Consider the following 72089-nt stretch of genomic DNA (forward strand, 5'->3'; position numbering starts at 1 on the left):
AGTCAAATTTAACCAAAAAAATGATGCATACATACCAATTAGGACATGGCTTAAAAGGGGAAATTATTTAAGCAATTGATCAATTTATCATTGGAAAACATCAAATATAGAAATTAAAACTAAATATTTAACAAAAAAAATGATGCTTACCAATTCATTGGAAATATTCATTTAATTGTAAAGGTTCATGAACTCGTTTCACATGCCACCAATGACAAAAAACTACTTTAAGATGAACCTACAAAACAAAAAATAGTTAGATATATATATATTATATATAGGATTTATCTACGGGGGTGAATTTAAGTTAAAACTAGGACATGTGGCTTAAGGGGAAATTAACTAATTAGGACATGCATGAGGCAAGTTGAAGCTAATGGGCATAACTGGGACATGACTTAAGGGGATCAAACTAGAAATAGGACATGTGGCTTAAAATAGGATCATTTGAACTAAATAGGACAAGGCTTAAGGGGATGGGTGTACAATAGGGACGTGTGGCTTAAGGGGATCAAAATAATAAGGAAATGGCTTAAAGGGACAAAAAAAATTAGAATCTAGATGGAAGTACAAAATAGTCAAGTTCACATTTTAAATGAATTATGAAAACCTATATATTTTAAAAGCAATTTATATAAATTTAAATCAATTTAAAAGACATGTACTTTTAAAAACAAGTATACGTACCTCTATTTATTAAATACTTATTCCATTACATATACCACAATTGTGTAAGAGCTCTCAATAAGGGGATGGACCTATATATATCAAACAATAATATTTAAACATCTACATGATCAAATGGTATGTAATAAAAAGAAATTATATATTTAATATATGTATATATATATATTATATACATGTACATGTACATACATACATTTAATGTATACATACCTCTTTATTTAAATACTTATTCCATTGTACCATCTGCATCTTCTCTTTTTTCCAAAGCATCTATAATTGTCTCGTGATCTTCCATAGAAATTGTCCACAACTTTTTATTACTAGGTCTGCCGCAATATCTCACTAGTTGTATATTTATTCAAACAATCAAATGTGAGTAGTGTATTATCTTCTTATGTGTTTCATAATTTTCAAAAGTAGGCAAACCATTCTTCCTTGTCAAATATTTCCTTAGCCAAGTTCCAACAACTACCATTGAACCAGTCAGCTAATGAAAATCATCGTCATCTTCTTGAGGATTAACTAGTTTGTGTTTAGTCTCAACACATCGAGCCAACCAATATTATGTTTCCTCTTCATTGTCCTCAGGTGCAACAATAGCATACACATGTCCTACAAACAAAAAATTAATAAATTATCAAAATTTAGAATTAAAAAATTACCTTTTTTAATTTACACTAAATATAAAAAATTTTGAAACTAATTTTATTAAATGGCCAACAAAATAATAAAAAATGATTACCTTTCTGTACAAGGTCTGAAACACGATCATAATCATCTGATGCAAAAAATTGATCATTATCTTCAATTGTGTTAATCTGATCTTGTGCTTGAGTAGGGGTCAATGATCTTTGATTCCAATCTTCAACCCATTCAATATTCTCACATATATTAGAATCACTTGAGATACAAAACTAACAAAAACATGCAAGTTCCCTTATCCATATAGTCCATGTGCTTGCATTTGAACTCTTAAATGAATGCCATTTTGCCGTTCCGCTAATTGTCTCTCAATCAAGTTTCGACACAATGTTTTCCTCTTCAACTAACCAAAAGAAGCGCTGTATTGTAGAGTTCACACCTGATCTAGTAGATAAGGTTGTGTTGCACCAATCTACAATTTCACGTGCATCTTTAAATTTTACATTATCTTGAAATTTTAATTGCTCTCTAGCAAGAATTCTTTTAACACATGCACCAACTCCATCATGTTCTCCTTTACAAAGTCCAGCTTCAAAAAAACTCCATATACATGTTGGATATTGTATTCCTTGTGAGCCCTGCTTAACCAATAAAACATTTGAGCATTCTTGAATTGTCTAGTTTAATTATCCGACCATATAAGATGTTTTGTCATCTGGATTCCTCTTTCTCTTATATTTCTGTAAAATATGCTGAAACAATATTGAACAAACTCTAATGAGTGCATCCTATTAACACTCACATAGAAATGATACTCCCTTAGGATTTTTCTATCATCCTTTGTGCTATCATCTACGTGTCTATAAACAATATGAACAAAAATAGCAACCTGAGTGGAATTGTAATATTGAAATTGAATTTCCTCTTGTGGCTTAAGAGTATAGTTTTCTACAAAGTCCACCACTGATAGTATACTTCCAACTAGAAATGTATTTCTACATGTGCAAAATTGAGAATCAATTCATCTAGCATGTTGAGAGTGGGTCACATATTTTTGTATGATCTTACTTTTAAATTTTGACATGAATGCATGTACACTAACCTTCTCTGTATTTAAATCGACATGCTTTCCTGTTTTCCCATCCTTCAAGGGATACTCAACATTCTTAAATCTTCTAACATCCACTAGTTCTTGTCCAAAATTAGTTTCAGTACTCTCATGCATAAATTCTACTAGTGATGAAAAATTCCCACAACTAGAACATTTTCCAGAGATACATGAATGTAAATAAAATGATTGCCCATTAGTTCTTTGACAAAATAAACTTGCTACAAATTCCTTGATTGATTCAGGTGGCATATCAATACGACATTCCTGGATAAGCATGTTACTATGCAAAGCACAATATATGTATTGAAAAACATCATAATAGTAATGAAATTGCATGTGCGTTTTACAAAAAGAGACTCTTTGCTTATTAATTTCACATACTAGGGCTTGCATTTTTCAAATGATCTTTGATTTATAGTAATATTTCTAGGTAACACAACTTCATGAAAATTTTTTCCATAAAATTCATTTTGAGTTGTTTCTAATAGGTGTTTTGGATGAGGGTCACGAATTTTGCACCCCACTCTCAACTTTAGAACATCTCTAGCATTAGATGATACCCTTGTATTATCATGCAAAAACTTTTCAACCAAAGATTTCACTTCAATATTCAATTTCATATCTGACCTCCGAAGTCTACCACTAAAACTCCAACTTTGGTTTATTGGATCACTTTCAACACTTTCTCTTCTTTTAGTTGCTTTAACCAATGTTTTAGGATGCATCTTTAAAATTCCACTAATGTTGCTTACCATCCTTTTATTCAAGGTTTCTTTATTCACTATGGTAGTTGTTATAGCTCGTTGTGCCACATTCTTATCTTTATATCGACTCGTTGTACCAATAGATTCAATGGCACCTACAACAGTAGACATAGCATTCTTAACGTATTCATCTTTTTTTTATGGTTTCACATAGATGCCTATTTTTTTTCATCACTTTTCTTATTTTCCACATTCTCATCAATTGCATCATAAGTTGACATTTAATTGCAAGTTTTTTTTGATAATTTTTTTTTGTATATTCTATTGGCATATGTTCTTATCTGTCTCCAAGAAATCTTACTAGGAAGATTATCCAAAACCTTTTTTTCAATTTTTATAAAAAAGTTTCCTTGATCTTTAACAATTGGAGGATTTTTATTTTCACCATGTTTCAAAAGGATTTTCACTTTCAACATTCAAAAGAATTTCATCTTTACCAACATGAAAGTTTTCATTTTCATGGACAATTCTATCAATCTCAACATTGGTATATCCAGCTTCTACTAAATCATCAATATGAATATCACCTATAATCACATTATCCATGTCTTCCAGAGAAGGATTTGAAGATTTACCTAGATAATTTGAAGATGTACCTGGATTTGAGGATGTTGTACTAGGAATATTCTTCATAATTGTTTCATTCACATCAACATCATCCATAATTGTATCATCTACGTCCATCTGATCCCCCAAGGCATCATCTTGAATGTTTGTCTCTTCCATTGTTATGGATCCAGAAGCATTAGGATTATTCATTTGTCAAATCCTCATTCTTCTATCTCTTTGATGTTTGGCCTCCTTCTCTCTTTCTTCTTGAATTTCCTCGACGGTCAATTCCCTTCTTTGTTTCTTCTTCTGATGTTGTTTAGATCCCATGACTAAAAACTTATGTAATAAATGCCACCTTCAAAAAATGGATCTAAAATTGCAACAAAAGAGCATCCAAAGGACAAATAAATCATAATATATCATGTAAAAACTCGCACATTTGAAAACATGTTTTATTATGTTAAATTATCACTTATTTATACAATTCCAAAAAAATAAAAAAATAATGAAAAACAAAACGGGATCCCGTTTTCAACACGGGGTCCCGTTTTAATTCAAAACAGGATCTCGTGTTATTTTTTTATTTTTAAATAATTTGCAATATATAATGGGATCCCATTTTCAATACGAGATCCTGTTTTAGATGTGGGGTCCTATTTGTAAAAAATTGTTTTTGGGGCTCGCTTGTAGGTTCAAAATTAGGCTTGGAAAATGGTTCAGAAAGTTGAACCTGAGGCTTGGAACTGGTTTGACCTGCAACTTGAAGGCCAAATCATTCTTCATATAAGAAAATGACTTAAAAAATATATCTGAACACCTAATTTTTAGAATGTTTTAAAACAACGAAAACCCATTATAGTACGCACTGTCTAGATTCCAAATATATAATTTTTTAAGAGAATGGATCAATATTTTTAATTTTAAAATAATTTCTAATGAAAGAGATCCATAAACTTGAAGTAATAGGGTTTTTTTAAATTTAAATAACGTTTTTGTCTTTAATTTTTTTTTTTTTTTAAATATGGCATCAAACTATAGACGAATCTATACACTTTAAAAAATAAATTAAAAAATGTTAAGTTTAGGTCAAATTATACTTGTCGTACACACGGTTTTTTCAAAACAATGATTATGCCCAATTAAAAAATAACAAAAAAAAAATTATAAGGAAAAAAATTACAAAAAAAATATCCCCATCAAAGGTGAGTGAGTTATAGATCTTTTCCCAAAAGGATAAACAAAAATACTTTCATTTAGGTCAAATTAGGCTTGTCGTACATGGGCATGGTATGGTCCTAAAAAGTGACTTTTAAACTATAGGTTTTACCAATGCCTATTAAAACATCATTTTTAAGATCTGGGTATTAAAATAAATTACATATTTGGAAAGTAGACTTCGAGCACTACATTTTCTATTACTAAATTTTTTCAATAATCATTCTTTAAGTGCCTCAAATATTTAGGTCAAATGGGACAAAATCTAAAAAAGGGGAAAAAACTTCCACTTTTTGACCAAAAAGTGGACAACTTCTTCCAGGCATCCTGTATATAGATGTATGTATCTAGATCTCAACATGTGCATAGGGGGGATGAGCCAAAACTTGCACACCCTAACTTTGAGGTAACACGTGGCAAGGCACATAGATCCACTCACCAACTTTGACCACTGGCCAGCTAGTCCGCTGAGTTGGCTACACCAAATAAATTGTTTTGTATGTGTACATATATCAGGAGGGCAGAACTTGTAGAAATCAAAACACATTTAGAGGTGGGGGCCAGAACTTGAAAGGTCCACAAACTAATCTCTCACAAAGTCCTTGTGTGATATCTAATCCATTCACATGTAATGTGATGATTGGCCAAAGTTGTCTACAATTGGAACAAGATCCCACAGAGCTTGCACAAATTAAATAAGTACCTTCGCAGATTGAACAATTAGCCACATGCACAAAACCTCCTTTGTCTTGTTATTGCAATTCTCATAGTCCTAAGCAATGAGGACATGTCGTCATTTGAAACTTTTGTAGTCTTGAATTATGTTGCACCTAAACATTCACATTGAATGGTCTATGCATCACAATTCACAAGCATTAAGGTCCTCAAATGGTTGTGTGTTCTTGTTAGAGTGGATCGTGGACATCAATCCTTATAAGTTGAAAACCATGTTTTTGATGCCGGCATATTGAATGTTGTTGTGGTAGAAACACATGAGGAGCTAGTTGCATGGAAGGTGAGGTGACGCATAGTTAATGCCAATGCAAGGAAACTTTGAAAGTGGTGGGGGGAACTTTGGACGGAGAGATTGGTGGATTTGGTGCACATGTACAAGAATGCCACATGACAACCCCGTTCAAAACTGACAGATGTGGCTAATTGTTAATGGTGTGGGCCCAACCACAATCTGATCGATGCATTGATGTGGCATAATTTTGACCACTCTCATGAATGGGTATAGCACACGTAGCATTATGCCGAGTTAGCGCGCAAGATTTTGATTTGGGGTACCCACCTCAATTATGAAAAAATGATTACTGCAAAGCAATGAAAACTTGATTCTTTCAAATTGATGAAAACTGAAGCATCTAGATGTTCACACCATTGCTCAATCATCCCATTACATGTGAATTGCAACAAAATACAAAACATATGAAATGCACATAATTGGAAACAAAAAAAATAACCTAGACTTGTTCACAAATTGCTCAATCATCCATTACTTTTGAATCGGAAAGCCATATTAAAAGATGGCAGAATGCATGTCAAATCAATGTCCTCATTACATATATTTGTAGTTCTTATGTGTAACTATAAATCAGAAAGCCAGAAAATAGTATGACATATGTCATTTTAGAAGTCACTTGAAATAGCGAGGAAAATATACGTTCTTGGCCATGCAGCTGATGCCCTTGATGCTGCAATGGGTACCATGTTCTCGTCACCTTCAATTGCTTCACTAGAACTCGGTTCACTTGGCATTGGGCTGCAATATCTAGAGCTAGCACCATATACTGGCAGCCCTGCAATATAGTTTGAAGGAGCAGAAAAGGTAGGGGATGGGGAAGAGGGTGAACAATTTAACCTTGTTGGAAAGTTCAACAAAATTGTGTTCAACAGATCATGCATTATGGGATGTTGAGCAGGCAAAGACATGGATGGAATCGATTCACTACTTAACATCCTCGTTCTTGCCAAAATAGCCCTCTTCTCCTCGATTTCCATTTCCTCAAGCTCATGTTCCATCCTTTCCTTCTCTCACTGTTGTCTTTCTTCCTTTTCCTTCTTCTCTAGTTCTTTCAGCCTCTCCTTTTCCTTACGTAGGAACGCCTTCTCTTGTTTCTCCCATGCCTTCTTTTCCTTTGCCAATAAACTTGTTGCCTTGTTTTCTTTGATCTGCTCTTTCTTTCTTTCTTTTGTCTCAAGGCATCTATCTTCTTTGTCTCCTACACCATGAAAGCTTCCATGTACTCATTAGAAGTCAACAACTACCCTTCCCACCTCAAGCAGATGCCATTACCGACCCCCTTCCATGTTTCTTGTTCACAATGTGAATTGGTAGCTTTAAGAATCATGTAAGTGACTTGTTTTGTTGCAAGTCAGGCATCTCACTTACTTGTGACAACAGGCCTTCGTCTTCCACATTACCAGCTTCTGATGTTTCTTGTGTCAAACCTACATCATTTTCGTTGTTAGATTCACCAAAATCAGCATAGTAGTGAACCATCTCTAGCATGACACATGTTGGTGGTGAAGGTAAGGTGAATGTTCCATGTTCTTCTTGCCCTTGCAAGTCAACACCTAGATACATTGTCCTTCCACCACCCATGATGGTTCAATTCGCACAGATGGAAGGCCAAGACTATCATTTACATTGTCAGCTATAGCTACACCAATGTTGTTAGTTGGTTGTTCAATGTCCACTTGTCCATTTGAATCTAATTGCTGGATAAGAGCAATGTTTTTTGCAACCACTTCTAGTGATACATGAACACCTGAAACACTGAGCATGTTCTGCACTACAGATGCATCTTCATCATTGTTAATCTCGAATGTGTTGTTGGGCTGCATGTCATCCATGAGGGCATCTGGATTGAGGGGTCATATGCTAGTCCTTCTGAATCCTACTACAATGTTGGAAATAGTCAATGCCTTGGCCAAAGACTTACTGCCTATTTCTGCTAATTCTACCCTCCTGATTTCTACATTCAGGAACCTTGCTATCGATGTGGCTCTTTCTGATTTGAAGTAGGTCTTGAATGGAGAGAACAAACTCACATCAAGTGGTTGCAGCTTGTGAGATGTGTGAGCCAACAATGTGAGCAATTGTATGCCTAACATCCTCGCCTCCTAGATGGTTGGTAGTGCAACATGGCTACCATGGCCATCAAATATCAGCAAGTGCCTAATGGTGGTTCATACACCCCCTAGAACAGAGCACTTGAAGTGGTGCAACCAATTAAGGAATAATTCCTTGGTCATCTAGGCATGTTGCTATGTTGCCATGCAAGCACCTGACTCACATTTTGAGAGATAATTATGTAACCGCCTCTTCCCTTTGAAAAAATAGAAAACTAGTATGCTTTGCTCAAAAGTGTTAATGAGTAACAAAGTATTGTAATCCACTCACGAATCTTCGAGAGTATATAAGACACACTCTAGCTTTGTTTGCTCGCAAGAACCCCCATAGCCCCATTTCTACCAACCATCACACCAGTTTCATCATAGTTCCAAATATGAGAAAGGACCATATGGATTAGTGGCATAGGCTTTTGACAAAGTACCATAGAAAGCAGACACAATTGTTGGTCTTAGACTCAATGCTCTGTCTTTCTCGAGGCCTTCAACTATCCACAAGCTGATTTTTGGATGTCGGGCATTGAAACTAGACCACCATGAATTCCCAGGCATGTCATCCTTGAAAGGGGTTGATCTAGTGTCACAAATATGAGAGATTGTTGCCTTCAATTTGATGATCTTGAGACCATGACCAATTGCAACCATCTCTTGTTAGTACTGAACAATCTCTTCTTCTTCTTCAATGGTGAGGATTGTTGGTGGACCCTCCTTGGACGTGGTTGTGAGATTGTGAGACCACCTAACCATTTCGACAATGTTACAGTTGGGATGCCCCATTTCTTTGATGCACCCCATATGGACATGCCATTGTCCTCAACATCATAGAGATCACCTTCCATGTCTGCTACTGATCACAACTTCTATTGCATAGTAACTTTTATTGAAGTTGAAGGTGGACTACGATCCTCCAGCGTGGGCGAGAGAGGTTGTTCATTGGGATCCTCTGCTACCATGGGTATAGGGTTTGTTTTTTTCTCAATAGGAGGCAGAGCTTCTGCTTCTACAAGGAACATGACTCCTCTTTTATGTGAGCACAACCTCGTGCATGTTGATCTCTTTGAACCATAAGGAGTCATCTTGTATGCCTTCCACGTCTGCACACAATAAGAAGAACATGTATGTTAGTTGTCTAATCATTTAAATTAGGAAGATTAATAATAACTATAGAATAATATGATTAACATGTTTAACTTTATGTCACAAGACCATTGGTATACTATTTGGAATTTGGTAGTGTGAGATGAAACCAACTAACCATCTCATGTTGTAAACTAATGCTTGTTGATCAAAGGTAACAGTGATGCCTGATATGGAATTGAGATACAATTTCAGATTCAATGACAACATGGTGCAAGATATCAGTGATTCTTTAATAGTAGGACTATGGTTCCCTTTTACGAAACGTCATATGTTGTCTAAAGTTAGGCCTGCAACTATTAATTGGTTTAGTGTATTGGATACTTGTACAATAGGGGTTTAAAACATAAACTGTTCTATACCCATAACATCTATTCTGGTTTGGAGTCATGGTCGAAACCTTCGAGGTCAACTAGATGTGGTCGTGTAGCTGGAATGGGTTCTTTCCAAAGAATTACTTGATTATATAGTTGAGAAGGGGTATTAGGCTTACAATTTGGTTGAATGTATACTTTGGTAAAAAATCCATGGCGGGATTTTTTCACTCACTACTCTACGAAGAAGTCATGCCATGATAGGTTTTCAAAGCATTGTCAAACTTGAGAACCATAGTTTTCTAAGAAAAATCTATTGATATAGTTGGTTTTCCATGATTCAAGCCTGAGCTTGAATAATTTTGAAAAGAAACAAGAGCTTGTGGGGAAGACAAGATCATCGAAGGGGTATGGACAAATAAAGAGTTGGTGAATATGATGAGCATGACTCGCAATCCACTCTTGATGTGCTCAGATACTTGGAAATGGGATGGGAAAAAGTCATTCTATGGGTGCAATAGTGGAATGGGACATGGGGAAAGGTTCACGGAGATATTTTAGGATTTCATATTCTGCATCATTTGGATGTAGGTTTTCAATAAAACCTTGACTTGTTAGTGTGTGATGGATTGTGAAATAGTTTTTCCTGTCATTCTCATAATTTTTTACAATAGAAGAGTGTTGTAAATATATATATGTGTACGTGTATGTGTGTTTGTGTGTGTGCATGTACATATATGTATATTCATACATGTGACTATATATAGACATAAGCAAACATAGACACACATACACTCACACACATAGTGCACTATGTGTGTGTGTATTTATATTTTGTGTTTTGTTTATGCATATAATCTGTATTTAATAGATGCATATAACATATATATAGCCAATATTTTGATATGGGGTAGCCAACTCAGCTATCTACCTCACCAGCAGTCAAAGGTGGTAGCCACATGGACCCCAAAGGTAGGGTGCACACGTTTTGGCTCCTCTCCACTACATGAATGGAAAGTACATGTATTGGCATGGGTATTAATTGTATACGCATGGGAATTGGAAAGAGACACTATTAATGGGTTAATAAATGACAAGATCGAGTGAGAGAAATAAAATCCAATAAATGATAAAATCTTACAAAGTAGATTACAATGCGTATGACAATTAATGCCATGCCCTAGTGGGATGAGGTGGCATTATCCTGTTACTTTATGGGAAGTGTGCAATGAGTTGGGAGACACACGATATATTTAGGATGCCGCCATTAACTGAAAGCAGTTAAGTTGCCATTTAATATATATTTCGATAAGAGTTTAAAGTGGTTATAAAAAACCATTTCATGGATAGTTTTCATAGGTTTCTTAATTTGTGTAGTGGATGGGTGGGTGTTCAGTAGTTACAGATAAAATGGAAGCCATATTCACCATTTACAAAGTGAAGCAGGAGATGGCTTTTGTTGGCAAGATATTTGATAAAAGGTTGAAATCAATTTTCAAGTATAGAGATGAAAAATTAATGAAATATTTGAAGTTGTTTCTTGCGGATTGCTTCATTCAAACACATCACCAGTATCGTACGAATGTGGATATCATTATTATGGTGTCTACGTGGGTGTTTGAGATTGGGAAGAGCTCAGACAAGGTATGGTGGTTGATGAAGGCATGCGTGGGGGAGGAATGGCTTGATGGCCTTGATGATTTGCTCCTTATGGAAATTCCAGGTATTGGGATTGATCTTCAGAAGGGGGAAAACAAAGGTGGAGTTAGTACCATCTTCCCCTTTATCAGATGGAAAGTTGGGGAAGATCAACAGGCAAGGAGGACAAAAGCGACCCTGGGGTGGACATTGTTGGAGCTATTTCTGTGTGAGAAAGAGGATGGCCATGGAACAGGTGTGGAGGGAGGTGTAGGTGCAGAGGGAGGTGAAGGTGAAGGTGTAGAGGGAGGTGAAAGTTTGAAGGGAGATGGAGATGAAAGTTCAGAGGGAGATGGAGGTTTGGAAGATGATGAAGGTTAAAGAAGAATTGAAGGTTTTTTGGATGATTTTTTTGTTAAGCTTTATAATTGTTATTGTTTTAAAACTAAATGAAAAAATTCAAATAAAATCTATATATGTATGGACAAAATGTGACAGTAAAGGATTGTGAAGATATAGGGTAACAAGATTAATACCTGTTTGTTTTTGTTCAAGATCCTCTGTTGGTGTGCCTGTTTGCTCCTCTTAAATGCTTGTCATGTCATTCTCTTGTTGCAATTATTTTTGTGTGTTTGTCTATGACTGCAATGAGTGGTTTTCCCCTTTCAATGTACTGATTTGAATTTCAAATTTGAATGTCCATTGAATTTTCAGAGGCAATTCATTTAAACATGATTTGATGGTTTTAGAATGGAATATGGTGGCCTTACATGCTTGTTGTCGTCATTACAGGTGGGAGAAGTTGTGACAGGACCAGTAAGTGCGCATTGAAGATACATGAAGGTGATAGTTTGTGTGGAACAAATGGGACAGAGGGTTGGCAACTATCTCAAGGACGGAAGGTTTCATGGTGCACATGTGGACCTAAACGAATGTTTAGGTTCTATATGATGGGTTGTGTTTGGGTCCATGTGTGTGTGGATGGCAATATAAAGTTTTTGTATATGTTCATAATGTTGGTGTCGGAGTTTGTAAACCTGTCATATTTTCCTCCTTTATGGATTTATAAATAAACTTAACTTTTGTTATTTCAGGTCACTTTATGGCACGCTGGCTTGTGCACATCGCTAGACTCGTCATGTTTTTGATAGTCGTACGTGTTTGACCCTTTCAATTTGGTATACAATGTTTTATATTTAAATATAATGGATACAGTCTGGCTCTAAAACGTGTTATGTTTGTATGTGAATGTTTATTGATTTAATTTTGTATATATTTTCGGGTTGAGGTACGCATGTTTTCATAGGTTAGGCAGTCAAGTGTGGGGCCCAAACAAAACATGAAGTATATTACGTTATGCACCCCACACACGTTCTGGCTCCTCTCCCCTAACATAGATGTCATGAACGCGATCTTCTCATCAAATAGACAGAAGCTTATGTGGGTTTCCAAAGTATAGTTTTGTTTATTTTCATTTTTAATAGTTATACTAAGTTAAATTTACTATTCAAATAAAATACTTAAAATATATAATTTAGTTTAGGTTTACAAATTAAATTCAATTTCATGAGAAAATTATGAAAGAATAATGTGTGCATTAGTTGTGTTCACATGGAAAGCTTATTATAAATCAAAAGTACCATAACTCTCTTCTAACAAGAAATTTTATGGGCTTCACAAACACGAATGCTATCAATGAAATCCTCTTACCAAATGAATCAAGGCTTCTCCAAATTTCTAAATGTACTTTTGTGGTAGTGCTCTTTTTGAAATTATAAATTTATTTATTAGTTTCTTAAAACTTATACTCAATAAATTTCTATTGAAGTTAAAAGCTTGAAAAACTAAAATTTAATTTAAGCTCAAAAAAATAAATTTTTATTTTAGTAAAAAATTATAAAAGACCAATCATCAATTATAAATTATATAAAGAAATGCATTTAAAAAATAGAACTGTAAATATATTTATATTATATTCTTCCAAATAAGTAATAAAGAAGAGCCTATAAGAACCTTTATTTTTACTCTTTCTTCTTCAAAATTTCAAACATATTTTTCAAAGATAAGTATCCCAAACAAACTCAAGGAGGGTGACAACAATGAGCTTAGTGAGAGAATTTTAAAGGACGAAATTGGTAGAACTATAAAAACTGAAAAAATTAGAAATTCACTTAGTCTAGTGTAAGAGTACAATAATTATATTGTGAATGAACCTTTGAAGTTTTATGATGATTGATTTGAATGGGTTCCCATAGGCCTTGTATCAAAAGAGGGGTTATAAAGTTATCCAAGGATGTGGAGAAAACCATGATACAAAAATGGAGACAAATTAATCATTCGAGCTCTTCTTATAAAATACTTGCTACTTGGTGTTAGCCTTGAGATTGATAGATATTTTTTTGTAATATTATATATGTGAACCACATGGGTTTTATTAATGGAAAATGAATTTTAAATAATGTGATAACTATATGGGAATGCATAATTTAGGTAAAGTATAATGGAAAAGGATTAAAAAAAAAAAGTACTTTTGAACTTCTAGAATGGTTATGACATAATAGAATAGGATTTTATCCATACAATTTTGGAAGAATTTGGGTTCTATATGCTTTTTTTAGGGAACTAACTTGAGTATTTTTATTGTGATGCTTGCATTTGTCCAGGGGTAGTTCTTAAGTTTATCTTTTGCTCCTAGATTGATGTGGTTGCTACTATCATGGGGAGCAATCAGCATTGCAATTATAAGAATTTATCAGTAAGGGAGAAAGATAGTTTTGTAGAGTGTTGTTTGTCCTTGATGTCAAAGGGGGAGAGAGATACAAATTGAAAGAAAGATTACTCATATGTGCTCTTTCTTATTGGTGGTGTTGCCACAATGACAAAAGGGGAGAATGTTGAAAAATTGAGTTATTGTGTTGTGTTGCCATTGAAGTCAACCTATCTTGTATTTTCATTGATGTCAATGTGTGTTGCAGATGGTCCAAAAGTGAATGTTCTGGTGAAGATGTTGGGGTGTTTTTGGAAAGTTGGTGTAGTGGATATAATGTTTATGTTTCATGTATATTGCACTATTAGGTTTGCAAGTCCTTTGTTTCTAAAATGGTAGAGTTAATTGTTGTTGTTTCTAACAATAAGGTTGTCAATTAGAATTGGTCTAGAGAAGGCTTGGTGGCTTCCAAGTATGTGTATTCAAATGTTGTAGTTTCGAGCACATGTTTATGTAGTCTATGCAGCATGTTCTAGTTTAGTTTTCAAGAGATGGTTTGATTGACAAGTGTAGCTATGATGTTATAAGTTTAGTGTTATCAACTACTATGTTTTCTAGTTGACTATGGTGGTGTATTCTAATTGGATCATATTCCTTTGGTTCAGGTTTATTTTGGAGAATGAGTTTGATTAATTTTTTGGGTCTCACCATGGTGTGCAGATGTCCACGTTGTAATTTTCATTGAAAGATATTTTTGGATGGACTCATTAATATACCTTGATGTTTATCTACAGGTTTCATTTGATGCCAACCTTGGAGGATATTTTAACCTGTGTGGCTCATTGAAATCATTTGGAGAGGATGTGTAATGATGTATTTGGTTTTTTTTAATCTCTTGGAGTAGACTAAAATGGACATTTTAGGTTCAAGAACTAGCCGAATTTATGTAATATTACTTATTTTGTCAATGAAGAACCTTGTCAAGAGTTTTAATTATTAATCTTATAAATTAAGGAGTGTACATGTATGACTGAAGGTATGGGATGTGTGAACTAAGACGTAGTGAGCATAAATGGTTTGCAAGTAGATTTAATATTGGATTTGTGTGAAAGCCAATTGTGAAGAGCGCTAGTGATGATATCTTCAGTATGAAAGTGTTCTAAGATAGTGTTTGAACTCAAATATGTTTTCCATGATCTTGGTCACTTGACACAGTAGTTCAAGGAAAGTTTCATGATCAGGATATCTTCTTCTTTTCAATTTAGCTATATCTTTCTCTACTGGAAGATAGTGAGTCTTTTGGTAACCTTAAGTATCTTTCCCTAAGATAATGTGTCTCAGTCTTGCAAGTCATTTGTATCTTTCCCTAAGGTTGTACACCTTAGCTCTACAAGTCCTCTTAGGAGCAATTGATTTTGGAGGCAACATTGTAAAATTATCATTGTGGTTTTTCCCTTCTTAGAACTTTCCACATAAATCTAGCTTTCATGTGTTTGTTGTGCATTATAATTTCATGATTTATTACTGTTGTGATTATATAATAGTTGATGTTTAAAGTTTGTAAATCATGTGTTATAATATCCACACTTATTCACCCCCCTCTTAGTTCTTTGGTGTGTTCAACACCAAATCCATGAAAAATAATTCTTATAAGACGCTACCTTAATGTTATGGCTTCTTCTTTGTTATTGGATTTTGTCCTTACATATTTAGCATATTCTTCTATCATCCCACCCTTAGCATACATCATTATTCCTATAACATCAGCTACACTAGGATTCATCTTCCTACACCTATCAAAATTTAACTTATCCTAATCTTTTTTTCTTTCCTCCATCTCACATGCTTTCTTATATTATTTTCACTTTGTTTTTTTTCATACTATAGGTAACTCCCCCACCTTCTAACATATAGCTCAAGAAGGATAGCTAGTTGGACAACACATTGACGTTTCATATGATTTATGTTCTCCCTAGCTACATTCTTAAGAATTTGAAAAAACTCCTTACTATTCTCAATATCTTCTCTAAAAATTCTATTATTGCTCTCTTTCCATATGAACAAAGAAAGAAAGGGAGGAATACGGTTCCATAAATTTCTATCCATTACATGTCTAAAAGGACAATTGTTTCTCTAAGTTTCAACAAAAAATTTGATGGCCTTAGGAAAACCAAAACAATGCAAGCACAACAAGTAGTACGTTTTCCTAGACGACATTGGTAAATTTGCACTATAAGAAAATATATAAATATATAAATATCAATAGGGTTGAGGGTATAGGGTTGATGGTATTGGGTTTATGATTGAGAGTATAGAATATAGGGTTTAGGGATGATGGTATAGCATACAGGATTTAGCATATAGGGTTGAGGGTATTTAAATATAGTCTATGGTTTAGGGTAAAGGGTCGAGGGTGTATCTAGTATAGGATTGAGTGTATAGACAACAACTAAAAGGAGTACAAAATGAAAAATTAAATTTCTTTGCATTGATAATAAACTCATTTTTTCTATAATTACATTTAATAATTTCAATATGATAGGGGACATCTACCTCATTAATCCAATATTTCCATTCTTTTAAATTTAATCTCTGATTGGCCAAAGCATCCATAGATTGATTGCCTTCCCTAAAGGAATGTGTAACCCCCAATTAGGTATCTAATTAACATAATGTTTTTTATCTTTGATATAAGTTTTTATCCTCCAAGAAGGGGAAGTAGTCAACTTGATGATATCAATAACTAATTTTGAATCTCTTTCAATTATGACATTACTAAATGTTGAAAACTTGAGTTGTTGCACAATGTGTTATCATTGATGTCAACCTATCTTGTGTTTTCATTGATGTCATTGTGTTACAAATGGTCCAGTAGTGAGTATTTTGATATTGTTATGCAGTCTAGTGAAGATGTTGAGGTGTTTTTAGAAGGTTGATGTAGTTGAAGGTTCAATATGTACAAAATAGTATTTAATAGAGGTTAGTGGAAGAATGCTTTGCATTCCTCTAAAATATAGGAAGCATGTGTTGTGTCTCTGGATATAATGATTATGTTCTATTTATATTGCAATATGAGGTTTGCAGGTCCTCTGTTGCTCATATGGTAGAGTTGGTTGTTGTTGTTATAGACAGAAATGTTGTTTATTAGAATTGGTGCAGAGAAATCTTGGTGGCTTTCTGATATGTGGATTCAAATTTTATTGTTTGGAGGACATGTTTATGTGGTCTATGTAATGTTCCAGTTCAATTTTCTAGAGATAGTCCAATTAGAAAGTGTAGTTATGTTGTTCTAAGTTTAGTGCTATCAGTCGGTCTATTTTTTGGTTGACTACCGTGGTGTATCCTACTTGGATCATATTCCTTTGGTTCAAGTTTTCTTTGGAGAATATGTTTGATATTATAATGTTTTATGTCTCACCATAGTGTGTGGAGATCCACGTTGTAATTTGCATTGAAATATAGTTTTGGACTGATTGGTTAACATGCTTTAATGTTTATCTACATGCTTAATTTGATGTTGACCTTGGAGTATATGTTAGTGTGTGTGGGTGATCCCATAATACTGAGTTACATTTTTTCACAAAAATTGACACTCAAATCAATATTTTGCATCAGATCTTTACTTTCTAAAATCTATAACAGCTAAATCATTAAGAATTTGAAGATGAAGTAAACTACTAATTTGTGACATTTTCCATATAGATTGTAAATATATATATATATTTTAAAATAATTAGAAATTAGTTGTTCATATTGTTATTTAGCTTTTAATAAGTCAATATTTTCAATAATCAACATTTTTCAAAAGTGAGATTTATTTGGTAATGCATAGAATTTTTTATAGGAAGAAGGAAATTCTAATTTTTGAAATATAGAATTGTCACATCAATATCTAGTGAATGGATATTTTTTCATAATTTTTTGTTACATATATATATATTTTTATTTAATTTTTTGAAGATAGAGTAATTTTAATTTGGAAAGAGGTGTATTTCATAATGTATAACTTTTCTTGTATACATTTTAACTAGCCTATTCTTTCTATGTTCAAACGAGGATATCAATACCTAGGGGAAAGATATTTTTTATAAAAATTTTCTCTTTTTCGAAATGTTTTCTACATGTGGGAAACACAATCCTTAATGTTCGATGATAAACCTACATTCATAAAAAATAAAACATAAATATATTAATGAAATTAAATATATTAAAAAGTGTACTATTTGGAAAGCTTATAATAAGGACTAAAAACTTAAAAAATAAAACTTCTAAATAAATTCATTTGACCCCCCATTTTTATCAACATTTTGATAGGTGTGAAGGAGACTCCATTGCATGTATGATTTAGAAGTAGGGAGGTTCTATCCAAGAAATTTTGATCTAAGAGCCTTTCATCTAACTCTACTCAATTAATTACTTCAAATGGGACCTCTTAAAGCTTAAATCATTATATTTTCTAAATAATGTATGATTTCAACAAAAATTAGGATGTACCAAAAAGTGTAACTCAATATTGTGGGATCACCCATGTGGTTCATTGGAATCATTTGAAAAGGATGTGTTGTGATTTATTTTGGTTCTCTCTATCTCCTAGAGTTGACCAAAGTGGATATTTTAGGTCTAGGTGGCTGAATTTATATGATATTGTTTATTTTGCCTATAGGTCATCTTGTAAATGGATTTAGTGACTAATCTTGTATATAAAGGAGTGCAAATTACGAGTGAAGGTATGGGATGTGTTTGAATTGGCAAGCAATGAGCATAAATGATTTGTAAGAACAATTGATTATGGATTTGTGCAAAAGTCAGTTGCGAAGAGCATTTGATGATGTTATCTTCCATATGGCAGTGTACTGAGATAGTATGAAAGTCAAATATGTTTGCCATGATCTTGGTCAATTGACACAACGGTTCAAAGATAATTTCATAATCAAGAGATCTTGTTATTTTTAATTTAGCTATTCCTTTCTATGCTAGAAGATAATGAGTCTCTTTTTAGCCTTTTGTATCTTGCCTTGAGATAGTGTGTCTCATTTCTACAAGTCAATTGTATCTTTCCCTAAGGTTGTGCACCTTAGATCTACATGTCCTCTTAAGAGTAGTGGTTTCTAGATGATACGTTGTAATAAATTATTTGCATATTGTGAGTGTGATTCTCACTGTGGTTTTTCCCTACTTTGAGCTTTCAACGTAAATATGGTGTTCATGTGTTTGTTGTGTATTGTGATTAAGAATCAAGTGTTTTAAGGTCTAGACTAATTCACCCCCTCTTAGTCTTGTGGTGTGTTCAATAATTGGTATTAGAGTAAGGTTCCTCTTGAGAATCTTAACTGCTTGACGAAGATTCGGTATGGCATAATATTTTACATTCAAGGCCCTAGAGTTTGATGGTAAAAACTATGCTAATTGGAAAGAAAGGATGAAATATCACTTAGCAAGATTTGTCACTAAAATATGATAGAGAACTAAGAAGGGCTATATTTCTTCTTAGAATGGTCTTACAACTCCAAATGAGATCAAAGCATATGAGATTAATGCAAAGACTACAATTGCAATTGTCACTTATTCAAATGATGCAGTGTTCAACAATGTTACATGTGTAGAATCAGCTAAAGAAATCTTGGAAAGATTAAAAAGGTATATTTGAAGGAGATGAGAAGACAAAGAAAAATAAGATTACAAATTATCTAAGGCACAAGTTTGAGAATGTGAGGATGTTTGATGATAAAAACATTGAAGACTATATTCGTTGAGTGAATGAGATTGTAAATGCACTTAGAGGTGTTGGTGGAACACTAGAAGAAAGTGAACTTGTAAGAAAGATAATGGAAACATTACCAAAAATCTCTAAACCTAAGAAATATGTTACTGAGGAGAGTCATGATATGAATAGCTATACTATGGATCAGTTCCTTGGCTCGCTCTCTACCTTTAAGATTATTGAATTGGATGACTCAAAAAAGGAAAGGAAATATTTAATTCAAGTTTTAAAAAAGCTTGAAGAATAACTAGAAGAAAATAAAGGCATGGATCAGATTGAAGCAAACTTTGTAAGAAGATTAAAGTGAGGAACTAGAAATTATAAACGTTAGTTATGCCTAAAATATTTTAATTGTGGAAGAATTGGTGATTATTCTTCTAGATGTATGTGTAAAGTAGAATATGGTGGAAGATCCAAGAATGATTACAAAGGAAAGGAGAACTACACAAGGAATAACAAAAATATGAGAAGAGATGACAAAGATAAGAAAAATAAGAGTTTTTGTTTAATGAAGACCTACTGATCTAAAGAAGAAGATCATTAAGACTCAAATGAAGAAACTCTGGTTTTGGCTATAGAAGAAAATAATAATGAGAGGTCCAAAAGTTTGAAAGATATAAAGAATAATGAAGAACGAATGAGAGAAGACTGCACTACATCCAAAAATGGAACCAAAAGCATGAATAATTGAATTAGAATGTTCAAATCATATGACTAATGATAGAGGTAAGTTTTTTAACCATGAAAAGTATGATGGTGGATTAATCAAGTTTGCAAAAAAGGAAGTTACACTTGTTCGTGGAAAAGGAAGCTTTTTTATTTATGGTAAGCATAAAATTGATGATGTCTATTGTGTTAAAGGTCTAAGACATGACCTATTGAGTGTAATTCAAATGTATAATAAATGTTATAATGTCATATTTCATGGAACTGGATATGAAATGGGAAAAGGAGACCCCAAAAGACTTTTTGCAAAAGGTATTAAAACTAATGGAAATGTCTACTATGTGAATGATAATGGTAGAAGCCATTGTCCATTGGCATAGAGTAGTGAATGTTAATTTTGACAAAAAATAATGAGACATATCAACTTTGATAATATGGCGAAGATTAGTTCTAATCATTTTTTGAGAGATTTACCAAAAATAATCAAGCCTATTGATACTATGTGTATGAAATGTCTGTTGGAAAAGGAAAAAAAAAAAGAGGAAATTCAAAAACAAGGAGTATGCTACTACATAGCTTTTGGAGTTGATTCATACAAGTCTATGTTGATGTACAAGAACAAGAGGACTAAGAGGAGAAAGGAATTTTATGTTACTTATTGATGATTAGTCTAGAATGACATTGGTTACTTTCTTGAGAGAAATGTTTGAAGAATCGGATGAATTCAAAGTATACAAGTCTATGGTTGAGATCAAATGGATGGTAGAATCAAACATATAACATATGATATAGGAGGAAATCTTACCTCAAATTAATTTGATAATTTTATGAAGAACATGGTATTATGAGACATTTTTTTAATCTGTGGAATACTCCACATAATAGTGTACAGTTGAAAGGAAAAATAGGACTATTGTTGAGATCGATAGAATTATGTTGAAAGATGCTAACCTACCTAGTGTTTATTGGAAAGAAGTTGTGAATACTTCTATTTATCTTCTTCATAGGGTATAGATTAGAGTAAATTGCGTAAAGACACCCTATGAAATTTGGAATTGAAGACCTCCTATAATCTAGTACTTCAAAATATTTAGGAGAAAGTACTATTTAAAGAGATATGAATAATATTTAGGTAATTTTGATGGAAGAGCAGATGAAGGAATATTTTTGGGATATTCTATTAAAAGAAAGGCTTATTGGTGTTATAATGAAAGGCTGCACAAGATTGTGGAAAGTAAAAATGTAAAAAATATTTAAGAATGGAATCACACTGAACCTAAGACTAAGATAGAAACTATAATTGTTGCTACAAAAGATAAAGTTAATCTAAAAGAGAAAGAGACTAATCCAAAAGATGAAGAACTTGATCAAGAACCTAAGACACTAGAATAAAGTATGTGAAAAAATATATATCAGAAGATCAAATCATTGGAGATAAGAGAAAGGGTGTTCAGAGAAGAAGAAAGCTTGAGAAATCCAATGAATATAAAAAAATTCTTCCTATCACAAGTTGAGCCAAAGACCTATGTGGAATCTAGTAAAGATGAGAGTTGGATAAATGCAATGGAAGAAGAGTTGAATCTAATATGGGATCTGGTACCTAGAATAGTGGACAAAAATATGATAGGAACCAAGTGTGTGTTCCTAGACAAGATAAATGAATATGGAAAAGTTATTAGAAATAATGCAAGATTGGTTTGCAAAGGTTATTCACAAGTTGAATGCATATATTTTGAGGAGACATTTGTTCTAGCAGAAAGGATGGAAGCTATAAGAATGTTTCTTACATTTGCAACTCATAAGAACTTTAAGGTATATCAGATGGATGTTAAGTTGCCATTCTTGAATGGAGAGCTTGAGGAAGAAGTATAGATTGAGCAGCTAGATGAATTCAAGCTATCAGAGGATCCAGATATGGTTTGTAGGTTGAAGAAGGTATTGCATGGAATTAAGAAAACTCCTAGAGATTGGTATACAATGTTGGATAGGGGAAAAAGAACAAACTTATGTCGCACTTGGGGATACTTGGGTGTAGTCTGACTAAACTTATCCCAATCGGACTGAGTTCAGCCAAACTAAGTTTCATTGAACTATTTACCTGCCACGTGGCGCAGACATGGTGCCTAAATGGCACCAGTAGTTTGACTAAACTATTGGTGCCATAATCTAGGTTTTGTGTGAGCACCCAAACACAAAAAAAGTCAAAATAATTGAAAATAGTTTGGTCGAGCTCAGCTTGGTCGGATTGAGTTTGGCCTAACTCACCAATGTGGTAGGTGATGTGGTAGCCAAATCACCTATTTTGTCTTATTTCTAAAACTTTTCACTTCTGCTCAATTTTTCTTCAGGTAGAATTTTTTTTTACAAAAATCAAAAAATACTCTTTCATAGATCTTGAAGTCATGAATTTGGACATATAATTTTTCAAATATTTTGATAAATTTTTGTATTTTTTATTTTTTAAACATTGCGAGTAGGTTTTTTAAGTTCAAAAAGAGGCTGATTTAAAATTAAACAAAAAATATTAAATAATATTTAAAAATTAAAAGAAAAATCTTTTGCACTAGATGAGAGAATCTTCTCCAAAAGGGTACAATTTTATTTTTTGATAATGATAAATTTAGTAGACAAAAAGTGACATTGAATGAAAACTACCAAATTCATCTATTTTGGACTTTAAAATATTATTATAAGAAAAATATACATCAAAATAAAAATAAAAAATTTAACACTACATGTATATGTCCTTTATTCAAAAATTAAAAAAAAAAAAAAAAGAAGAAGTTCATTTTCATTTTGTTTGGTGATGCCAACTAGAACCTTTGATTTTCAACATTTTTCTACAATAAAAAAATCTATCCTTGAATATCTAAAAATATGTCATTTTTAAAAAATATATATATTTAAAAATAACAAACATAAATTTTATTAATATTTCTATATTTGATCAGTTTACGTCATATTGAAATTCAATTTAGAAATGCCACTTTTATGCAGTCCAAGTTTAACAGTTTTAGTTCTGTTAGCCACTTCCTTTATAAAAGTGTGACACAACATTGTGCTTTTACGCATAGATATTTCATATAGTAGAATTTTAGAAAAGGTACAATTATAGATAGAAATGTTTATTTCACAATTGAAGGTGATAAATTGTTTATTACTGTTGTGTATGTTGATGATATCATATTTGGAGATGTTACTATACGTAGGAAGTATACAAAAAAATTGTAAAAGGAATTAAAGATGTCTATAATAGGTGAGGTATCATTTTTCCTCGATCTACAAGTTAGTCAGAAAAGGTATCTTTATTTCTTAGACCAAGTATATCAAAGAGATTTTCAAGAAGTTTGAGATGGAGAATTCTAAACCAATTGCAACCCCTATGGCTACTAGTTGTAACTTAAGCAAGGATGATGGATCTTTAGATGTTGGTCAGAAAAGGTATAGATCTATGATGAGAGGACTAATGCATTTGACTACTTCAATACCGCATATTATGCAATTTATTTGACTATTTCAATACCACATATTATGCATTTGACTATTTCAGTACCACATATTATTTTCCTTTAACACCATATGTGACACACAAAGGTACAAATAACCAGGATTTTTTTCACAAACAATGTATGGACTAACTCAAATAAACACATACAAAAGGTTACCCTAGCACCACACAGAATTACAGAGAATACTGTAGGAAATAGTGCTAGAAAAACCACAAACAAAGAGATATGCTCTAGTGTAGCATGAGGTAACCAAGACCTTGTGAGGGGACAACATAGGAACAAAATGGGACACATAAAAAACACACCAAGAAGAAACAATAAACAAAAAGATTAAACCCCTCGATTTGTTATTCCTAGCACACCATGATATGAAACATCATGGTGACTAAGAAGACATAAAATATAGGTGTTTAAAAGATAAAAAAATATAAAAAAGAATTAAAGCCAACACAAATGTTTTAGATATATCTTTCCAAGGAATGACTTACAGATGAAGATTTGATAATAGATGAATAGAGGAAGGATACATCCTACGTAGACTGGTGATTGGTTAAAGGACTGGTGACATGGATTTGACAAAAAGGGAACCTAATATGATCATGATGACAAAGATTCTCATTGATACTTGTTGAAGAACTAGCGAATGAAGTATGATCTTGAGAATGCAACTGATGCATGCATATGAACAACAAAATAAACCTATATAGAAGACATAATTATACATGACAAACTAGAAACCTGCACAGGACAAAATTGACACTACGCACAAAATTCTACACAACTCCTATGTACAAGAAAAGTACAACTAGGTGACCATTGTATAGAAGGCTGCAAGAGGAGAAACAAGGATAAGGCAAGTAACAAAAGATATTGTCAGGATAAGGCCAAAAGGAGCAGCAAAAGTATAATGGAATTGCCCATATTTATAGAACTTGTTTCCAAGTTTTCACCATATATACCATGTCCAAGGCACCACCAAAGGTAGTTTTCACCATATGAGGATTTTTATTTTTTATTTTTGTGGATTTTTTTCAGTATTTTATAATTTTTTAAAAATTTTCATCATTTTGAATGATACACTATCATGGATTATGCATAGAATCTATTCAAATGCAGGATTTTTAGGGGGTCATTGAGAGGCTCCCCTTCTGGAATGGATAGCTAGTAGGCTCTTAGACTATATTTTTCTATGATTACATATGGGACTAACCAATTAACTTCAAATTTTTCTTTCTTTTTTTGTCTTGTTGATTCCATGGGTTTTCTCTCGGCACTAGATCACCAACCTCAAATTCACGACATGAAATTTCTTCTGATATTTTTTCTTGAGTCTAACTTGATATACTTGTAAGTGATCATATGCTTTCTAGCATTGTTCATCAAGGAGATCCAATTGAGCTAGCCTTGCCACCATATAATTTTCATCAGACACAAAATTCTTCAGGGATATGTGTAAGGATGGTAACTCGACCTCAACTAGAAAAACTACTTTTGTACCATATACAAGGGAGTATGGAGTGGCTCCATTGGGAGTTCAGGTACTAGTGCAATATTCTGAAAGGGCGGGATTTAAATGGAGATGCCAATTACAACCAGTTTCACTGGCAATATTTTTTAGGATACATAATAGGGTTTTATTTTTTGCCTCAGCTTGGTCGTTAGGGTAATATGGGGTGGACCAATGGTGTTAGATATGAAATACGGAAAAACAATCCTGCATGTGTTGTTTTTTCAATGGGGTTCCATTATCACTAATGATGGTAGAGGGAGCTCCATAGCAGCAAAGAACGTGATATAGGAAAAATTTAGACACTTGAACACTAGTAGTAAGTGTGAGAGGGATAGCTTCAACCCACTTAGTAAAATATTCAGTAGCCACAGTGATACTTATGTCCATCTTAAGGAGTATGAATTTTACCACCCAAATCAAGGCCCCATGTAGAAAAAGACCATGGTGTTGTGATAGGCTACAAATCCTATGCTGGAACATGGCTTAAGTCACTATGCTACTGATAGGGTAAGCACTTTTTAAAAAAATCACAATAATCATGTTCCATCGTGGTCCAATAATATCCCACTCTCAAAAGATGTTTGGCAAGAACATACCCACTCATATGAGCACCACAAGTTCCGGTGTGCACTTCTTTAATCGCAAGATTAGCTTCGTTTGAATCTAAACATCTAGTTTGGATGTCATGATAGCCCTAATGATATAGATTATCTCCTATAATTGTAAATCAGGCACATTGGTGAATGAGATTACAATGATCATTTCAGGATATGTTGGATGGAAGGATGTTATCTATAAGATAGGTATAAATATCATGATACCAATGTGATTGGGGATCAACAATGTTGCACACCATATTTGTATGTGATGTCTTAAAAGCTGGCTAGAGAAGCTATTCAACCAAGTACTTGCATCTTGGACTATTTGACTCTATTACTATAATTATTTAACCAATAGTGGTCATTGCATCAACTGCCTTGTTCTATGCTATAGGGATTTTATTAAAGGTAATATTGTGAAATTTCTTCTTGAGATCATCAACCATCCTTTTACATGGTAATAACTTATCATCCTTAGTTTGGTATTCATCATTTACCTATTTGACAACCAATTGCAAATCCTCATAAGAAAGTATATCTATAATATTCCATTGTATAGCCATTTTAAGATCAACGATAAGACCTTAATACTCAACAATGTTATTAGTGCATGGGAAGGATAATTTGAAAGATTTGGGAATGAGATCCCCTTGTGGCATCACAAATAAGAACACTACCCATGATCTATTATGTGTATGTGAACCATCAAAATAAATTTTCCATGGAATCTTTGTTACAATTGCGTAAACATACTCATCTGGAAATTCTACAACTAAATAAGGAGTATTTGCCAAGGGTGTTTATGTTAATTGATCTACAATTGCCTGTCCTTTTGTCTACATATTGAATATCAAATTCACTAAGCAACATAATCCAGTTAGCCATATGACCAGTAAGGGTTATTTTTGATAACAAGTCCTTTAAAGGATCAATCTTATAGATGAGCTTAATAGTATGACTTAGTGTGTAATGTCAAAGCTTTTGTGAACAAAAGACAATAGCTAGACATGATTTTCCCATAGGTGAATAATTGAACTCATATCCCAATATAGTTCAACTAATGTAGTAAATGGTACGTTCTTTCCCTTGATCATCATGTTGGGTAAGGAGTGTCCCCACTACAACTAGAGTTACTAAGATATGCAAGAGGAATGGTCTTCCTAGAATTGGTGGCATCAACACTGAAGAATGAGCTAGATATTCTTTTATTCTATCAAATGCTTGCTGACACTGAGCATCCCACTTAATCTCTATAACTTTTTTAAGAAGATGCATGAATGGATGACATTTATCTACAAGCTAAGCAATAAAGCATCTGACAAATTGTAGCTTTCCTTGGATACTAGGTAGATTCTTCAATGTTTTAGGGGGAGGCATTTGTAGGATTGCCTTGACTTTCTTAGGATTAACTTATATACCATGCCTAGAAACTATATGAAGCCTAGTAGTTAACTTTATGTAACTCCAAATACACACTTTTTAGCATTGAGGAGAAACTTGTACTTAGACGGATATTAAAAAATCTATTCAAGGATAGTTCGATGTTCTACTCTAGTTTCTTATTTCCCCAGGATGTCATCTCAATAATCCTCCAGTATTTTATGTATGATATCATGAAATATTAATGTAATAGCACACTGGTATGTAGCACCTACATTTTTAAGACCAAAAGGTATGACTTGATAACATAATATGCCCCAAGAAGTAGTAAATGTTCTTTTATGATGATCATCCTCTACAATGTTTATTTGGGAATAACCTGAAAAACTATCCATAAGGGAAATCATTTCATGTCCCACTATTAAATCAACTAGGCTATCAATGTTAGGAAGTGGAAACTCATCTTTAGGATATGCTTTGTTGAGGTCTCTGAAATTTATACAAACTCGGATAGCTCCATTAGGTGTAGAAATGGGTACCTTGGTATAAATCCATTCTGAATAATCAATTGGTTGAATAAATTTGACCTCTAACAACTTTTTCAACTCATAATTTAATCCAAGGATGCATCTTATGAAGCTTTTGCTTAATATGTTTAACATTTGGAACCATAGCTAGGTGATGTACAACAAGCTCGGGATCCAAACCTAGCATTTCTACATAAGGCCATGTGAAATTAATAGACCATTTGTGAAGGATTTGAAGGGAAGTAGGGAACTCTTCATCAGATAAAGATGTTGCCACATTAGTAATTATGGGATTCTCTATTATTCCCAGATTAACTTCTCTTGTCTCATCAATGAGGATTGGGGATTTATCATAAATCTATATGTCAATGAGGGGAAGAGGGGAACCCTCATCCTCTAGAACCTCAAAGAGGTTAAATTCACTAGAAGATACACCCTTTAGTTTTACTTATTTAGAATCTATAGGTGCCTCAAAAAAGTTTTCACCTATAGACAATTGATTTTTCAATTCTTTTTCATTTTTGCAGTTAAAGATCCCCTCTTCCCCAAAGTAACCTTTAGGATCCATCTTATATGATGTATTCAGAGAGGGACAATAATATGGTGCACACTCAGTCACTCCCAATAATTGAAAGAGCATGCCATTACTATGGAATGTATCAAGGTGTGCAACGATTTGACCCCAATCATTGAGTTGAGTATGGGAAATGCTAATTAAAAGGATGGATGTATCAAAGAGGGTGGATGTGCCAAAGGATAAGAAGGTATCCATATTGTCATATGAATTTCTGACAACCTCTTCAGGTATGTCTTCGATATCAAATTAAATATTTTTATTATTTCTAGAAGTGCCTATCGAAGTTGAGGCTTCATGAGAAAAATGTCCAAAACTAGGCCCTTGATGATAAATATTTGGAACTAGATCAACAGGTCTTTTGATTCCATGCTCTTCTTGTCCCAATCCTCTGTATTGGTAATCCCCTTTCTTGGTAGCCAATTTGCATGCTACTAGGTATTTTTCTTTGAAATGATTAAGGTGGGTATCATTGTCTAAAGCAACATCCCTAAAAATCCACTAATTAATATCTCCTTTTAGAAACTCGTGATTAATTTCACCATGAGATTTGAATATATTATATCCATACATTTTTCTCACAAGTTCATTCTTCTTCTGCTCTTTGGTAGGTTTCCCATGGGTATGAGAATCTAGAGGTAATACATCCACTACAAGGGTCCTTGTAAAGAATATTCACCACATCTAGTGTCTTTGATCTTGAGCTAGGAAAAGGTGGATGAAATGGAAGGTTTTTATTTAGTAGTAGTGAGTATGGATTCAGGGTCAACATATAAGGATGATGAACTAACTTGAAGGATTCCAATGTTGATACCTAGGCAATGAAGGGACTATGGGGAAGATGCTTCAAGAGAACGATAATATTCAAATGTTTGGGTGTCACCTTGAATAGTAATTTCACATCCTTGATATGGGAATTTTTAACATTGGTGGTAAGTGGATGACACGGCCTGCATGAAATGAATCTATGGGTGACCAAGTAGGATGTTGAATGGAAGATCAAGACCAACTACATAGCAAAGAGTGTCATGTGTTACTAGGTCCACCAGAATCAGAAGATTGATCATCCCCACTAATATTTTAAGTACATTACTATATGCTTTGATAATGATGCATTGATTATGCAAATCCATGATAGGTATACCCTACTTGTGTAACAAATTTCAAAGTACAAATATTTATAGTATAACCATTATCGATTAGGACTCACTTTACTCTGTCTGGTGCTTGATAATAGCTTCGATGTTAGTGAATGAATATGATTGGGATCAAGAACCATTGCATCAGATTGGGTGAAGCTAAGATGGTATGTGGTAGATAAATGTGCTACCAAAGCTTGGAATTGTGTAGGATCTATGTTTCTAGGCACATGAGTTCCTTGCAATGCATGGTTAAGAAACTCCTAGTAAGTAGGTGAAGCTTTCAGCAAATATAAAATGGATATCGGTGTAGGGGTCTTCTCTAAATGCTCAAGAATGTTGTACTGTATTGGCATAGGATCTTGAGATGGGGTAGGAGGTGGAGCTCCAAGAACTGTCATCCAAGCTCTTTTAGTGGTTGTGGCACATTGAGTATCAACTCATCTGACACAAATCATATTGACCTCCTCTTCTACCTAGGTTATACAACCTATCGTACCACCATTGTTAAATGGAACTTTGTTATAGCTAATATTATTGGTTGTATGAGATTGATCTACATTTGACATGTTAACCTCTCCTTGATGTCTGTATCCTTATACATACCTAGATTGCATTAGGTGACTTTCTTATAGTAGGATCAACATAATTTTTTCCTTGGTCAATAAGATCTTGGACTAGATGTTTAAGCTTCATGCATTTATTCGTTGCATGACCCTTGACAAGATAATAAGCACAATATGCATTCTCTTTATACCAATCAGACTTAGGTTTAGACTCATCAAATGGTATTGTTTGTGGATAAATGACCATATTATTCTTCTCCATATTCTTGAAAAATGACTTCTAAGGGTTCTCCCATAGGTGTAAAGTTTTGACATCTTGGATTGTTATAGGTTGTCTATTGAGGAGAAGCTTGAGAAATGGTGATGACATTAGTATGACTAGTTTGCAAATTTGATGTCATCGTTTGAGGATTATGATAAGCCTGAGGTGATGGATTGGAATGTATCATTGTTGAAGGATCGACATATGATTCTTGATTAGAGTATGCTTGTGCAGGTGGTGGTTTGGTAGCCACAACCATTTGAAATGTCTTAGAATCAGTAAGACCATCTACTACAACATTCTTGTTTTTGTTCCAATATATTTTAATTTCACCACTTGGTTTGTCAGAAGGCTCTTTGTAAAGCTTGATAACTCCTTCATCAATCAAGGCATGTTCTATTGATGGTTCCTTGGACAAGATATCTTTGAGTGTAGTTGCACAGTTTAAGTGAATATGATATGAAAGCTTTGGGAGTAGATTACTGATGAATATTGACACTGATTGAGTGTCATGTATTGTACAAGGGAGATGACCAATGAGGCCCATCTTTGAATTTACTCCAAAAGACTCTCACCTCCTTTCTGTTTGGCTTGACAAAGATCAAGCTTGGAAATATCCTTTTCCACATTGTAATGATAATGGGCCATAAATCTCTTTGATAAGTCTACAAATGTAGTGATGATGCTAAATGATAACTTGCAAAACCATTCTAGAGATGAACCACTAAGACTCTTAGGATAGATTCATAGGAGATAGTTATCACAATATGCAACTTGTTGCCAAGCCATATAGAATTCCTTGATGTGATGGTGTAGATCACCTCCCCCCTAGTATTTAGTAAATTTTGGTGTTTCAAAGTGTTTGGGAGATGGAATTGATGTTATTAACTTATCAAATGGATATGGACAAAGCTCATCAAATTTGAAAACCTTCTCAAAATTTCTATCTTGTAAAGCTTTGAGAGATGCCTTCATCTCTTCCCATTTAGTGTTAACTAGGACCGAGATGGTGTTGTTGGTTGATAAAGAGGTGTTTGATATGCCTTTTGTGATGGGTAGACATAACTTGATTGTTGTTGTGAATATTGATAGCTCAACATATTTTGGTAAACTAGAGCATTTTACTGAACAAAAGGTGTTTGTTGTTGTTGATATTGAGGTCACTTTTGTTGTTAAATTTTAGGTGATTGCAAATAAGTTGCCACATTCTATTATGGAGGATTGTATTGTTGTTGATACTACACATTTTTAGGTTGTTGAATTTGAAGAAAACTACCTTGCAGATAACTACTTCTAACATAACTTGGATGAGATACATTGGCTTGTGACATACTATATGATGGAGGATTTTGAGGAATGCCGCCTAGCAACTATTGCACATTTGAAACAATATAGGATGAAGATGGCACTTGCAAGTAGCTAAATCATGGTTGTGAGATAATAGATGGCACAATCACTTGAGGTTGATGTTGATGTGTACTAACAATATATGGCATAGATTGTATAGACATGGATACAAATGATGATGACGCTATATAACGCATGCTACCAATCATGGCTTGTGTACCAGCTGTTGGAGAATATATTAGCAATCCTGTGGTCCAAGGTGGTGTTTGTGTAGAAGACAAATTCAATGGTCTCATGACATGATTAATGAAAGGAGTTGTATACACTACACTAGAAGTCATGGGAATTTGAGCAACGACAAGCATTGAAGTAGTGAGCTACGTTGATGGTACATTATTGAATGCATTATAGATAATTCCTCCTAAGGCTAGAGATGGCATAAAACTTGAGGAAGGATCATAAAAAGGTTGATAATGGCTTGTGATTGCACTCATAGGTGGTGTTCCTATAGACACAAGTGAGAGACTTTGTTGTGGTGGTGTTTCTAAAGCCTAGACTAAGAGTTGTGCTGACATGGGTTTCTCTAAAGGTATTTGGTGCTGAGATGGTCCTTGAGGATTAGTAGTTACACGTGTTTTAGGTGACACAATGGTCATACCCTAGGCAACCATATTAGCAAAGATTAGATGTTTGCATTTTTCAATGATTTTATCAACCATTTGTGCGTTATCTGTTTTTGAAAGAAATTGATTGACAGGATTAGCTAGAATGTTAGTCTTATCTAGTTGATTCACCATTGTTTCTTCAGTGACGACTAGATTAAGTAGATCAAAACTGACAGGGACACTTTCTGGTACAGTGGGGTCAACACCCAAATTAGGATTTAGTTGTAGATCATTTGTCCCTACTCTTAACTGGGAAGATTGTTGTTCCATTGCTTGTCAAGATCGAGATTGAGTGGTGACAAGCATGAACTAAGTGAAAGTCAAATATTTAGGTTGACTAATTGATTGTTGAGTGGATGGACAAGATGATTGATTAGGATGATTTTGTACTCAAATTGCAATTAGCTAATCTAATTTGAACGATGCAACTTCAAAATCCATTCAAGAGGATACACTTAAGCAACAAGATGAATTGTAGACTAGACCTTTGGCTTGAAGTAACAAGACCATAATGATGTAAAAATAGCCTCTAAACTCGATATGGTGAAAAGAGCTAGTGATAATAATTGCTAAAATGGGTTTTAGATTTGCAATTTAGGATATGAGACCAAACATGATAAAAAGATTAACTTTTGATTTTATTTGATTTGATGTGATGAACTTGGAAAAGTTTGATGATTGGATTAGGGATTTGATTTTGACCAAAATATCAATCCCTAACTTTAGGAACAAAACATGGCAATGATAAGATAGTGATAATACAAGGTGACTGATGATAATGACAAGGCAAAACTGAAATGGTGATCAAGATAATGATTCAAAAACTAGGATGATCAAAATGATGGGATGAGTCAAGAAATTTGGAAAATGATAATAATGAAACAAACAGATGTGAATCAAGTTTAGGTAACTGGAAAACCCATAAAAATAGAATAACAAACCATATTTTGGGAAAATTTTGGCAGAATAACGAAACAATATGCAATCTTGCTAGTTCTCAGAGAAATCCTATCATTTCAACAGGCAATCCCACCATTTCAAAGTCATAAATCCTGGGGTTACTATGAACTGGTAAAACTAAATAGACAAAGAAATCCATCTCTTATAGAAGACTATTAAAACTGACACAAGTAGTGACGATCCCACTATTTTAACAAGAAATCTCGTTGTTTCTAAAGTGGTAAAAAATATGTTGAACAGAGTATTCCAATCATTTTCAAAAGACTAATAGAGGAATATAGACAGAGCAATGCCACCCTTTTTTTAGGTGATCCTGCTACTTCTAGGATAGATAATATGATGAAAAAAGATAGATTTTGGACTACAAATTTGATATTTTTGGGTGACACTTTTGAGCTTGATTTTTGACAAAAGATATGAGTAACACCAATCACAACAAGCACATAAGTATGATAAATGCATTAAAAATAATGTACATCCTAGATTGGTCAAATGAAAATACTTGTTGAATCCCCTTGCCCAAAATACCACATTTAGTTGGATAGATAAAAGCTTGGTAGTACTAGCTCCACTCCATGACACACACTTCTTGGGCATGCCAATCTTCAAATTTTTAAGGACCCAAAGATCTAGAGAAATTTACTATCTCAAGTTGAAGGGTACATGAGGGGTTTCTTTGGTATGCGCGTATCACAACACTTGAGTCAACAAGTAGAAGGTTATTGGCAACTAAAAATAGTTTGGTTCATAGTGGGGGAGCTTTCGAGGTAATCTAATGGTTATATGCAGCAGCTAGCTCATTTATGAGATATCCGAGCCTGTGGAACACATTTTTTTATGCATCTTCCAAAAAAGCACCATAGGATTTTGACTTTAGCCAAGATCACAAAGGTATTTGTATGTGTATACCAAGGAAAACCATTGACATAACATGGTGACACCAGTTGATTATAGCATTTGCCAGAATCACAAATATATATATATATATATATATATATATATATATATATATACTGAACTAAAAGTGTATCGCTTGGGTCATTCCCTCTCAGCCGACCTTATTGGCTACTTCGGAGGTAGACTCTTCTACCTAAAAATTAATGAATGAGTTTTGTTAATACTTTTCTCTTGCACTCAAGACCACAATAGCTAGGGGAGAGGATAGTGTGTGTTAATAGTACAACCACTCTACATGCACAAGCGAGCTAGGTACGAAAGACAGAGTTTCATTTCCTTATGAAATTATAAGTTTTTTCTAACTAAAAGAAGACACATGACTCATTTTAACCCAAAATGTTTTTGGTAGTTGCACCCCTCTTTGGTGGTCCTACACCAAATAAGTTAGTGTTTCAAGCATTGGGGTCTTCTACTATCAATCCTACACTAAATGTCATCTAATAACCATAAAACAATAGCAAATTAGTGAGTTAGGAATAAACTGAGAAAATTCTAATTCAAGAAAATGATAGAAAGAAAAGCATAAAGAAATCCCACCACTTCTAACCACGATTCTACTATTCTCACTAGCAATCCTCCCACTTTACTGGTAAATAAATAGTCGACAAAAAATATTAAAAACACAGAAAGCTAGAGAGGCAATCTCATCGTTACTAAAGTCAATCTTGTTAATCCTAAAGTCAATCCTATTATTTATAGTAAATGAAATTCGACTGAACATAGAAAGGAAACACAAAATTAAGAACCTAGAAAATTATACTTTCCTAGGATGACGGGCATGCATTGCCACTGTTTGTCCAAGAAATTTGACCATTTCTTCAAGCAATCCCACCATTTCTGTAAATTGGATTTTTGGAAAAACAGACCTCCACTGAACGATATGTGCACAAAGATGGTGGTCAGAAAAGTGGACATCACCTAAAAAAAACATTGAAAAAAAAGAAGCACATATGCGGTATTAAAATTTGAAATCACTGCATACATGCTTAGGTCTATTGACCCCGAGCCTAAAGCAAAGATACCGCGTATGCAGTGATTTAGCAAAGTGATTGCGTACGCCATTTTTAGTCCTAAAAAACACATACGCGATACTTGTCAATAAAAGTTTTTTTAAAATCGACTAGGTTGTATTTTCCCCATGACCGCAACCTTTATTTTCTACATTTTCCCCACAAAACCACAAATGAGCTCCCACTTTTCTCCACCAAATGCTATGGATCAAGGTTAGTTTTTCTTAATTTTTGTTTTTCTTTCTCGTTTATTCAATTTTTTTACGTTTTGAATTTAATTTTGTTTATTTTGATTAGGTTTTTTTTTTTTAATTTCAAAAACCAGATTTTGATAATCCACAACAACAACAACAAGATGCACCTCCTAAAAACCCTGAACAAAACCCACAAGATAAACCTCCAGCTCCTCCTTTTGACCGTACACCTAATACATAGGAGCGATTGATTAATCAGTTAGGGAAAAACATGTCTAAAATAAATAGACTGATTAATAAATTGAAAAATTCAGAGCTTGAGCATCATAAATCACTTCCCACTAGCCTAGAAACATTAACTAGTGGTGCCACAGCAATTTCCACATAAATTACAAAATGGGGAAACTATAGGGATATGTGTCGTCAATACTATGCTAGTGGGTTATCATACGAGGGAGTGAAAAACAAAAATATTAGTAAACAAAAATTATTTGTCATTTTTGTTGATCCTAAAACTAGCGAGTCATTACCTCTTAATGCAAAAAGGTTTCCCATACATTGGTGTACCAATGTGCAGACAAAGAATCTTTTTTGGTAGAGGTGGTGGATGGTCTTTGATGATCCACCTTGTAATAATTATGAGGTGCCATTGTATTTTTTGGGAAAAGTATACTGTGAGTTTGTCCTCAATGTGTGGCCAAACTATTTTGACATGAGAGAGTTCCATGGTAGAGTTGGTGGCTCTGCCCAAGATAGACCTGGGGTTCGTAAGTGAGTAGTCGCGAAGAGTCACTGCCCCCTAGCACCCAAACCCAAGGTGCATCATCCTGTCATAGTAGATCTAAAAGAGTCGATGGAGCTACAGACTCTTCAAGCAGCCACAACATTGACTGGTGCCATCATCCAACATGGGACACAGTTTGCACACCCTTTTGTACTAGATGATGAGCCATTAGTTGCTCCAGGTGGTGATAGAGAGCCATTCAACATGTGTGTGTTAGTTGCTCGGGGATATGTATGGGATGGATGATGAGGTCGCTACAGATGGATTTGTATCTCATTCATGCATTATTTATGGGAGTAGATGTCAAACCCGCATGACTGAGGATGTGGCATTGACAGAGGAGTTGATGTACATGTTGTTTGGCCATTAGCTGTAGACACAGGTGTGTTGATTTGAGTTCATAGCATTTTATTTATTAGTCACTTTAAATTTTTAATTACATAAATAAATTTTTATTTATACATCAATTTAAATTGATACAAATTATATGCATTTCAAGATGCAGCAGTGGTATCCTATACTCCTCCCGCAGTTACTACAGCTGCAACTTCGACACCCGACGTATAAATTTTGTAACATGTTAAAATAGGTCCAATTTCTAGTTTGTAGGTGTTGACAGGGGACAATATGTCCTAGATTGATGACATCATGCTCTAAGTGATCAATTTTGGCCTACAAGGCTATACGATATCATATTTTGTACACACTTTCTTATGTATTGTTTTGATGGAATATACAACTCATTTCATTTTAGACTTTTAAAATTATGTTTAATATTTATCTGTACTAATATCTCATGTTAATTTTACTTTTTTAGGGTACCCCCTCTGTGTCTACACCTCGTCCTAAGCAAAAGAAATACTCAAATATGCCAAAACATGGGAAGAAGGTAATTCAACATATTTTTAGTTGTAAAATTGTTTGAAAATATTGAAATTGTCTTAGTTGGTATTTGTAGATTGATTAGTGTTTTTTGTCTATTTTACATGTACAACAGCCATTGAGCTATGTGGATTTGTTGAATGCACCTGATACGCCCAAGGATCGAGAGAGGGCGGAGGTATGTATCTCTAGTTTATTTTCTTGATTTCATGATTATATGCACATGTACATGTGAACTTGTGATAAATTATAATCTTATATTTTTTTCATACAAGAAATATTCATAACTACTTCATCAATGGCAAGCCCTCCTTCGTGTACTCAAGAAGCATCTCAAGATCTAGTACTCTTTTGTTTTATATATAACATTAATTGTTTTTAACCTACAATACTTATCATTATATTAATTGTATTTAATCTTTGATCATTTTTTGTATAGGTAATAGCGACAGTTTCTCCATCCATGGTGAGCCATCCTCAATCCATTGGAGAAGCATCTCAAGCACTAGTACATCATTGTTCTCTATATTATAGCTTTTAAGTGTTTTTTAATGTATTTATGTTAGTACATTGTATTAATTGTACATTTAATCTACAATAGACCCCTTCGTGGTTCAACCATAACTTGGATCCTTTGAAGTTTGTCTTTAAGAAAACTCCTAAGACTGACAAGGAGATGAGAGTGAAGAGATTAGATCCGAGATCAACCGATGAGGTAATCTACATTTCAATTGCAGAGAAATTATAGTTAAATGCATAGTTATGTTGTTAATTGTGAACTATTTTCTACAAAAGAATTCGAACTTGGCTTTTAATTTGTGGTTTTGCACCCATCTACAGAGCCATGTACTGCATCGAAGAGGCTCAATTTTGATGATCCACCATAAGTTTAGGATCATATAGTGTTAGTTATGGTCATAGAATGACCAATACATGTAGATATATTCTACATTTTTATTGTATATATATATAAATGTTGATATTCGATCCAATAAATGTGTACTGAGTTCATTATTGTGCATTCATTGTATTTCATGGCTGCCCTTTTATAAAGTTAATTGATCATTTACCAATGTAATCAACAATATGAATATAAACAACAAAATTCTATGATATTAAACATTGCAATCATGGAATTTGATTTGATTAAATTTCTAAAATGTTGAATTAACCCTACAAAACTCCTTGTATTCAGTTCATTGTTGTGTATTTGATGTATTTGGTGGCTTCCCTTTTATAAATTTAAATGAATATTTGCCTATGTAATCAACAATATGAATATAAACAACAATATGTGTGTAGTGCGAGAGCACCCTCATGCTCGCAATGGTCAAACTTTGGTTCTCGTGTTGTTTTACCATTGTTCTATCTAAATAAGGTAATTTGGGACCATTAATGATCATTTGAAGACATTTGTGAAAGTTTAGGTTCATTTGGATCAAAGATATAAAAGTTGCTCAATTTTTTTCAGGATAGCTCAATTGTGATCAAAGTTGTCAAAGTTGTCAAAGTTTGGCTTCATTTGGATAAAAAATGTAAAAGTCTCTCAGTTGTTGTCAAAGTTGCTCACTTGTTGTCAAAGTTTCTCACTTGTTGTCAAAGGTGCTCAGTTGTTGTCAAAGTTGTCAAAGTTGTCAAAGTTGCAAGATAGCCTAGAATTGATTCCATTTGTCATGTGCACAAACCGATATCATAAGCACATCTGGGTGGGTAGGTTTACACTATGCATTCTCCTCTCGTGCATCCCAAAGCACTGGAACGTCGAGAGTCATACCCTACCGGCATGATCTCTCTAGTGCCCTGAGTCTAAAAAATTGTCAAAGTTTGACAAATTATTTCTTCCAGTCCAAGACACATATGATCAATCTGTTAAAACCTGTGGGGTCATGTGAGATTCCTCTATAATGGCCTATCCCAGTTTCTGATGACCCGGAGCCATTTTCAATCAATAGCATTTTTTCGCTTGCTACAAAAATTATCAATTGCATGCAATGCAAAGTTGCAAGATAGGCTAGAATTGATTCAATTCATCATGTGCACAAACCAATATCACAAGCATGTCCAAGTGGGTAGGTTTACACTAGAATGCTCCTATTGTTCACCCCAAAGCATTGGAACGTCGAGAGTCACACCCTATCGACGTGATCTCTCAAGTGCCCTGAGTCCAAAAATTGTCAAACTTTGACGGATTGTTTCTTCCAATCCAGCACACATATGATCAATTTCTTTGAACCTGTGGGGTCACATGAGGCTCCTCTAAAATAGCCTATCTCAGTTTCTGATGAGTCAGAGTCATTTTCAATTGGCAACATTTTTTTGCTTGCTGCAAAAACCGTCAGTTGCTTGCAATGCAAAGTTGCAAGATAGGCTAGAATTGATTTGGTTCATCTTGTGCACAAACCAACATCACAAGCACATTTGAGTGGGCAGGTTTACGCTAGGCATGCTTCTCTCATGCATCCCAGTGCATCGAAACATTGAGAGTCATACCCTACCGACGGGATCTCTCAAGTGCCTTGAGTCCAAAAAGTGGTCAAACTTTGATGGACTATTTCTTCCAATCCAGGACACATATGATTGATCTATTTGAACCTGTGAGGTCACGTAAGGCTCCTCTATAATGGCCTATCTTGTTTTCTAATGAGTGGAGCCATTTTTAATTGGTTACATTTTTTCACTTGGTACAAAAATGGTAGTTGCATGCAATGTAAAGTTGCAAGATAGGCTAGAATTGATTCGGTTCATCCTGTGCACAAACCAAAGTCATTAATGTGTTGGGTGGGTAGATTTACGCTAAGCATACTCCTCTCTTGCATCCCACAGAGCCATAACATTCAGAGTCATACCCTATCGGTGTGATCTCTCAAGTGTCATGAGTCCAAAAAATTATTAAACTTTGACGGATTGTTTCTTCCAATCCAGGATACACATAACTGATTTGTTTGAACTTATGGGGTTGCGTGAAGCTCCTCTACAATGTCCAATCTTGGTTACTGATGATGAAACCATTTTTAATTGGTAGCCATTTTTAGAGGGGGAGAGAGGGAGAGAGAGGGAGAGGGAGAGTGGGAGAGAGAGATTAAGTGAGAGAGAGAGAGAGAGAGAGAGAGAAAGAGGGAGAGAGGGAGGGAGAGAGCAAGAGGGAGAGAGAGAGGGAGAGAGGGAGAGAGAGAGGGAGATCGAGAGAGAGAGAGGGAGAGGGAGGGAGGGAGAGAGAGGGACAGAGGGACAGAAAGAGAGGGAGAGAGGGAGAGAGGAAGACGGAGATAGAGAGAGAGAGAGAGAGAGAGAGAGAGAGAGAGAGAGAGAGAGAGAGAGGAGTGTGGTGGAGGGATGGGGTTTATTGTAGAGTGTTTGGAGGATTTGCCACTATGGTGGGAGGTGGAGGCATCTTTCTTCCTTATTGGCACACAAGTGAGGTTAATGTTAAGGGTCATATTATGGATGCTACATGAAGGCTTTTTTTTTGGAGATATCTATTGTTGGAGTTGTGTGTTTTTCTCTAGTTAAAGTTGTTACTTTAAATGAGATGGGGTTTCTCCTGTCTATTTTGTGCTTTGGGATTCTCCCACTATTTGTACTAGTTATGGAGTCCCATGTGCTTTGGGGGTTATTTTCATTTGAGATGGCTTTAACGGGGATATTTTTTTATGTTTAATGTGAATGGGAGGATGTCTTCCCTTGTATTTCACCCTATTTTCTCTAAAGAGTTTTGGATATTGGTGAATTTTACTCTACTATTTGGATATCCTTTGTTTGGATCCCTTAAATCACTCTGAAGATTGTGAAGGATTCTGTTGTGGGTGTATAGGAGCTTCCTAGTTCTTGTTTTAGCTCTTGGGAAATTGATATTAAGGTGATTTTTTTTTATTAATCCTACAATTATCCTACTTTTTTGGTATCTGATTAAGGCTAAACCACTTTCTAGTTCCTTTTTTCCTCAGCTTTTATCATTGGCCTTTACGAATTTTTGTAAGATAGTTCTCTGTGTTCTCATTTTCATTGTTGTAAATAACTCCTAGTTTTTGCATTTACGGTGTATTTTGCCAAGCTGCTTGTGGTGGTTTTATGAGGGGTTTTTCATTGTTTAGGTCTTGGTTATTTCCAAACAACCCCCTCTTGGTTTTTGGTGTATTTGGTTGGGTTTTTCTTTTGCTGGTCTTTAGAGTAACTTTGTTCTTGTGAGTGATGCTAGAGCTCAATCTTCCTAGGCTTTTATTTTTCAAAAGTGGGCTTTTGTTGTTGTTTCCCGAACCATTTTCCATCATTCTTTGATTGAGGTAGAGAATTTTCCTATAAACATGAATACTATTCATGTGAGTGAGGTTGGGGTTACTTCTCTCACTTTTTCTATTGAGGTGAATTCTTCTCCTATTAAGGTGGGTATTGTTTATGTAGGAGAGGCTAAGAGTTGTTGTAAGGGGACTAGTGCTGCCCATTATTTAGCTACTGACTAGAAGGGGGTTGTTGTTGCATTTTTTTAGGACATGTATCATTTTTCTCCAATTGAGACGGAGAGTAAGGATGGTAATGGGTGCTTGTTCATGCATCAAATGGAGGTTATGGGATCCTTTTTCAAAACCCACTACTCCAATTCTCAACTAGAGTTTGTTGATCTTTGAATAAAACCAATCATCTCTTAAGTCTATGACCTTGGTTGATATGGTAATTGTTCATTTGGTTGGGGTTTTTTAACCCACAGAAACTATAAAAGGAAACTCAAAGCAAATGGCATGTTAATCAAGACCAATCAAGATCATATTAACTTGAAAGTATATGTAGTTATTATATTCCATTTTGTTTATTCGCTTATATGATATTTTGATTATGTAAACCTAATATTCATTCTATTTGTGGAATATGGTCATTGTATATATGTATGCTGATTTTATGATAAAAAAAAATTACACTCATGGCACCACTATTGGAAGAAAGGATCATTTTGCACATTGCAGATGAAAGATATGAAAGATTGGTTATCCATCCTTTAGGTGGTCTTTTTTCTTTTTCTTTCTTTCCTTGATCCTCGTGCCCTCCCCTACCCCACTTCTCTTTATATTCTATCTCAAATCTGCAACTCAACATCTTTCATGTCTTCAGAATTCTTTTCATCTTGATGATGAATCACAGAGTGTGATTCGAAATGTTGATAGAAAAAAATACACACAATCGAATCCAGAAAAATACATAAGAATATAAGATGGATTGTGGAAATCTTAGATTTTAATTTAAGCTTTTCTTTATCGAAATAGTTATAGCTTTGCCCCATTAGACTTCCAAATGCTCTAGATTGTTCACGTATATTCCTCTCAAAAGGATTGAATGAGGGCCTTGATTATGTTCAATGTTTTTCTAGCTTACTTATGCTACATATGGACACATATACTGCATAAGGATAGGTCACCTTTACACAATCAAAAGCCTAAGAGGAAGAAACTCGATATGAAATAAATTTACATGTAGTTTAGAAAAGAAAAGAAATTAAAGATTTTCTTGTTGTTAAATTATCTATAAGGATGAGATGTGAGGAATGTAAGAGAAGAATACGAAGCAACACTAGTGAAAGACACCCTTCATAAGGCATTTCCAAAATGTGAAGATCTACTCCCACTCCTAATATACCCATGTTGATTCTTTCCTTGTCCTTGTTGCATTTAACTACACTTTATTAAATTTAATTGCAAGAGACCCTACGCTAGATCATTTACCAATCTTGCAAATGACAACTACCTCATTCTGTACTTCATGTACAAAACATATTATTATATTTCTTTAACAATTTGAAGATTCTAGAAAGCGGTGAACTCCTCACCCAATTAGATTGTCAATAATTCATTTTTACGCTGAGAGGCGTTCCTACAATCACAGCAGGGGGGAGTGAGGGCATCTGTGTATACACTAAAGAAAACGGAAACCTTGGCCATGCATTGTACCTGCTCCAAGTATGCGTGGACCGTTAAAGAAAATGGCAGATTTACGATTGCCATGAACGTTACTGTAAATGTTCAGGTGGCAGCGATTGCCATTCTGCTTCAATGTAACACAATGTAACGTTACTACATGCTACCCTTCATGCTATATAATAATCCTCCGGAGAAGAGAGAAAAAAGGTTTTTGATCCCAGCACCAGAACAAGAAGCTTTCAGGTAAGTGAATCCAGCCCTGTTATTGTCTTCAACACTGATCGCTACATCTTGAGATCTCTACATATTGATACTGATCAAAGCTTTAATCATTCTTCATTGGTTCATAAGCATTTTTCTATAGAATAGATAATCAAGATTTTATTCATTCTTCATTGGTTCATTCTGCATATTGATATGTTAATCAAGATTTTAACAGGAGTTATCATAAAGTAGAAACTAGAAGACCATTCATAGTACCTGAATCTCGTAGACGTAGAAGAGGTGGATCAAGGCATACAACAAAGAAGAGGATCTGCTGTCACGACAACCACAGAGAGGATACCTATAAAATATTTGAATAATGTATTGATTGTATTGTTTAAGCCGTGAATAGTGTCATGCACATGTAATCATGTCAATGGTAATCAAACAATCAATTATGCTTAAGAGAACAATAATGTTACAAGAAAATGGCATTATAAATACCTAATTAGTTGAAGTGATGTGAAATTGACGCTTAGAGATTTCGGTCCCACTACTCTTAAACCAATCAAATTTAAAATAAGTAAATAAAGAATGCAAGGATTGATATGGAATTCTTTTCACCAAACAAATAGAAAATTTCATATATCTTTACATCATGGTAATTATAAAATAAATTTTTAATATATATTTTTGCATAGATTGTTATTATAGAAAGATTAAAAAGAAAAGAAATAATCTACTTTCTAATTTAGAAAAAGATTAAATAAATGGAAAGACTCTTAATTTTCAATTTGGAAAGACAAATTTAATTTGGGAACTTAGAAATGATTTGCATTAAAAAGAAAAATATAATATCTAAATTTTTTTAGAAAGATTCTATTTCTATCTAAATTTTAATTTTAAATTTAGTATTCAAAGATTTAAATAAATAGAACGTATTTTCATTTTACAATTCAATTGATTTGCATGCAAAAAAAAAGGAATATTATAATAAAAATAAAATATATTTCTATTTTTCTTCAAGTGATTTGCATAAAAAAAGGAACAATAGAATAAAAATGTTAGATTAAATTCTATTTTTTCTCAATTACACAATTAAAAAGATACTCTATTCACTTAGTTTCTATTAATGCATTCACAATATAACTTTATTAATCCTTTTTACACATATAAATCAAAAGGGAATTTTAAAAGCATTCGTGAATAGAATTTTGCATAGACTGTTATTATAGAAAGATTAAAAAGAAAGGAAATAATCTAATTTCCAATTTAGACAAAAGATTAAAAAAAATGAAAGAATCTTAATTTTCAATTTGGAAAGATAAATTTCTATGTTTCTAAATTTTTATCATAAAATATATATTTTTTCTAAATTCAAACTTACATAGACAAAAACTTAAAAAATACTATATAATATTTATGATATAAAAAATATTTATTATTAAAAGTTTCTAATTTATCATATAGATGTGATTTTTCTATTTTAGTTGAGTTATAAAATATTCAAAAATAACACATGATGATTAATTTAACAAGGTCAAAAAGAACTTTTATGTTAATTATAAAAAATTTAAAAGGTTAAAAGAAAATAGTTTTAATTAAAAAAAAAAAATCTATTTTAAAATGCCTTAATTTTATTAGAACAAAGTTTAAATTTATACATTTTATAGAAGTATTGAAAAATTGTGCATAATAATGAAGATAATAAGTTTTATGAATTTACAATCCTACAAAATTAACCTTAAACTTAATATTACTTTAATTTAACCCTAAGCCTAAATTAATTGAATCATAATCATAATGATAACCCTAATTGAAATCTAATACTAATCATAACTATGATCAACCACATATCATAATCAAACCCTAACCTTGACAGTATCCTTAATCTAGACCCATTTGAACCCTAACCATAACCTAACCCTAAACTTTGCTCCAAACCTATAATTAAGCCCTAATTACAAGTTAAACTATAATCTAACAATAATTGAACCATAGCCCTAGATTTAATTCTAACCCTAATTGAACTCTAGCCCTAAACTTAACCCTAACCCTAATTCAACTTTAATCATAATTGAACATTAATCCTTATTAAATCCTAATCCTAATCTACCCCATACCTTGATCCTAACTAAGCCCTTACCATAATCAAACCTTAAGCATAATTGAAACCTAACTATACTCAATATTAACCTTGACCATTAACCCTAAACCTAACTCTTACTTAACCATAACCCAAAACCCTAACCCTAATAATAACCCTTAGTCCTAACCATAACTCAAAATGTAACTCCAACCATAACCCTATTCCTAATCTTAACCATGATGTAGACCATATCCCTAACTGTAATCCTAACACTAATCCTAAACCCTAACACTAACCCTAACCCTAAACTAAACATAACCATTATTTAAACTCTAATCTTAATCCTAACCCTAACCCTAACCCTAACCCTAACCATTATTTAAACCCTTATGTCATTTAAAACTAAACCCTAACCCTAACCTAACCATAGTTCTAACCCTAAATATAATGTAAACCCAAACCATAATCCTAATCCTAACACTAACCCCTAACCCAAACCATAAACATGAAGTAAACCCAAATAATAATCCTAATCCTCACACTAACCCCTAACCCAAACCATAACCCTAAACTTAAATATAACCCCAATTGAATTCCAACCATTACCTAATCGTAAGCATAACTCTAACTATAGAATTAAACCCTACCTACAACTTCAACCTTAATATAACCCTAATTAAAGCCTAACCTAATCCAAACCCTAACTCTAATTGAACTTTAATCCTAATTGAATTCTAGCCCAAACCCTGACCTTAATTAAACTTTAATAATAATTTAATTGTAACTCTAATGTAATTGAATCGTAAAGCTAATTCTAACCCTAATTGAACTCTTATGTACGAACCCTAATTATAATTAAAACCTTACCATAATCAAACCCTAACCTTGACAATATCCCTAATCTAGACCTAATTGAACCCTAAACCATAACCCAATCCTAAACTTTAGCCTTAATCTAACCATAATTTAATCCTAACCATAACCTAACCTTAAATTTAAATATAACCCTACAATTAATCCCTAACTACAACGTTAACTCTAATCTAATCATAACTAAATCCTAGCCTAAACTTAATCTTAACCCTAATTAAACTCTAATCATAATTGAACTCTAATTTTAATCTAACCCTTACCATAATCAAACCCTAATCATATTTGAACACTAACTTTAATTAACTATAACCTTAACCCTTAATTCTAATCGCTCTAATTGAATGATAACCCTAACCTAACCCTAAAGTTAACTCTAACCATAGAAATAAACCCTACCTACTACTTCAACCTTAATCTAACCCTAATATGAGCCCTAACCCTTATTGAATTCTTATCCCAATTTAATACTAACCCTCATCTTCACCATGCCTTATCCTAACCAAAATTGGACCCTAATTGAACCTTAAACTTAATTCTAACCCTAGAATTAAAAGTTACCATAGTTGAACCCAAATCCTAATTGAATTCTAGCCCAAACCCTTACCCTAATTTAACCCTAAGCGTAAAGTAATTGGATCATAATCATAATTCTAACCCTAATTAAAATCTAATTATATTAATCATAACTATGATCAACCACATATCATAATCAAACCTTATTTGACAATATTCCTAATCTTGACCTAATTGAACCCTAACCTTAATTAGAACCTTATAATTAAGCCCTAATTACAAGTTAAACTATAATCTAATGTAATAATTGAATTGTATCCCTAGATTTAACTCTAACCCTAATTGAACTCTAGTCCTACTTAACCCTAACCCTAATTGAATTTTAATCATAATTAGACACTAATCCTTATTTAATCCTAAACCTAATCTAACCCAAATCTTGATCCTAATTAAGCCCGTAGCATAATCAAACTCTAAGCATAATTGAACCCTAACTCTAATTAACTATAACCTTGACTCTTAACCCTAAACCTAACTCTTACTTAACCATAACCCTAAACTCTAACCCTAATAATAATCCTTAGTCCTAACCCTAATACCTAACCCTAACCCTAATCATAACTCAAAACTTATCTCTAACCCTAATCCTAATTTCCTAACCTTAACAATGACGTCGACTATATCCCTAATTGTAATCCTAACACTAACCCTAACCCTAACCCTAAGGTAAACATAACCATTATTTAAACCCTAATAACCCTTATGTGATAAAACTAAACCCTAACCTAACTATAATCCTAACCCTAAACTTGTTCGTAACCCAAACCATAATCCTAATCCTTACACTAATGCCTAACCCAAACCATAACCCTTTAAACCATAACTTAACCCTAAACTTAAATATAACCCTGGAATTGAATTCTAACCATTACCTAACCCTAAGCATAACTCTAACTATAGAATTAAACCCTACCTAAAACTTCAACCTTAATCTAACCCTAATTAAACCCTAACACTTATTGAATCCCTAATCCTAAGAGAATTCTAGCCCAACCCTAACCCTAATTAAAATTTAATCCTAATTTAATTGTAACTCTAATGCAATTGAATCATAAAGCAAATTTTAACCCTAATTGAACTCTTATAAAAACCCGAACTATAATTCAAACCTTACCACAATGAAACTCTAACCTTGACAATATCCCTAATCTAGACCTAATTGAACCCTAATCCATAACCTAATCCTAAACTTCAACCTTAATCTAACCATAATTAAAACCTAACCATAACCTAACCATAAATTTAAATATAACCCTACAATTAAGCCCTAACTACAACTTCAACCCTAATCTAACCATAACTAAATCCTAGCGTAAACTTAATGCTAAACCTAATTAAACTCTAATCGTAATTGAACTCTAATCTTAATATAGCCCTTACCATAATCAAACCCTAATCATATTTGAACCCTAACTCTATTTAACTATAACCTTAACCCTAACCTAGATTGAAATTTAATCCTAATCTATTCCTAACCTTAATCTCTCCCAAACCCTAATCCTAATTGAACTTTTATACTAATTTAACCCCAACCTTAATGTAATTGAACCATAACCCTAATTCTAGCCCTAACTTTGATGTAAACCCTAAACATAATTATAACCCTAACTATAAACTTAACCTTAACACTAAACCCTAACCCAAACAAATAGAAAATAATAATAATAATTGCAACAATAATATTACATATTATTGCAACAAACATTAATAATATAATATTATATAGTTCTATTTTGAATTTTGAATTGTTTCCCATGTTGCGCCATGACTGCTACTAGCTTACATATATTTGATTTTAATCAAATATATATATAATATGCCGAGAGATATCCTTCTCGAGGCGCCTATTTTTATCATGTACCTCGAACTCTAATAGGCGCCTCGAGAAGGATATCTTTCGGCGTATTATATAAATCAAATATATGTAAGCTAGTTTAAAATATTTTTAATTAAAAACTTCACATTTTGCAAAAGAAAAATGATAAATATTTGTTTCATATTAAAATATGCTAACCTATAAATGATAAATAGATACACTAAATCATCACTAATTAATTGTTTTTTGGAACACGTTAATATTCTTAAAACATCGGGAGGCAAGGAAGACGCAAATCCCTTATATACATCTATTTTCAGAAGGGTCAACATCAACAATATTCAGTCAAATATGGAATGTGAGTGAGATATCATAGTGCCACTGCCATCGGAACAAGTTTAGAGGGCCACACGAACCTTCGATACAGTGTTTAACATTAAACGTAGCGTGGGCCAGGAAAGTTCCCTAGCAGCTTCGTAGCCCTTCCGCGAATTTACGAACAATTTGCGTGTATTTGTGTTGATAAGATTGGAGGAAGCGTAGAAGAAGTTGGTTTTCGCCTCCGCAGAAGCATCCGTCTCAAATCCCAGAAGCCTCCATTTACATCATCTTCTCACTCTGTGCACTACTATATATAGACACATCCTCTTAACACATCATCATCATTCCATTGATTTATCAATTTTATCTGCTTTTGCACACGCTCAGGAAGAAGCCAAATTTAATAGTGCTTACATCCAATCTTGTTTGGAAAAGGTTAACATTGTTTCCTGCACTAATATGGTTGTTTTCGTCTGAATTTGTTATGTATTGAACAATTTTTTCGCAGGTTGCTCCTTCCTTCTCAAACTATAATGGTAATCTCAACGAAAGATGTTTCATCTACCAGCGATGATGTCATCAATAGTGTCGAAACAGTTTTGAAGGACTCCTCTGCACAAGAAATATGTGAAGTGCTGAAAGCCCAGGAAGACAGATATGATGGTGTAATTGTTGACGTAGGGAATATGCAAAACGATGCCACTCGTTTTGCGACTTCACTGAAAGCATCACTTTTTCAATGGGCGCGCCAGGTGAGTGATTTTTTAACAACAAATACAAACCACTCAAATAAAAGCGAAGGACAATAAATAATAACATAGTTCATAGTTGTCGGCTGTGCAGGCGAAGAGAGCGGTGTGGATTAAAGTGCCCAAAGAACAGGCAACACTAGTTCCCGTTGCGATTGAGGTATGTTCTTATGAAATTCGTTACCACCATTGATTTTTGTTTGGCTGCAAACCATTTATTTTGAAAATTCTTTGATATGGGTTTGCGTTTCAATACAATCTGCATATTTGTGATAAATCGCAGGCAGGATTTTGGTACCACCATGCAGAGCCTTCATATGTGATGTTAGTGTATTGGATCCCTCAAATTCCTTGTACCATCCCTCATAATGCTTCGCATCAAGTGGGAATCGCAGCTTTTGTATTCAACGACAAAGGAGAGGTAACAATGAGGCATATCAGAGTGCTTTTATTCTTATATGTTGTATTGGTTCCAGCCTAAATTTTCTCCTCTTCTCCATAGCAACGTAACTATAAAAAACATATTCACTGCTTTGATTGTTTTTTTGTATCGTCTTGATTTTTCCTTTATTAGATCACTGGGAAAATGTAATTTGGAAATAAATCAAGTCAAACAAAGATTATCCAGTTCCTTACAGCGCTGAATCTGATACACAAACTGTCATGACAATGGCAATACAGGTTCTAGTAGTTCAGGAAAAGTGTGGACCTCACAAGGATTCTGGGTTGTGGAAGATGCCAACAGGAAGGGTTAACCAGGTATGAGGTTTAACTTTCTTAATCGAGCCTCGATAAATAAATTTATGAGACTGTAGTTTTGATATGAGATGACTAGACACCCACTGATCGATTTATAGGCAATTTCTGTCTGATAGGGGGAAGGCATTAAGGAAGGGGCCATAAGAGAAGTTCATGAAGAAACAGGGGTGAATGTCACTTCTCTGACCTTTTTACCACTCTAGTTTTTCACTTCTTTGCATTATTATTTCCGACATCTTTTATAATTTAGCAATATTCTTGAGTTTTTGCAGATTGAAACAGAATTTGTACACGTGGTCGGATTCAGGTAAAGAAAATTTTGATTACGTTACACGTATATCCTTCCGATATTTTAACTTTTCAGATCTCTAATAGTTATCGGTGCATGAACTATAGGGATGGTCACAATTTTCTGTTTGGAAAATCTGATATGCTCTTTGTGTGTATGCTGAAATCCGTGTCTTGTAATATTGTTATACAAGAAACCGAAATTTCAGCAGCCAAGGTACGTCTTTAAACATTTGGCATGATTCATTAAGCTGGATAGTTTTCAATATCGTCAAGTGATGTTAAAATTTGTTTTGTTCAGTAGATGGCCGTCGAGGAATTCGCAGCTCAACCTAAAAATGAAGAGATTACACTTCTAAAAGATATGATTGGCGCATGTGTGACCAGCATGGATGGACAATGTGAAGGATTTTCAGCCATTGAGATCCCTGCTAACTCCCGCAAACCTTCTACTTTTTACTGTGGTGCCGTTCATACTGAATAATCTATCATGTTTGGAGATTGGAAATCAAAAATTCAGTGGATTTAAGCGATCTAAATTTTACTGTCAACTCTACCAGTCAAGCAATTTTTGTATGAGGGTTCCAAACGCTACATAAATTGAATATTATTTTTAATTCTGTCTATTCATTCATGTGATACAGCTTATCTTAATATTGCTGTAAAAATATTCGAATATGGTCATATGGCCATCAAATTTAGAGGAGTTTGGCCACCACGTGTCTGTTGTAATTATTTCCATTATAAAAAAAGTACAATGAAGCAAAAAGTTTCTTCAGTTTTTTCTCAAGAAAATCTTTTATGATTCACAAACATTGATGTCGTGAACGAAATCTTCTCATCAAATGGATGGAAGCTTCTTAGAGTTTCTAAAGTATGATTATTTTTATTTCAACAAAAATCACTGTTGCTCATCGAAAAAAATATATTTATATTATATTCTTCAAAAGAAATAATGAAGAAGGGTCTATTTGAACTTTTATTTATTTCTTCTTAAAAAATTTTGAACATTTTTTCTGAAGATAAGAATCCCAAACCAACTAGAGGAGGGCAACAAAAATGAGCTTAGCAAGACCACTTTGAAGAAAGAAATTGTTAAAATTATAAACAATTTCAAATATAGAAATGGAGGGCTATTGTTAGAGTGACCAACCTACGAGGATATGTGTTTAATTTTAGTGTCACTTCCATGATGCCAAATTTATTTCTTTTGTATATATTTTATGATCTTCTTTAAGAAAATTTGATCATTGATAGACCATTCCAGTATAAGCCCTAAGCCATGAATAGATGTTTTTGATAAAGATAAACGATTTTTACATGGACCCGAAACCAAAAGTTTTACAAAAGCCAACGATCAGCCAAATAGACATAAAACAATAGCAAAACAGGGGAGCACCTCAGAACAATCATGAAAGAAAAAGAGACACAGACAATAAAACAAAACCAAAGCACTCAATTAAGAGACTGTACCAGCTCCTTGTTCTTCAAGATGGAATTCTTATTGATTTCCTCTAGCTCCTCCATAATGAATCTAGAGGTGCCCTTATTGTTGCTCCTACTTCTGGTCCTCGAACTAGGGCCTGTGGTTTTGTTGTCTCCAGTAGCCTTGTCTTCACCTCCAAGATCTTTCTCAATTTCATTGTGAATGGATTTGTATTCCAAAACCATGACATTGATCTTTTCAAGCCCCTCTATACTATTATTCATGGCTTCCTTACTTATGTAGACCAGGTTCTTGAGGTTTTTCTTTATCTCCACCATAGACTACTCCACCTTTTCAATTCTTTGTTCATGGTTGTATTTCATCACCTCGACATCTTGGGAGAGCTTCTGAGTCATAATCATGAGCTTCTCATATTTGCTAGGCTCAGGCGAGGCTATGAAGATATCAATAATCTCCTTTACCCCCACTTTGAGGGTATCAATTTCTCTCTCCACCCACTTCCAGTAGCTCTCCTGGCTTCTGCTCACTTCCATCACCAGGTTCATTAGAGTACTATTCCTCTATAACCCACTGTTCTCTTCTTTAGACATGGTCCCTTGCTTTTCCTTCAAGACATTAATTGGAATGTCCAGTTTAATTTCCTGGTCCGAAGTCTTCGAACCATAGTCCTTAGCCGCAAGCTTCTTCTTTTTAGAAAGGGGCTCGGCCTTAGAAATCAGTTTGCTGGTAGATTTATATTTGCTGCCCGCCCATCTGAGGGGATTCTTATTGCTAAATGTCCCAAGGGTGACCATCATCTCACCTTCTTCCACTGGCTTATAATCAGGGTTGTCGAAAGGAATGGCACCCCCACTATCCTCCAAATCCATTTCCAAGTCAAAGACATCCTGAATATTAGTGTGTTGGCCTTTCTCAGATAGAGAGGGCACAACTTCAAGGGCCTTAGCATACTCCATGATGAATAGATGTTATCGAAGTGAATGAATTCCATTACCTCACAAATGCATTTGAAGATATTGCAATTCTCTTGTTTATTGTATTTTCATTGTAAGAAGGAAAAGAATCCTACTACATAATAACAAGGGACAATAAATAATAACATTAATTCATAGTCGTCAGTTGTATAAGGAAAGAGAGCAGTGTGTATTCAAGTGTGCAACGAACAGGCAACACTAGTTCCCATTGTGTTTGAGGTAAGTTCATGAGAAATTCGATACCACCATTAATTTTTGTTTAGGTGCAAACCATTTATTTTGAGAATTCTTTGACATGGGCTTCCGTTACAATACAATCTGCATATATGTGATAAATTTGTTGTAGTTATTCCCATTATGGAATAAGTATTATGAAGCAAAAAGTTTCTTCAGTTTTTTTCAAGAAAATCTTTTAAGATTCACAAACATTGATGTCCTAAACAAAATCTTCTCATCAAATGGATGAAAACTTCTGAGAGTTTCTAAAGTACGACTATGTTTATTTTAACTAAAAAGACTATTGCTCTTAAAAAAAATTAGAACTATAAATATATTTATATTATATTCTTCAAAAGAAATAATAAAGAAGAGTCTATTTGAATTTTTATTTATTTCTTCTTCAAAAATTTTGAATATTTTTTCTTAAGATAAGAATCGCAAACAAACTAGAGGAAGGTGACAAAAATGAATTTAGCAAGAGCACTTTGAAGAAAGAAATTGGTAGAATTATAAACAATTTAAAAAATAAAAATAGAGGGCTCTTATTAGAGTGACCAACCTATGAGGATATGTGTTTAATTTTAGTGCCACTTCCATGATGCCAAATTTGTTTCTTTTGCATATATTTTATGATCTTCTTTAAGAAAATTTGATCATTCATGGACTATTCCAGTACAAGCCTTAAGTCATGAATAGATGTTATCGAAGTGTATGAGTTCCATTACCTCACTAATGCATTTGAAGATATTGCAATTCTCTTGTTTATGGTATTTTCATTGTAAGAAGGAAAAGAATCCTACTAAACTTCTCCAATATGACGCGTTACCAATAAATGTTGACAGGTGAATTAAAACTTCATCTAACACCATCCATCTTCATACTTCGCTACAAATTTGTTACCATCATAGATTTTTGGTAACCCAAATCTAGTTCCTAAGAAAAAAGCAACACTAGTTCTCGTTGCGATTGAGGTAAGTTCTAAACAAATTTGTTACCATCATAGATTTCTCTTTGGCTGCAAATTCGGGTACATGGGTTTCCGTTTCAATACAATCCGCATATCATGTGATAAATTGCAGGTAGGATTTTGGTACCACCATGCAGAGCCTTCATATTTGATGTTAGTGTATTGGATCCCTCAAATTCCTCGTACCATCCCTGACGATGCTTCACCTCATGTGAGAATCTCAGCTTTTGTATTCAACGACCAAGGAGAGGTACAAATGAGGCTTATTAGAATTTAGTGCTTTTATTCAAATATATGGTATTGGTTCCACGCTAAATTTTCTCCTCCTCTCTTTAGCAAGGTAACTGTATAAAATAAATATTCACTACTTTGAGTGTTGTTTGTGTTGAGTTGATTTTTCTTTATTAGATCACTGGGAAAATATACAATTCCTATAACACTAAACATTAATGTAATTTGGAAATACATCAAATCAAACAAAGATTATCCAGTTTCTTAAGAGTGCTGAATCTGATACATAAATTACCATGACAATGGAAAATGCCAACAGGAAGGATAAACCAGGAAGTTCACGAAGAAACACGGGTAAATGTCACTTCTCTCACCTTTTTGCCAATCTAAATCAAGATTTTTCACTTCTTTGAATTATAATTTTTGATATTTTATAATTTAGCAATATTCTTGAGCTTTTGTAGATTGAAACACAATTTGTACAAGTGATCGGATTCAGGTAAAGAAAATTTTTATTACATTACACGCATATGTTTTTGGTATTTTAACTTTTCAGATCTTTAATAGTTGTGGGTGCATAAACTACACGAATGGTCACAATTTCTTTATTAGAAAATCCGATATGCTCTTCGTGTGTATGTTGAAGTCCATTTTTTGTAATATTGTTATACAAGAAACCAAAAATTTAGCTGCCAAGGTACGTGTTTAAACCTTTGGCTTGGATAATTTTCAATATCGTCAAGTGATGTTAAAATTTGTTTTGGTCAGTGGATGGCCGTGGAAGAATTCGCAACTCAACCTAAAAATCAACAGAGCAAACTTCTAAAAGATATGAATAAGTATTTCTTGAATAATCTCTTTATCAAATACTTTTCACCTTATTATTTTATACTCATTATTTTATACTTGTCATGAATAAGTATTTCTTGAATAATCCCCTTATCAAATACCTTACCGTGTTGTATAATTTTATCGAGCGTATCGTTCAAGATTTTAGGCTATTAGTAAAATTTTATGGGTCACCTCATTAATGTGGATGAAACTACTGCAAACTTCACTAACACCACTTTCACTTGATTATTGGTTAAATTGGATTTATCTAAACCTATCAAATCAAAGGATTTTTTGAAGTCCTAGATCATTCTTGGTGTCAATCTTTGATATATGAGAGTGTTCCCTTTCATTATAGACATCTCTTCTTCATAGGTCATTTGGCTTCTTGTTGTTCTCACCTTAAGGTTGTGAGATCTTGGACTGTTGGTACAAGGATTCTATTTGTGAACATTTTATAATTGGTATACATTATCTTAATTATTTTAAGGCTCGAGTCTCCTAATATTGGTGGGGAGGTGCTCCCCACTTTTCCCTTGGTTCCTACTGCACTAACTTTGGATTATCCAACTTGTTTGGTGTGTATGGTTGTTGTGCTCCCTCTTCACGGTGTTATGAATTTCAGTCTACATTTGGTGTCCTTGGTTGGACATTCTTATTCTTGCTTGTTGCTCCAAAATTTTAATTTGGAGAGGGTATCCCATCCTCCCTCTCTCAAATTTGTTGATTTTGATTATTGTTTTTCTTTGACTACAATTTGGAGAAGGAAGAAAGATCTCCAAAAACATATGTCTAAAACCCAAGTGAAGGGTATCCATCCTTCTAGATCTAATATTTAGATTTTGTAATTCTTTATAATATCCAAGCTACTACAATTATTCTATTTGAATAGTCTTTGTTCATTAACTTCATTGTAAAGGGGTTAAGACCATTTTAAAACAAACCTTCATCAATAAGAAAAAACAAAATATTTCAATTTAAAAAAAAATATAATCTACTTATATATTTTTAAATTTTGTAAACATAATATACATATTTAATATTTAATATCACTTACTCTAAAAATATTATTTTTTATAAAAATTATGTCAAATTTTTTACCAAAATAATTATTAATCTATTAAATTAAATATATAATATTTTTAAGTTTAAATTTATACCAATTCAATTCATCACTTCACAAATAACAAAAGTAAATATTTGTTTTATGATTTTTTATAAAAAATTAAAAAAATCACATTACAACATAAAAGAAATTCCTAAAAGTAAAATAATAGAACTTCAAAAACAACTTTATTAAATAATAAATTTTAATAAATACATCCAAATTATGAATATAAATATAGAAGTAACCACGTCGTATATACATCACGTAAATGTTTAACCGTTGGTAAGGTTCCTGTTAGTCTCCTCAAACTTTTTACACTTTTTTGGGCATTCAGTATTAAGCTCTATCGTTGACAAATTTAAAGCTAATACAATAAGCTCTATCATTGACAAATCTCAAGCTCTGTTTTCCGCTGGAACTGAATGTCCAAGAAATGTCCGAAAGTCCCAGGCGACTAATAGGAACCTTCCTAGCGCTTAATTTAGCACCGGTGAACAACTTGTGATTTATTTAGCTACAAGGTTGGAAGTTTTCCTGGCTAGATATTCTAAGGCTTTCACAGAAGAGAAGCAGGAAAGATGAGTAACAGCTTCCATGTTGTTTCAATATCACTTCTGGGCAATTACTTCTGAGCTTCCCAAAAATGTAAACGCTTAATATTTGTCACCGTTGAAATGTCAACACATATTAAGCTCTTATCGGGAACTGAATGTCCAAAACCTTGTGGACATTTCCAGCAGAGTAACAGGAATCTTCCCTGGATTTCAACACTTTAAGACGCTTAATATTTGTCACCGTTGAAATGTCAACACATATTAAGCTCTTATCGGGAACTGAATGTCCAAAACCTTGTGGACATTTCCAGCAGAGTAACAGGAATCTTCCCTGGATTTCAACACTTTACGTTGGACAATATTTGGTTTCTTTAGCTTCATGCTAGGAAATTTCCCTGATCAGATAGATGTTCGGTGGCTTCCATCTATTAATATTGAAACGTGACAGCGCAGCAGGAAAGACAAGTAACACTTTCTTTTCTCTTAATAACAAGTGGTCCTTCACTTCTGCGCAATAACAAGTGGTCCTTAACAAGAATGATCATGGTAAACGCTTACTGTTCTTAGCTTTTTGTTTAGTTTCTCAGATTTTGCCCTTGGTTTGCACAAAGGAAGTGAACTTTCCCAAAGCGTACAAGAACTAATATTAAATCGTAGTAAGATGGACGGAAGGGCCACAGCAGTTGCTTGTTACCAACGTCGAAGCACTAGCCAAATATACCCTGATTATTGCTGTTAGCAAGACGCCTACTACCACTACCACATATTATTATTCAGCTCCTCATTTATTCCTCCTCTACCAAACGTTCAGCAAGACGCCTACTTTATTCCTTCACCAATACTGTTTGCTTGGGTTTCTATTGAAACTTTTGTTTTGGCAGTTCTCTGTTTAGTGCTAAGTACTTTCCACGACACAATGGCATTCCCCTCTAAGGAGGATTCCTCTGCCAATGATAATGCCATCAACGACGTTGAAACAGTCTTAAACGAGCTGCGTGGAGAAGAAATACATCAACTGCTGAAAGCAAGGGAAGACAGATATGATGGGGTGGAAGTTGACGTAGAAAATATGCATAACGACGTTCGTCGTTTCGCATCTTCACTAAAGGCTTCACTTACTCATTGGGCAGGTCAGGTGAGTGCTTTCTTAACATTACTACATATAAATCAGTCAATAAATATACAAGAAAATGAATAATAGCTTTAATTCATATTTGTTGTCTGTGAAGGGAAAGAATGGGGTGTGGATCAAAGTAGCCAAGGAACAGGCCAAACTAGTTCCGGTTGCGATTGAGGTCAGTTTTTCAAAACAATCGTTGCCACCGTTGATTTTTTATGCTGCAGAAACATTTGTCGTGAAATTAACGACATGCAATATTTTTGTAATTAATATAGAGTCACAGATATATGCAATAATTCAATTTGTATACTTTATGGAGAGTTGCAGGAAGGGTTTTGGTATCACCATGCAGAACCATCATATGTGATGTTAGTGCTTTGGATCCCTAAAACTCCTTGTACTATCCCTGATAATGCTTCACATCAAGTGGGAATTGCAGCTTTTGTATACAACAGCAAAGGAGAGGTAACCATTCATGCAATTGAACTATCTTAGTCATAGAATCTTATATGCTGTATTTGTTCTGCTATATGTAACTGTGACAAAATATTGAGCGCTTCAAGGTTTTGTATGTAAAGTCGGATTTCTTTTCATCCAGTTAAGTTAATGAAAAAAATTATGACTCGTATATTGACTACCTATTAATGTTATTTTGAAACACTATCAAATCAAATGAAGCATTAACATCTGTTTCAAAATGCTGTCAAAGCCTTGATCTGTTTGACAATTAGTTGTATAAAGGGAAATCTTGTACACCCGGTTAATTGTGGTCAACTGACTGCTGTCCAACCTCTATCATCGCAATATGAACGCAGGTTCTCGTAGTTGAGGAAAAGTGTGGACCTTACAAAGATTCAGGACTGTGGAAAATGCCCACAGGCAGGATTAAACAGGTATCAGATATAAATTTAAATGTATCAAGACTAGAGTAAATAAATTTGTGATATTATCACAAGACACCCACCTATGTATTTATGGCCGATTTCTGCTTCACAGGGGGAAGGCATTAAAGAAGGAGCTATAAGAGAAGTTAGGGAAGAAACAGGGGTAAACCTCTCTTGTCTGACCTCTTTCCTCCGAATTGTGATTTTTCACTTTATTGTATTATAATTTAAAGCTTTTCTTATAGCTTAAAATTCTCTTTATTTTTGATAGATTGATACAGAATTTATATAAGTGGTCGGGTTCAGGTAGAGAAAACATTTATCATAAAATAGCCCTACTGTTTTGTAGCACTGTCTCATAAATTCTACAAGGGTGGGTATGCTTGATAGATCAGAATTTATCTCTCTAATTACAGTCGGTGCATGATCTACAGGGATGGTCACAATGCTCCTTTTGGAAAATCTGATCTACTTTTCGTGTGTATGTTGAAACCAATTTCTTTTGACATTGTTATACAAGATAGCGAAATTTCAGCATCAAAGGTATGCATTTGATATTAAGGTGGTACCTATTATGCTGGATAGTTTTCAATATCACATAAGTGATGTCAAAATCTGTTTTGTTCAGTGGATGGCAATAGATGAATTTGCAGCTCAGCCAAAAATGAAGCAAAGCAAACTTCTCAAGGACATGGCGGACGTGTGCGTTGCCAATATGGAGGGAAGATGTAGAGGATTTTCAGCCATTGAAATACCATCGCGCAAACCCTCTACTTTTTATTGCAATCCCATTGATACTGAATAATTTATTGGGAAAAACAGATATAATGGACGTCAGTCACTCATCTCGTTTAATTCATTTGTTAGCATATTTTGTTTCGAGGTAATAGGAGAAAGGAATGTGCTGAGGTTAACTTTATACAACTAAACCGATGAATAAGATCACCTCACCCCATGTCGGTGATGGCATGATATGCCGTTTAATAAATATTAGTTTGTTATTGTTCTCTCCAAGATTTAAATTCTTGGGATGCCCAGCATTATAATAAATTGTTGAATAGTGACATTTTTACAAAGATGATTACCATGCAGTAATAGGCATGTAATTTTATAAAATGTTTTTACATATTTTATTAGATGTTAAAAGTTCAATTATCTTTGTAAAATGTAGACAGCGAATAAGAAATTTTAGTTGGTTGTAAAGTTTCAATATTTTTTCAAATTTATTTTATATTTATAATTTTTATTCTTCAAATAAAGTTTGTAGTTTTTAAGAAATTACAGTAAGCTACAGCAAGACATAATTGTTATAGATAATTTCAAACATATGATTTTTTTTTATTTATTCAAATTTGATCACATTTTGTCTCTCAATATAAAAACCTACTCTTCATCTCAATACAGGTTAGACTTACACTTTCTGCTTCAAACAACATGAGGACAAATATTTATAAAGATTACATCCTCTAAAAATAGATTCAAACTGGACTTGGTTGTTTCATAAATGTATTATTCATTTTATGCATTCTTTGGACAACTATTATAAAGTAGTAGATAAACATGTGCAAACAATATTTAAACATAAACTATGTTACAATAAAAGTATGCATGGCAAACAATTGAATGGTAATGGTATCACAAAACTGTGAGTGAAGTGTACACCAATATCACATACCCATATGTTCAAGCTTGATGCTAAGTGAACTCGCTAAATTATCTGAAATGTTTTTGTACATTGAAACTGAGCAACACATTGTAAACATTGCCATCACTCTAGTCTTATAGACCCACATAATACACTTCTTGTAGAAGTACCCATTTACTCGTGTATGTCCTTTATGAGAGATCACAAGTTTTACCCTTCCTATTTCTAACATAGAGAATACTCATAATTCTTGAAATTGCATGACACCTTTCAATGTGCCAATCATAACAAGCAATCATCACGAACCTAACTCACATTCGAATCTTAATAACTGCTACTATTATTCAAATACAAACATTTATGAAGGAAAGGGTCTCAAAATTGTAATCACCTAGTTCTCAAATAGAATTTGATTTTATTGTATTTTTTATATTTTTTACAAACAAATAATGTAGTTGATTTATGTTCTGAAAATAATCAGAATGTTGCTTTCTACACTATGATGTCTCTCATGTATCGCTAGACTACTATGATTATAGTGTGAACCTATTTTTAAGACATCTTCATTTAATATGGTCAATACTATTGAACAGTCTCTATTGGCATTCTACACTGTAGTGAGAAATTATGGTGTTGTCATTGATGGCAACCTATCGGCAACCTACAGGCAGCAATCCGGCATTCATCTGGTAAATCACCGGCAGGCACCGACACCAACAGAAACTTCACCGGCAGTGACAACAATGTATACCGACACCCCAGCCAACAGGGTTTTGTTTATTGTATTTAATTGTAAATATCTTTTTGTAAGACCGACAAGGAATATTGTAATAAGACTCATATATGTATGAGATCTTTTAAATCATTTTGTGATGAGGTAGCATGGATAATGTAGAAGTGATAAGCGAATATTAAGGCAGATTTTGTATAAGGGTTTATGGTTATAGTATGAGCTTAAACCGGTACTAAACCTGGCATAGCAAATGCTAAATTATAGCAGTACATTATATTGGATTCTCATAATCCATTTTGTAAGTCAGTGAGACTTCCTTTTGTAATTGAGCAGTGAGCTCTAGGCAGTTGGCCTTCCTGCATGTGCAGGCCCCTCTTGTAAGTAATATCCATTCATTGGCCAGTGAGTGAATATTGTGGGTCACAAATCCCATCGAGGTTTTTCCCACACTGGGTTTCCTTGTTAAACAGCTTATGTTATGGTGTGCTTTCTATGTTGTCTTTACTGTTCATATTTGCTGCATTAATTCTTGTTTACAGGTACACTGTTTTGTAATGCAAAATACTTAATAAGGTTAAATATTATGTTAACCGGTTAGATACTGATTCACCTCCCCTCTCAATATCTTTGGGACTATCATTAATTTTAACAATTGGTATTAGAGTCTAGTCCTCTATTTTCAAAAGTCTAACAGCTTGAGGAATATTCTGACACCGGTACAGATGGAGAACTTAAGAAAGCAATTAGAAGGAGCTCTTGTGGACTATGATGCAGAGAAGTTGAAGAATATCAAGATTGAAGATGATCTAAGAACTGCACAGGAATTCATTCAAGGACTTCAGGAGAATCTCACTATTGCTAGAAATAACAGAAAAGAACTTCATGAGAAGATGCAGAGTAATGATGATGAAAAGGAAACTCTTAATGAGCTTGTAAGCAAGATGAGGCAAGAAAACATGACTTTGAGGAATGAAATGCAAGACATGACTATGAGATTTTGTAAAGACATTGAAGACAGAAAGAAGAATGAAGATGACTTGACTAGGAGACTCAATGATGCTGGAAATGAAAATCTAAGACTCGGTAATGAAAATGATATGTTGAAGACAGATTTGGTTCACACGGAACATGATAAAACTAAACTTATGAGACAAAAGGGAATTCTGGAAAATGAGTTGGCTACTGCAGATCATCATAAAGAGAAATTCAAGAAAAGTTCAAAAGAACTTGATGGTATGCTGAAAAGTCAGAAACCTAATAGAGACACTAATGGACTTGGATTTGAAGTTGGAGAAAGTTTCGGTGCTGCAAACAATCATGATCACAGTAAACTGGTAAGACAACCTAATGCCTAAAATTTAATGGGAAATGCTTTAACTGTAACAAGTATGGTCATAGAGAAAATCACTGTAGATCTAGAAACAATCAGGACATTAATGCACCCACTGGTCAATGTTCCAAATGCAACAAAATTGGTCACAATTCATAAAACTGCAGAATGAATGTAAGATGTTATGTTTGTGGAAGAATTGGGCACTTATCTAATCAATGCAGAACACAAACCAGCATAGGATATGGAAAGGCTATTTAGAAAAACAATGTGACTTGTTATGCTTGTAACAAGATTGGACATATTGCAAAACTTTGTAGAAGCAAGGCTTCACCGGAAAACAATAAAGGACCCAATTTGAAAGGCAAAGAGAAGGTTGATGAGGTAAAGCAAGAATTTTTAAGACAGTGGATTAGAAAGAAAGATCAGAATGTTGATGAGACTATTCCTTCACTGGTAGAACAGAGTATTACTCCACCAGCAGGAGACTCTTCATCCAACTGAAAAGTAACCCTTGGGGGTATTGCAGCAAGTTGAAAATCATGCACATTTACCCTTGGTTGATGGTGAGGAGATGGAATTGTTCCTTACCGGAAGATGTGTTAAGTTTCACCTAACCAAGGAGTATTTATTGCAGTTGTTGGAGGTAGAGATATTATAAATCAGTGATTTCCCCTCTTTTTCAATTCATGGAGCATTCAAACTTTCAAAGAGCACGAAATTCGAGCGAGGGAATCCAACGCGAAGAAGTGAAGAAAGTTCTTTCAAGCACTCAAACCATTATCAGGTAGATTAAGGTATTTATCAATGGCTTCCTCCTCTGCTCCAGAATTTATTGCAAACCCTACTGTTATAGAATTTGTGAAGCGCCCTAGACCCATTTTTAAGATCATTCCTAAGATAGCGAAACAGGATGATTCCCTAGGTGCTTTTTCAAAAATTCTAAAAGTTGTTGCATATGCTGAAGACCCTAGAATCTATATTCATTGCAATATTGAGGAATTAGATTTAGAGGAAATATTGAAAATCTTTAGAACTGTTATCTGTGATGAAAATGGAAAAGTAAAACCCGAACACAAGGTTATTGAAACTTTAGGTTTTGTGGAAATCTTGGGCATCCCTGATTTTACTAAGGAGGTAGTAAGGATTATCCTTAGCAGAGTTCAAGGAGAATTCTTTTGGCTAGATTCTGTTTGTAAAATCACCAGAGAAGCAGTTAGGGCAGTGAATGGTTTACCCTCCACCGGTAGTAGGCCAGATAAGACTAAGAAGATTCCTTATAATACTGTCATGACATTAACAGGAGCAACATATGACAGAAGATCCCTGAGAGTAAATGATGTTAAGGATGAGAATGTCAGATTCATAAGCATGATCCTAGGTTACAAAACCACACATGCAAACTAACTCAACTCTGTTTCTAGTCTTTGTATTAAAAGTGCATATGATATGGTCAAAAATGATGCAAAAATAGATTAATGTGAGTGGTTAAAGGATGAGTTGATAGACAACCTAAAAAAGATCAAAGGTGATAAGAAAGGTACTTTTCGTTTTGACAATCTTCTGGTATGTCTGATGTTGTATCTCACAAAAGAGGTTCCCAGTATTGGTAAGAAAGAGTTTGGTTATGATATACCAGTAGGCAAACAACTGCTAGAAATCTTCATTGGTATGGGCACTGATAAGGATAACAATATAACATAGTACTTCAAAACATTTAAAGCAAAAATGAAAACAAGCGATACAAAGTATTGTAGACAAGTATGAAAAGGAAATATATTTTGTGATTAAAAAGGATGAGATCTGGATGGAGGCAGTTCTTCCTAGAATTGTATGGGTGACAGAAATGGGGTATGAGGCAGATGTAAACATAATTGAAACTTATGCCAAATCTCTATTAGAAGCCCCTAGAGAACCGAAAGAAAAGGTTTTTGGAAATGCACAAACAATAGAAAGTGATGTACACACATTGAAACAGAGAAAGAGAAGAGAAAAATACATAAGGAGTGCATCTAAACAAGTTAAGGAAATAAAAGAAAATGTCATGAACATAACTAGAATAAAGGAAAGTGACTTAGAAGGATTACAACTGGAGGCACATCTCTCACCGATTGGTACATCTTCTGACAGTGAAATTCTTGCTGAATTTAAAAGAGTTGATAGTTAACAGAAAACCCTCACCGGTATCCTCTCCTCCTCCCAAGAAAACAAGAACACCAAGGCAGAAGCAACACGCAATGAGACCATCGGAAAAGAAGTTGACACCAAAGAAGAAAAACCAACAACAAGCTATACCACCATTGGACAACTTATTGAGTGAAATAACTAATGAAGGCAACTTAGCTAATGTTAGCAAACTATACAATACATTCACTAGTGAAGAGAAAGAAAGTATTGAGAACAACATTATTTTACGTCTTGATATTTACAAGAAAGTATTAATTGAAGTTGTAGATGATTTGCCTAGTGAATTATATAGGCGGTTAGATGCAAAAAGGATTGCAGTGATGGAGCTTGACAAGAAACTGAAGATTGAAAAACTACTAGTTGTACATTTGGTCAACTCTGTAGAAGAAATTGATGAATTAATTAGTGAAGCTAATAGATCAGTTTTTACAAGTGGACACCGGCATGTGAGCCTAATGGCTGGTAGGGTAAATGAAATTGTAGAAGAAACAATAGACAAGTGGGATATTTTCTTTGTTGAGAAGGAAAAACAGGAAGAGCTGAACATACCAAATAAATCTTTCAAAGTTTATCAAAAGGACAGAGACAAAAGGAAAGGTAAAGTAGGTGGATTACCCAATATTAAAGTAACTGACAACCTACTACCACCTTTGGTTACTCCACCGGTATAGACTGATAGCACACCGGCTACTGAGAATGTGGATACACCACATGAGGATATCAACCTTGAGTCAAAAATTTTGTACACTATGAATATTGACACTCAGGAAGTAAACATTGTAGTTGATAAAGAGAACACAAAGGAAAAGAAAAATGATATTGCTACTGAGCAACAGGCAGATAATATTGGGGTTGAGACACAAGTAGAGCAAGTTGAGCATTCAGTGGACAGTGGAATGGTTACTGATAATAATGATGGAAGCACTAAGAAACCTGTAGAGACAGTAACTGAGACACCGACAGTGGATAACACAGAAAAACAAACTGAGAAACCAGCAGAGTCACAAGTACACATTGAGGTAGTGAAATCGGCAATCACAGAGAAACCAAAACCATTGCTAGTGGAAATGCAAACATAGACTAACCCACCAGAGGTCGATTAAGGCAAATTGGTCACTCCCACAGGAAGCACATAAATTGTAAAGGTAGTTGGCCAAACATCTGGTACTTCACTAACAGAATTTAAACCTACTAATGTGACTGAAGTACTTTTGGATTCAATAAAGAAAATAACAAATTGTAATGCATTGGCCTATAAGGAAATTGATGACACAATTCCTATTCTCAAGTTGATTGTACCCAAATGCAATTTAGAGCATGTAAATGACTCTTTAAGTCAGTTAGACACATTGTCTAAATATATTACTGGTAATAAATTGATAGTTGATCAAATAAATGAGGAAACATTCAACGAGAAAATGGAAGAGGAAAAAGGAAAATTCTTTGAGGAAACGATAAACAAGTGCACGAAACACATCAATACACTTTAACTGGCACTAAATAAAAAAAATTTGGAGCATAAAGAACTGTACAGAGATACTTGCAAGACAAATATGTTGATAGTTGACATTGATAAGGAAATTAGCAAAGTTCAAAAGGAGATAAATAATATAGCTGATAATATCATTGGTTCATCTGAACCTATATCAGTTATTGAACAAGAAATTGCTGGATTCGAGGAAAAACTGGAGAAGTTAGAGAAAGAGAAGGAAAGGATAAAGGGAAAAACCATAGAGCTTAAGTGCAAACTAAATCCTAAGTTAGATAATCTTATCTCTCTAAGGAAAGAAATCTCTGAAGCATTAATTCAAGGACAAAAGACACCGGAGGAACATATGCATCATCTCACCGGTACAATTCAGAGAACTAAGGCAGCTATGAAGGACAGTAATAGGTTTATATAGAGCTTAAACTTGGTATTAGCAGACGTATTCCAGATTGTAACCAACTGGTTACAAAGTTCAAGCTAAAATCTACACTCATTTGATAGTTTTTGACAACCTTTGTCATTGATGTCAAAGGGGGAGTAGTGGATAGAGAAAAATGGTCATCAGAGGAGATCATCTGCTCAGGGGGAGCACGCATTTTTGGTAACATTTTGGACTTCATTTTTGGAGACAGATTTTTGGATTTTTCTCATGAGTGTTGCCATCAATGCCAAAGGGGGAGGTCATTCTACACTCTAGTGAGAAATGATGGTGTTGTCATTGATGGTAACCTACCGGCAACCTACAGGCAGCCACCCGACATTCATCTGGTAAATCACCGGCAGGCACCGGCACTGACAGACACTTCATCGACAATGACAACAATGTATACTGGCACCCCAACCGATAGGATTTTATTTATTGTATTTAATTATAAATATCTTTTTGTAAAGACAACAAGGCATATTGTAATAAGACTCATAGATGTATGAGATCTTGTAAATCATTTTGTGATGAGGTAGCATGGATAATGTAAAAGGGATAAGTGAATATTAAGGCAGATTTTGTATAAGGGTTTATGGTTATAGTATGAGCTTAAACTAGTACTGAACCTGGCATAGCAGATGCTGAATTATAGCAGTACATTATATTGGATTCTCATAATCCATTTTGTAAGTCAGTGAGACTTCCTTTTGTAATTGAGTAGTGAGCTCTAGGCAGTTGGCCTTCCTGCATGTGCAGGCCCCTCTTGTAAGTAATATGCATTCATTGGTCAGTGAGTGAATATTGTGGGTCACAAATCCCACCGAGGTTTTTTCCACACCGAGTTTCCTCATTAAACATCTTGTGTTATGGTGTGTTTTCTATGTTGTCTTTACTGTTCATATTTACTGCATTAATTCTTGTTTACCGGTACACTGTTTTGGAATGCAAAATACTTAATAAGGTTAAATATTATGTTAACCAATTAGATACTGATTCACCCCCCTCTCAGTATCTTTGGGACTATCATTAATCCTAAAAATCTCCATGTTCAAAATGATTAAAATAGTTCACATCTTTAAAAGTAATTTCATTTATAAAAATCAGGAAAATAAATTTCATTTTGTAGGTGTCATCCAATAAGGGTTACTCACGTAATGGAAGTATGTGCAGCTCTTTGTCCAACAAAAGCTTTATGATTACATGCACATGGAATACAATCAAAGCTTATAATGCCGGGATGCATTACAGAGTGCTTCATTAATTCAAAATTTTTGAAACAATTCATGCAAAATAGATTTTGTGCATATACTGCAACCATTGCATTCCATGAGACCACGTTTCTTTGAGGAATTTTGTCAAATAGTTCACGTACCTTATCTGTACTTCCACATTTTCTATACATGTCTACCAAGCATTTCCACCTAAAAAATCTGACACGAATTCTCCATCTATTATGCGATGGATGTTCATCCCTCCACCAAAGCTCCCGTTTTTGCTCAGGCGGGGAGGATCCTGGGTTTACATCTGTTGATTTCATTTGCTTGAAAGTGATGGATGTCGATACCCTGTTCGAACACTCCCCATTTTGCACAGGTTGGGATGATGCTACCAGAGGTTGCAGAGTCTGGCATTAAACCTACCAATTGCATTTGCTTCAAAGTTTCTAAAGTCTTTTCAACAAATGCATTCTGCGAATTTCCTGAAATGAGGACATTCCATTTGAACAAATTTCTTTGAGGCATTCTGTCAAACAGTTTACATGCCTTGTCTATGTTTTCATATTTCGCATGTTCTGCAATGAAGCAATTCCATGAGACGACATCTCTTTGAGGAATTATGTCAAACAGTTCACTTCCCTTGTCTACGATTCAACGTTCTACATACATGTCCACTATGCCACCTGCAATTACACCTGACAAAATTCCTATACCCTTTATCCTTAGTTGTATATCCGAACCCTGTTAGAAAATTCTCATTTTGGCACAGGCAGGGAGGATGCTGTCAAAGGTGACGGAGTTTCTAAAGCCTTCTCAGGAAATCCATTTGTTCATATTCTACAATCATGGCATTCCATGAAACCTAATTCTTTAAGGCATTTCGTCAAATAGTTCAAGTACGCTGTTTACGTTTCCACATATTGCATACATGTCTTCCAGAGCATTACAAATTACATCTGGTAAAATTCCTCTCTCTTTTATGGATAGATATATCCTATTCTGAAGCTCCCATTTTGGGACAGTCTGGGAATACGCTGACAATTTTGAAGTGATAGGATTGAATACTTGTTTGATGCATATGGTATAACAATGCGACTGTGTCGTGAGGATACCCATGTCTTCTATGCGCTTGAATAACCATATTTCATGAGAAAGCCAAAGTCACCCTAGCAATAACAAGGTAAGATCACAGCTTACTTCCAATGTCACCAATGACATTGAAGTCGCTATTTGGAGATGAAATACCTGAACTAGTGTAGATGTACAGAAAGAAAAAAAATACACAATGATTTGGTTATTTTGCATCTTCACTTCCTCTGAAGGTTCAAATAGGTTCACTACAGGGCTAGGTTCACTACAGGGCAACAAAGCAGTTAAAAAAACTGAGCTGCCGAAGAGGAGAAACACAATATGTAACTGAAATAAAACTAATATACACAATTTGAGGTGAAATGGATCCCCCATAACATGGGTTGATCAAAGTTAATTTTGAAAGAGCTACATGTTGAAATCAAAGATTAAAACCTTACCATACTCAAAACATTAAAAAAATACATGATTAGATAGGAGAGAGATATCTTAAAAACTTTACATTGAAAGACCTGCAAATCTTATGGAGAGCACATTTCACTTAAATATGTGAAATTATTGTGCAATTTGAAAAAACATGCCTTTGGGTATTGAAATGGCTATCTAATCTTTTGGGTTGGATGCCCAAGGCAAATTCAACCCAAAGAGTTGGAAATTCCCAATGCAAGTAATAATGCGAGTTGTTATGTCTTGGTAGTGGTTGAGCTTAGCCTCAATCACTATCAACCAAATATATGCTTGTGTTATAACACACTCACATTTTGGAGAAGGAAAAACTCTTTTAACTTCCCATTTTTGTTTACACCCTAATCTCAATCTCTTGATCAAAATATGTGCATCAAATCTAATGTTTAAGTCATGTTCAATTTGTCTTTTTCCTTTCTTATACTTTAAGTTATATTTCATAAATATAAATAGGCAGAATGTTTGAAAGTGGGTTCAGATCTCTAGAAGCTATAATGTAGATTCTAGGTTTTAAAAGACCATATAAATTTTAAGACAATCATATTTCAGTAACAATAAGCTCCTATCAACATTTTCTCACTCTCTCTATCTTACTTTCTTTATCTCCCCCAAGATCTAGACATGTCACTCTTCCTTTATCCACTCTTTGTATCTCTCTTTCTTCTCTCCCCCTATGATCTTGACACTCATTCTCTACCTCTATTTCTCAACATACTCCTTTCTCTCTCTCTCTCCATCCCTACCTACTTATATTTCTCTACATATGTATCTCTCCCACATCTCTCTCTCTCTCCCACCCTCATTCCCTCTCCACTTCTATATGTCTTCTCTCTCTTTCTCATTCTCTAACTCTATGGTTTAGGGTATAGGATTGAGTGTATCGGGTTTATAATTGAGGGTATAAAATATAGGGTTTGGGTTTGATGGTATAGTATATAGGTTTTAGCATATATAGTTGAGGGAATTTTTATACAATCTATGGTTTAGGGTATAGAGTTGAGGGTATATCCACTATAGGTTTGAGTGTATATGGTATAGGGTTTAGGGTTTAGGGTATTCTAAAGGTAAATGGTTGAGGCTATAGGGTTTATGTTTGAGGTTATAAGGTATAGGATTTAGGGTTGAGGGTATTGGGTTTACAGTTGAGGGTTTAGGTTTGAGTGTTTAATGTATAGGGTATAAGGTTGAGGGTATTTGTAGATGGCATAGGGCTGAGTATATTTGGTATTGGTTTTAGGGTTTAGGGTATTGGGTATATGGTCAATGGTATAGCTTTATGTTTGATAGTGTTATTTGATATGGAAGAGAGAGAAAAATATAGCTAGTAATTTGACCAAAATCCACTTCCCTTCCATTAAAAATTTGAATATGAGGGGACCAAGGGTGTTATATTTGACTAACTCTAATCAAAGAGAGTAAAACAATGTGGGTTATACTCTTTTGTTGCATAGAGGACTGGTTGATTGATTTAGATGTGAGCTAATTAAGTCTAGAAACATGTATATTCTTTTGTTGCATAGAAGATTTAGATGTGTGCTAATTAAGTCTAGAAACATGTATAAGTGACAACATACAATACTAAAATAAAATTATAGACACATAGAAAACAATTGAAAGCCACATTAATAGAATAGACACATAGAGCTGCACTTATGACTGGAAGGAGAGCTTGAAAGTGTCTGAAATAATTGGAGGGTACCCTAGCCCAGAGGGTGCGCGTTTGTATGAACAATTCAAATCTAGGATTATTAAAATCATTACCTCTATCTTTCAAATATTTAAATACCAAAATATGTTAGTCTCTTTCATTGTAAATATTTAAATACCAAAATATGTTAGTCTCTTTCATTGTAAATATTTTCTTCCTATACTTGTGGATTATAATAAAATTTTGCATTTTAACTTACACAAGCACAAAGAGGGGAAAAATGGTTGTGGCTATATAGGACCTTGCCCTAGTCAAGCCCCCATTTTGGTGTTACCACCTCCACAAGTAGCCAAGTTGGATTTAAAATAAAAGTGTGCGCTCCAAGCCTTAAGTGTGTTTAAGATTGTGGTGAGAAATAATGTGCATAAACATAAAAGGAAATCAATCATAAGGTGTGCAAACCAGCTCAAGAGAACATAAATATGTGAAAAAATCATTAATATCAGATCTAAAGATTAGGAATTACAAAAGAAATAACAACATAGAATCATACCAATCCTCAAAAGAGAGTTACAAGAAAATCATCAGTTGGTGATTCGTTATCATCTTTGAACATTCCTTGAATCTTCAATAATCTTTGCAATAATATTGAATGAACAATGTTGAAGACTTAATGTTTCTAATTATCCTTTAGATTTACAAAATTGTGTGATCAATTTGGTAGAACATCACTATCATAAATATTGTATATCAAA

The 72089-nt window shown here is 34.0% G+C and overlaps 1 protein-coding gene across 1 annotated transcript; it reads left to right on the forward strand.

Annotated features, from left to right (window-relative positions):
- Positions 1 to 49333: 49333 nt before the first annotated feature.
- Positions 49334 to 60188, forward strand: LOC131053243 (uncharacterized). The gene is made up of 18 exons (XM_059208498.1): positions 49334 to 49411; positions 49485 to 49728; positions 49820 to 49885; positions 50009 to 50146; positions 50407 to 50484; positions 50601 to 50651; positions 50757 to 50791; positions 50881 to 50989; positions 51077 to 51254; positions 51417 to 51500; positions 57691 to 57837; positions 57985 to 58238; positions 58333 to 58398; positions 58551 to 58688; positions 59039 to 59116; positions 59220 to 59270; positions 59498 to 59650; positions 59736 to 60188. The coding sequence occupies exons 2-18, from the start codon at positions 49510 to 49512 to the stop codon at positions 59910 to 59912; spliced, it is 2022 nt and encodes a 673-aa protein (XP_059064481.1). The 5' UTR covers positions 49334 to 49411; positions 49485 to 49509; the 3' UTR covers positions 59913 to 60188.
- Positions 60189 to 72089: the final 11901 nt, after the last annotated feature.

Source organism: Cryptomeria japonica, chromosome 7 (assembly GCF_030272615.1).
Source record: "Cryptomeria japonica chromosome 7, Sugi_1.0, whole genome shotgun sequence".
Lineage (NCBI taxonomy): Eukaryota > Viridiplantae > Streptophyta > Pinopsida > Cupressales > Cupressaceae > Cryptomeria > Cryptomeria japonica.

Bases quoted from the DNA above. Each gene is read 5' to 3' on its own strand.
- LOC131053243 (XM_059208498.1), top strand. From the start codon at position 49,510: ATGGTAATCTCAACGAAAGATGTTTCATCTACCAGCGATGATGTCATC. The intron at 49,729-49,819 runs GTGAGTGATTTT...TCGGCTGTGCAG, and splicing joins TTTTTCAATGGGCGCGCCAG to GCGAAGAGAGCGGTGTGGAT. The intron at 59,271-59,497 runs GTAAACCTCTCT...TATGCTTGATAG, and splicing joins AAGTTAGGGAAGAAACAGGG to ATCAGAATTTATCTCTCTAA.